The sequence below is a fragment of the Rhinolophus hipposideros genome (assembly GCF_964194185.1).
Source record: "Rhinolophus hipposideros genome assembly, chromosome: 22".
NCBI lineage: Eukaryota > Metazoa > Chordata > Mammalia > Chiroptera > Rhinolophidae > Rhinolophus > Rhinolophus hipposideros.
In genome coordinates, this window is record NC_138068.1 from 21,459,859 (window position 1) to 21,527,692 (window position 67,834).

The window sequence follows — 67,834 nt, forward strand, 5'->3', positions numbered from 1 at the left end:
TTCCTATGTGTGCAGATTTTCCATGTGTCCTTTCTACACCCATTCTATCAGGGCCTGGACTTTTGAAATGCAGGCTCTTTCTCCATATTCTGAGGAACCTCCCTTCTCTGAGTCACTGAACACTGAATTCACAATACCTCTCTGAGGGGCCAGGGGAAAACTGGAACTGCCAAAGAGGAAAATCCCTCCTCTACATATTTCAAGACTGCCTTGCCGCCTCCCAGAACCCCTTAGCAAACTCTGAACCAGTTATTTTCAGTAACTATGAGATGCTCTATGGATCTTTTCTATTTCCTCTCCAGCTTTAGAATTATCCATTTTCCCACAGAGTTCTGATTACTTTTATGAAGAGTGGTATCAGAAACCGATATCCGGTGCTAGTTATACTTGTTGCTACAGTTGGTTGGAAGGGGTTTGGTTTTCAAGTGAAGGTGAAATTTACATAACATAAACCACTGTCCTTAACCATTGTCAACGGAACGGAACGATGTAGTGGCATTCAGTGCATCCAGAATATTGTGCCCGCACCACATCTACTTTGTTCCAAAACATTTCCTTCCATCACTCTGAATAAAACCCCATACCTATTAAGCAATTTCTCTTCCGTACTCCTGACAATCACCACTTTGTATGGTATTCTGTTTCTGTGGATTTAGCTATTCTCAATATTTTATATAAGCTGAATTGTACAGTATGTGTTGTTTTGTGTATTGCTTCGTGCAGTGAGCATAATCCTGAGACATGGGCAGAGCGTTTATGGTACCACCAGACTCTGACCTGCTCTGTCCCATCCAACTTTTAGCACTGGCCAGTGCCTCTCGATGTTTAATGTGATGATGGGGATGTTGGATTCTAGCCCCTTGTGATTTTCATGTTGGGCCATTAGGAAAAGAAATCATTTGGAGTCGGAGATGGGAGGCCAGAGATATGGGAAGGGAAGTCTTAATCTTGTCATGATTGTCCCTTAGTGCACTAGATAAATTAATCTTGGGTTTTATTGCCTCATCACTCATATTACTCATTTTTATATCTAATATGTAGTGCTTTTACTAGTCATAAACATAAGACCAAACTCTTATTTGTAAGAATTGAAGACAACTGAGTCATTTGCTGCATGAAAACAGGTTCATTATTAAAGAGATGATTACAGAATGCCAAAAGTCCCTAGTCTCGCTTTTCGTGCTTTTGTTAATTCAAAGTAACGTTGGTGAAATTCCAAAGGACAGTTGGCATGTTCAGAACACTATTCTACTTGGCTACTTAATCATAAGGATGTCCTTGGCTCAATATTTTTTCAGAGAAGTTTTGGAGTGCTTTCATCCTGAAAGTTCTCTGGCATCACGTGTGCTGGGTTTAGTTTGCTGCCTGAATTTCATTCTGTGGGGAGATAAAACAACTAATTACACTCTTAAGTACATAAGCTGGCCGCAAGCACAGACCGAGCCAGCCGGTGCACTCCATCTCCCTGACCAGAGCGCTTGCATCGAGGATGGGGACATGGACCAAGTCAGGCCAGTGGGAACCCCAGGGGTTATTCCTGGGTGATTGTCATTTGAGCAGTTCCGGAAAGAAAGGGATGGTGAAGCTCCTAGTGATTGGGGCCTCCATGTAGAGCCAAAATAAGTCCCACCGAGAAGTATGGAGGCAAGAGACGGATTCTGGTGTCATCATTGGGCCTTGAATCAAGCCACTGCCGAACCTAACACCTTGTCTGGATGTTCAGTACCTCCATACAATTTTGTTGTTGTTTCCTAATCCGGTTGTGTTATGCTTTCTATCACCTGTAGCTGAAAGACAGGTTGCATTCATCTGATCCAATCTCTTGACTCAGGCTCTCTTGGGGAGGCTAAGTGACCTGTCTAAGGCCACTCAGAGCTATGGAGTGTAAGAGTAGGAGGTAGAAAACCAACACTGAATGAAATGCTGATTTTATCACACTCTCCGCTCTAGTACTTGATCTGGCCACAGATAGAGAGATTTGGGGTTAAGTAAAAATGGGAATGTACCACTCCTGAGGTTTGAGCCAACATGAAGGAAGTTGACGTTTGCCTGGTCAAATACACTCATTAAGCATGTTTATCAAGAATGGGCCATTTAAGGGTGATAGAGATTTTAAACTGCTTTACTCTCTTATTTATCATCCCTAGTTTCATCCTCATCATTTTCCTGGTGAAAAATTAAAATAAAAATCCCATCCTTTTAACTGTTTATCAGGAAGCAAGTTCTCTTTCACATTTCCTTTAGGTATAGGTTAGGTAGATGGGAAGAAGGGGGATATTTGAGTCAGGGTGGCAGAGAAGGAGAGGTTCCAGCAGACAAAGCGACACTGTGGATGAGTCAGGCACTTAGAGTGGAGATGTTTCCAAAGAAATGATTGAGGCATATTTAAAGAAGTCTGAGAGTCCTCCTGGGGACGATAGACAGATTATTTGGTTATATATGACCAAGAGTGTCTCAGTGTTAGGAGTTGTATGGTGTTGAAAGGGACAGTAGGTAGTGTGTCTGCCTAGGAAAGAGTTGGGACATGGGATGGAGCTGTTAGGGGCTCCAGGAGCCAGGGAGCTGGCCCCATTTAGTACTCTGAAGATCGAAGTGCAGAGTGGGTTTTAGTGCAAAAGGGAAATATTTGTATTTCTCTCTTACCGATTTAATCAGTTTAACCTCGGCGTTATTTAGAGAACTTGAGGTTACTCCCGGTGGAATATTCACTTGGTTGAAAAATTCTGAAATGAAAAAGGGTCATCTTAGGATATAAGTTGAAGGAAACAATGACAGAGCTGGGTAGTGTTAGCTACAGTCAACTAGAGGGATCTCTGGGGCAGCGTACAGCTCTAGGAGAGACTCCCTCTGCCCATTCAGTGGAGATACTTGAGTTAAGGCATTGTCTCTCTCAGTCTTTTGTGTGTGTGTGAGGGTGAGTTTGCAAGGATCAGAAGAGACCCTAGAACTAACTGGAAACCTGGTGGGTATTCTGTGCACAAAGAATCGACACCAAGAGATATGCTTGTGTCTGCCCTCACTCCATTAAAACCAGAAGAAGTAGGCTCTGCTCTTTTGGTACCATTTGCACAATATGGAACCCCATTAGAGTTCATCATAGACATGTAAAGATGGCATTTGGCACTGCCATCTCTTGATGGTCCTAAGGGTTATGACCTCAGGCTTTTGAATTTCCCTAGGTATCTGCATGACTAGGTGACCGTGGTCCGTCTCCTCTCTAAGTGGCATGATACCCTTGTTCTAAAAATACCTATGGGGCTGGATTTCATTTGGACCTATAGACAGACATTTTGACTTGGTTTTTAGGTTTTGCCGTCTCAAGATGCTGAAGTCCCTATCCGAAAACAAAGAAGTGATTTCTTGATCCGGATCAGATGATACTGTGCTCGCTGCCACGACACATTCTGCAGTGTGGCTTCACACCCCCGTACATTTCTTGTGACACTGACTCTTCTAGGTGTTCACATTACTAATGCCACATACCGATAATGTTAGACAGGAATTTCTTCATAACCGCAGACATCACCTCTTGCACCTCATCAATCTGGAAGAGATGGGAGGAACACTTGCATCAGTATATCTCCTGGTCCCCCAGCCAGTCCTCACATCAGGGGAAGCAGTCGTGGTGCCTCTGGATATGTGGGGCTTTTTTCTAGTGGAAGAAGTCTGTTACTGGCCAAGGTTATATAGGGAGGTGGATCTCAGCCTATCTCTCAGGCCTCTGATTCTTTGGAGATTTTCAAAGGGCCTTCAGCAGGTTTGAGTTCCTTAGGTGGCTCCCAACAAAGGTTTATTGGGTACTTGTTACGTTTCAGACACGGTGGTAGGCACAGCTAGGCAGCGGCATATTGTCAGGACAACACTGAATTCAGTAATGGGGGGGGAGTTGATGCTGCTGAATGCTTCCTCCGTGGTGGCCCATCCACGTTCCTGCATGGTGTGGTCCTCCCTGCCGGTGCTCCGTTTCCTTCCTTCCTTTGCATTCCTCCCCTCATCAGGCCTCTGGTTCCATGCTGCCGACTACCCTTCTCACATCTGTCCCTTCCACCTGCTGCACACTTTGGGTCTGCGGGAAACTCCTGCTCCTCTTTCGAGGCTGAGTGCAGGCAACAGTTTCTCAGTGAACCCACTCTTCCTCCCAGTTGGTCCTCCTCTACTCTGTCTTCTTCAGTTGACAGCTGTTTGCATACGTGTCTGTGTCCCTGTCAGGTAGGTAGTTACAGGAAGTCAGAGACCAGGCCTTCTGTGTTCCTTCCGCTGCACAGAGCCTGGCATGTCCCATAGCTCCCTGGTAAAGATGAGATGAAGGAACTCTCGGTTTGCAGTGACTCCCACGTTCTGCCTCTTGACTGACTCTCCCTTATCTCAGGGCTGACAAACGGGACACAGACAGTTCATCCATAGTCATGAGGTTGTTCACCTCTGGCTGCCCATCGTCTGACCCCACCAACGTGTCAATCAATCTCTTAACGAATTAGCTTATTTATTGTTTTAATCTCTGTCTTTCCACTTAAACTAGAGGGTCACTCCTGGAGTCAGGGAGTTATATTTTTAGAGCCGGGCACACAGAGGTACTCACTAAATGTTTGCAGGATGAAGGTATGAGCATGTGCAATGTCACAGGTTCAATGTGGGGCTGGTTGGTGACCCTTCTGTGAGTTTCCTGCTCTGTGCCTGGAGCCAGGTCCCTGCGTGCTACCCTCCCCCGCCCCACTTCCCTATCTCCCAGGCTCTCCTCTGGTGACCCATGCACTTGCTCCATAGAATGTGGGTTGAAAACCTCTGATGGGGAAGGTGAGGCCGTGGGAGACTGGGTATGTAGTTGAGCAACTCCCATGAGCTGAGGCAAGATTAGAGTGTGGATCATCTTTTTACCCTTCCTGGTCCCTAAGACTTCCTGGTCCATCAGAATCAGCCATGGCATTAGGAAAACACAGACTTCAGGCCTTCGTTCAGGTTACTGACTGAATGTGGGACTGCAACCATGGGCTTGGGGAGCTGATTTTAGGAGTTCCCCGAGAGGGCCCAGGTATGGCGCTTGCAGGTCTATTCCACATTGCATCTGTGATCTAGTCTAGTCTGTGTGACCTTTTCCTTTCCAGAGTCACTGTGTCGCTGAGTGTTTCGGTTTAAAATAATTTCTCGCGTATCATGAATAAATATTTTTGAAAATCTAATCAACTTACAGCGTCAGGGGGTGTCATGCTGTGTTCAAAGCTGTCAGGAAAGAAAGTACAAGGACAAATTATTTTCAAATAAAAAATATTAACTGATTCTAAAATAGAGTTTACGTATTAGCTCAGTTACTTCTTAAAGTCACTTATAAAATGTCAAACAGAGAAAAAGCAAAGTTAAAGTGAATGCAGTATGACAGTGACACTTTGTTCTGAGTTCCCTGTAATTACCCAAGTATTCCCCAAGGGCCTTTGTTCATTATCTGCTCATGTGACTTAATCGGGTTCTGGGTATTACTTCCTATACTAACAGCTGTCAGGAGGAGTTTGTAGTACAGACAGTACCTTTCAATCTTGATGTCTACTTTCAGTTTGCCGTTTAAAATCTTGCATGTATAGGAGACAATCATCTTCTGCAGAAATATCAAACAAACGAGTTAAAAACAATACCTTGACCTGGCTACTCAGTACGTGTCTCACAGTGTGGTATGACCAACAGGGTCACAGATCAGAACTCGACACCCTGTTTATTACCCCCTGGCAGCTGAGTCTGGTTGGTTTGTCTTGTCTTCGGGTCACCCAGGACTTCGTCCCTCAGGGTTGTGGTAGTAGCTCCCCCTTATCGAACACAGCTTTCCCCCATGTAACCTTTGATCCTACTAGTTCCTCCTCCCAACTAAACCCTGATTTGTTTGTTACTCAGACCTCACCGTTTGTCCTGTGGCAAAGCTCTCACCATCCTTAGTCACGTTAACCCAATAAGTGTTTTGGACTTTGTTGTCTGGCTGGCTGGAGTAGATTATTCTGGTGAATTGTGTATCCAGGTTATTCATCTGTTATAAAGAAGTCATCGTTTAGAGTGTGGAGAGGAGAGGATGAAGGACTGCAGAATGTTGCATTATGAGATATCCACACATCGTTCAATTCATTTATTCAAATATTTCTTGATCCTGCAGTATGGGCTGTTCCCTAGCTGGGTGCTGGCATGGCTGATAGAACCACACAGACAAGGTCTAATTCCAGACCTTGCTGTTTATCTCATTTCCTTGCTCCGAAGGACAGTGGTGCATGTAACAGGTAAACTTTTACTTTTTTATTCTCACCCAATTTAAAGCCCATTTCTTTCTATGCTCTAGAGGCAGACAGCTCTGTACTTGATTAATCATTTTGGGAGACTCTGTTAAGGAAACATTGTACATTGCTCAACACAGAGCCTGGCACATAGAAAGTACTCAGTGATTATTATTTTGTTATAACTACTGCTACCACTGGGAACAAATGAATACCTCACAGTAGAAAAACCCAGTCCCTTGCTCAGGCTGTGTGACTGTTGGTAAGTTGCTTGTCTCCATTTGGTTATCTGTAAAATGGGAATAAGAATCCCTACTTCCCACATCTGTTGTGAAGATGAAATGTCATTAATTATGTAAAGACAACTGGCTTGTACCTGGCACCTAGAAGGCAGTCAGAAGACACTTGTCCTCCGATGCCCTTGTTCTCTGCTTTCCCCAATGTAAACATGGACCCACTCACGTGATCATTAAAAGAAGATGTGTATCCCGTGTCCTCACATTTGACTCTAGAAGAATGTTCTGGGACCCACTTGCATTGCTGCCTGCCACACTTCGAGGTTGACAGACTAGGCTAAAGCAAAGAGGAGTGTGGTCCCAGGGCCCACGCGGAGGACGCTTACCTGGATGGAACTCTGCTGGGCGCTGTGAATAACGACTGCCCTGACCATCGTGCGGGATAGAGTTATGGAAACGTTGGCATTTTTAGGAATTGGAGAAAGGGGACTTGCAGGCATCGGGACTGTTTCCTTAAAAAAGGCCTAGGGGGAGAAAAATAGAAAAATCCTGTCAGCGTGTAACGCTAACATCGATTTCAGTGCCTTTGGAGGCCCAGCTGAGACGCTGTGGACTGAGGTGGCCCCGTGTCAGCGCTGCAGTGGATGAGCGTGACGTAAGAAGAAGGGAAGAGGGATTCGTACTTCTCTGAACTTTTCAAATTTCCTGCCATATGGAGTTTGAATTTTATAAGCAGAGGGGAAAATGCATGTGAAGGAAGAGCAATTATTCAATGGGGGCCAGAACATCTATGAAGAGGTTTCATGGACAAGATGGCCTTTGAGCTTGACCAGAGGTCCTTCCCGGTTGGGAGAACTTGTTTAAAAAGGTGGGAACTATGAGTTCATTTGTATACACAAATGCATACACATACACACCTTACTTGAAGCAACACTTAAGTTGGGGGATTCCCCTGAAAAATGAGGATTTGTGGCTTCTCTTGAAAAATCAGAGGACTGGGAACGTGAGCCTCATTGGATCATGGCTAATCAGAGGAAGAAGGAGCAGCGCTTCCTCCTTCACAAGGGGCTTCTGCTCTCCAGTCTCCACAAACCCCACGACTACCCACAGTCCCCCAACACAGAGGCTGGGGAGGTCTCCTGCTACTTGTTTTTCACGCTCATCAGTGGCCTCACTGATATTTCTCCATTTTTGTTGGCATACCTAATATTATTTTTATTTTACTTAAAAAAACCAATAGTACTTTCATAAGCATTTCTGCATACCATTACAATTTTTGAAAAATTTCTAATGATGTCGTATTGGGGTGAGTTATTTTCTTTTTGTTCCTTCTTTTTTCCCCCTCCCTTTTCTCAGTGTTAATACCTGTATTTCTTTGTCCTTAAATATACATGCACTTAGGATGTTTGTGCAGATGGATTCCCACAAGTGGGACTCATTAAGTGGGTCCCAAAACCTTCCATTTCTTCAGTACTCATCGTGGCCTACGTTGTACATTCCCTGGTGGCTGGGATGGATGGGAGGAGTGAGTTAGTCCTGTTTGTTTTCTTACATACTTTCCATCGAAGGTCTAGACCTGTGTTGGCCACATCCTAACTGGTCAAAAAGTGGTTGTCATTGTTGGAATGCCTCTCAGGCATTGTACATTGGACTTAAATGGAAGGGAAAACATGGCAGGTGCTCAGGTGTTGGGGTGGAAGCCTGGGAGAGTCACCCCAGCCTTGGGATCTGAGAAGGGAGGAAGGCTGGTTTGTCATGTGATTGAGTCTATTTTGCGAGTTTGGGAGGTTCTCGGGCTTCCTACAGAATTTTATCATATGAATAATGAACACTTACGCAGTAGAGGACTGAAAGACCTTGTGCAGATGTCCGGAAACTTTTAATGTGGTAGTTGAATAAGCCAGTAGCTGCAGGTGAGAAGAGAGGGAGAGCATGAAGCAATCCCTACAGACTCCTGATGGGTGTTGTGCCCTGGGTTCTCGGCTCGCTCTGCCCGCCAGAGGGAGGACCAGTGTGGCCCCCTCCCGACCCCTCCATCCCGGGAAGAAAGCCGGTGCCACACTGACTTCTTTTCATGCATCTGTGAGGAGGCTGCTAGGAGGAAGGTGACATGAGGACTCAGCTCTGTCCCTGATGTGCTAAAACATCCAGAGATAGGAAAAGGCTTGCGGGCCAGGCTCTGTTTCTTCTACTCTGGGACTTGGGAGATGTCACCAATCTTCTGCTCTGGCCCTCACGACGGCTGTCCCACCAAGGCCTATCAACCCTGTCTCCCGGATATGTTTGGGGACATTGGAGGGAATTTCTGCTTGTCCACCTCCCTGGTGAGAGGACCTGGGACTGCTCCTTGCTCAGGCTCCACGCACGTGTGCACTTTGTAAAACAGTTGGCACTGGGAGCTACCACCGAACTCCTAAGGGGCTTTGTCCTGTGAGGTCCTGCAGAATGAGTCACAGTGATTTGGAGAGGCAGGTGAGTTGGCACATTTTCTGCCCTGAGTGTGGCAAGGGGAGTTTGTTGGGCGCTTGGAGGTTCCCAGTGTTGCAGCTCACAGCCCCATCCTCTTCTGTGTGTCACCCAACGGGGTCCCAAAGGAGGCGTAACCATCTCCCACCATTGACCTGGGCAGTCCCCAAGGGCGCAGTGTTTGTACTCACAGTTCTTGCATTCGTTGAAATCACTGAAATCAATGTCACATGATTTTGATTTTTTTATCTGTGAATTAAGCACGAGTTAGGTTTGCAGAGGAAATGGCAGCGGGCCCATCCACCTCTTCCTCTCCTTTCCTGTGCTCCTTCCCTTCTCCCCGTCCTATTTTCTGGCCTTCTTCTTGGCAGAACTCCTCTTCTCCCTTCCACCAGCCTGAGGTATTCTCCTATCCTGCTGCTGGTGTCTTTGGCTCAGAGGGGCTGCTGCTTCCCCTAGTTTCTGGACTTCTGCAGGCTGATGTCTCCTTCCCAGCTCTCTCCCAGCATCATACCCTCTCTGAGGAAAGGGCTTCTTCCTCTCCTCCCCCAATGACATAGAATTCTGTGTGGTGCAACCCCCTCTCCCTCGACTTCCCATGACTTACATTCTCTTTCATATCAACCGTCAACACTTCAGACACGATGTCATCTAAGCGCAGAGAGATAGGCAAAGCATCTGTGACCCTGGGAAAGAATCGTGTGGAGAGCCGTGTTATTCTTGCATTTCCGGATTTTGCCCAGACATTGACAATAACCCATCCATTGATGATACAGCTTCAGTGATGTCCTGCTGCTTAAATTTTGTAAACACCTGAGACCTTTCACCTTCAGTTTTAGTCATTAAGGAAGATGCAAGGATACCTGGGAAAATGACTAACGCAGGCATCTGACCCAGCAATCCCACACGGAGGAATTTACCCTTCAGGTACCGTGCACTTTGGTGATCAGACTTGTCTGGGACCTTCCTAATTGAAGTAGGGCACAACAGTTAATAACTGGACAAAATATTATTCTTTGATAAGGACTGTTAAATAAATTCTATTGCATCATCATAATGCACTATTGGGCAGATTTAAAATAAGAAGAAGCTATTTACATACTGATGCAACAGATTCCAAGCAATTTTTTCTATGTGAAATAATAGGACTGCAGACAAGAGTACATATATCCGCCCGTTTCTGTATGTGTATTCGTACATGCAAATTTGCATATGCATACGCAAGTAATATCTCTAGAAACCAAGCGAAGGGACTGGATTCATTGGTTACTTCCAGGGATAATTAGCCAGCTGATGTCCATGGGTGGGAGGAAGGCTCAGTCTATGGCTTTTTGTATCTTTTGAATTTTGATCCTGGGGAATATATATTGCTTATGCAAAAAATTAGGACAAAGTACAAAAGTATGCTTAGCGGGCAGCATGCAGACAGGCGAAGAAAGGCTGTTCTGAAACACACTGGGCCGTTCCCAAGCAGAGACCCCTCTCTGGGCCTCAGTTTCTTGATCGTTCAGACCACTGTGCTCATCTCTGAGGGTATCCCTGTGTGACCCCTGTGGGGACATTCTGGCACACAGGCAGCTGATGCAGAAAGCGAAAAGAATGGTCTCACGTACGCCTTCACCAATTGGAGGTTCACTTCTGTGACCCTGATGTCCTTGTCCCAGACGCGGAGGTTGACGCATTGGGCGTTGTTTGTGGAAATTCCAATTTTCAGAGTCACATCCGAATTCACCTGAAATCCCAGTATGCTGAGTACAGCTCCTAGCAGGCTGTGGAGAGCAAGATACAGGTGAAACCAGACCTGGCTGCAAAAGGTTGCTCAGCTAATGTGATAGGAACTTTGTGAGTGAGCCTCGGGTATTTGTGCACGTTATTGGAGAGACGGAAAGTATGGTGCTTTCCAGTGAGCATGCCCCAAGGTTGGTGGTGCCCTGGTTGGATTCAGAGCCTGGCTCATGGGAGGGAGGAATTCCATGCACTTTGGAAAGTCACTCTCCTGACCAGGCTTCAGAGGAAGTTGTCTTTTGTTGGTGGCACCAGGCTGACAAGAACTAGATGCCTATGACAGGTTCACTTTTGTGCCCAGGACCTCCAGTTGTCTGTTGTGGGTGTGATAGCATAAGAAAAACCCACCGTTTGCCAGAGCATGGCCTTGTAAGGTTGGATGTTCTGCAGAAGACAAAGTCTCTTTGTGACGCTGCTAATTGTAGTAGTCACAACATGGGCTCTGGGGGCAAAATGCCTGGATTCAAACCCTATCCCTGCCATAGTTCAGCTGTGTGACTCTGAGTAAGGCTTCTAACCGGTTTGCTAGTCTCATCTGATTTCCCAGTCTTGAACAGGACTGCTCTCCTGGTGAGGCTTCCAGGAGACTGCAGGGCGTTCAGATTTCTGAGCGAAGGCCCTGGTGGAGCTCGGCCATGGGGTATCCGTGCTGTGTGTGTTAGTGCAAGAAGTGTTCTTCTCCCCAGTGTGGATTCCGGCCCCTCCCATGGCTTCCGTGTGCCCTGGGCTATACTGTTAGCCTGTTCCTCCCTGACTGTTGACGCTTCCTGAGGACGGGGACCACCTTTCGTCCTGCCTCTGTGCCCAGCGAGGCTTCTGGGACAGAGTGGTATACACTAACTACCTGTTAGGTGGATGAATAAACGTGTGATGCATGTGTGCTTAAATTTGTGGCTTCCGGAGGGCAGTTACTCTGCCTCCCTCCACTGACCCGGACAGTGTTTGTAAAGAGTGGGCTGATTCTCCTTGGAGGGTCTAAGTTATTGGGAAGGTCATTTCCCGTAACACCAGTGCCGACAGTACAAGATGCGTTCTGTGTGGTTTCTCTCTCCACAGGCCAAGTGTATAATGTGCATATTTCATGGAATCTGGCTCTCCGGCTTTGCTTACACGCGTTGTGGACGGGTCATTGTCCCGCCTGCTCCTCTGGACTGGAGGAGAAGGGCATCTGTGCCTGCTGCCTAATTTGCCCATCCTGACACATCCTGCCTGACTCTGTCTTGTCTCTGCCTGGCACTGGTCACTGGATATGAAGGGCCTGGCCCAGGCCCACACAGGTGACTGATTTGGAGACAGGCTCACCCTTTTCCAGCTACGAAGGCGGTAGTCGTGGCTTTGATGAGGATCCCATCACCGGTCATGGTCAACTTCATGTTCTCCACAGTTGCTTTTTGAACCTCTAATCTGCAAAGTGACAGCATCCAGGTCAGGCCTGGCTCAAGAAATCAGCCTGGGCAGCAGAGAAATGCCTTTGAAGCAGCCAATTGCCAACCCACCAACCCATCTATCTCCTGGACTCCCCAGGTCCCTTACCCGCCCAGTTCTTTGAACTCAAGAAGTCTTGTTCCTATTTCCCCCGAAAGGGCAGAGTTTCAGCACAGAGCTGGAATACTGCTTTGTGAAAACATGGTGGTCCCTTTGCATGCGATTGTGGGAGGTTGAACTTGGTGCTCCCCAAGCAGCAGCTTTCTCGGGTGCCATACCTTAGGGTCAGGAAGCACTTACCCTATCAGGAGATCATTCAGATCAATATTTCCCAGCGCGCCTAAGAGCCCATCTATGGTGCCAGCTGGAACCACACTGTCCAGCACGCCCTTGGTGGACTCTATGAGCTCGCCAACTTTGTTGCCCACGGCGCTCAGGGGCTGGAGGAGACTGGAGCCACTAGAAGCATTGTCATCAGGGCCCTGTCCACCGTTGGGTATTATGCTGTTCAGGACACCAGTGGCTTCTGAGAGTAGTGACAGTGGGGGCTTTGAGGACTGGCTGGTACTCCCCTTGCCCAGGACACCACCAAGGCCACCGCCGCCTAGGATATCGAGGGAGGAAGTGATGTCTAACACGGACAGCAGGTCCAAGTCGGTCACTGTCTCCAGCACTGTCCCAAGCAGACCGGCCAGATCCACCTCCGCACACATTAGCATCTTCTCGATCTGCGGGGGCACGGTGGTGTTCAGATCTGAAAAGTACAAGAGACACGTTCCCACGGTGCTGCCCAGCTCGTCCAGCCAGAGGAACCTTCCAGCTGGAGAGCAGGCCCCATGGAATTGTGGGGCCAATAGGTACTGTGTATCGTGCCTCCTGAAAATAGGAATCCCTGCTTTTGTCAACGCTGAAGACAGCCTGGCGTTATAGAAATACACCTGTCCCCTGTTAAGAGTTAACCCTTATTGACACCTCCCTGACCTCACTGGTTTTGGGTATGTGACTTGGGCATGGAATGAAAGGACCCTGGTTAGTTTTGAGCCCAGTAGCTGGAATATGATATAGTCTAGACCGTGCCCTTTGAAGGCTGAGTCTGAGCCTCGGCACCTGTCCAGGGGTGTGTGACAGGCCCTGCAGCATGGCTCCATGGTCAGGATGAAGAGAGTGATTGGCGTTTTAAGTGCAGAGTAGGGCAGAAGGCAGCTGCTGGATATGGTGGAGGAGCAGACATATCTGGACTTTCCTGTCGTCCGTCCGTTTGATTCTGTGCAAGTCCCTTCCCCTCTCTGGCCTCATTTTCCCCTCGTGGGTCCCTGGGAGGACCGGCCACCTTTGACAAATGGCCTCTACTAGAACTACATCAGCTCTCGTGCTCCTGCAGCATTGTTATCACCAGGCACAGGAGGTGCTCAGCAGGGCTTTACCCCGCACCGGAGAGAAGCAAGTCCAGAGAAGGGGAACCCCAGAAGATGGGGGTGGGGGCGGGAAGGAGGCTGAAGGGCCAGGTAGCAGAGCTGTGCCCTCACAGGGTCCTATCTTACCATGGCGCTCTTGAGGTCCTGAGGAAGGAGCTCAGAAGAATGGGTGTCACCGTGGATGGTGGTCCACCTTGGCTGCCTCAGCTGAGAAGTGAAGTGGACCGTGGACAACATCCTGGCCCAGTAGAGCAGCAGGAGGAAAAGTCTGCTAGTTCCAGCCCTGTTGAGCTGTTGAGCCACGAGTTTTGGAGCCTTGCGGCTCCTTCCCATGCCCAGGACTCTGTGCGCTGGGAGCCTTGGCCTGTGTAGGGCCGTGAGGACGCACCCCCCTCCCTGGCTTATGTCCTAGAGAATCTGTTGCACATGTGAACCTGAACCTGCACAAGAGTGTTTAGTCAGCACTGCTCAGAGTAGCACACAGCTGGGCAGACAGAACCTTGATAGATGTGGAAATCATGCAGGATTCATCAGGTTGACTATCACAGTGAAAACAAATGGACAAATGCTTCTCATTACAATGTAGATGAAACATAAAAGTATGAGAGATAATGTAAGCAGGCCACCTTTTAGAAAGGAGTAGCCATGTCATAAAATAGAAATAAATGGCAAGGGAGAAATACTCAGGCCAGAGGCGTCCTCTGAAGGGGAGGCAGAGAGGAAGGGGAAGGGATTGCCGCCCTGTAGGAGTCTAGGGGCCTTCAGCCCCATGGTAGGTATTAGTTTTATTCTAGATGTTCGGTACAAAGGTGTTTGCTGTAGATATCTTTTCAGTTTTTATGTCTGACGATGAAATAAACTGCCACCACCACCATCACTGCTTGATGGCTACACAGCTGTCTGTAGTACCAGTGTCTGGACTTTTCTGTATATTTGAAGTCTTTTGTAATAAGGCGGGATGGTTAGAAGAGTGGAACACATGCTCCAGAAGAGGTTAACGTGGTGGGTGTGCAGTGGGGCTGGGCCGTGTGGTCCCTAGGCAGGAGCCGAGTCACCCTCTGTCACCTGTCCTGTCATCTTGGAGGCAGAGCTAGGCCATGGCTGCAGAATGACTTCAAGGGGAGTTCTGAGGCCTTTCCTGCTGGCCTTTGTTTGCTGATGGGTCTGTTCCCTTTTTGTTCCCCATAGGGAGTCACTTCTCTGCCAAGACTTATAAAACCTGACTCCTCTGCCCTTAGGCCTGGGAGAAGGTGGAGGACAGAATTCCACATATCCTTAAAGAGGAAGCTGAGACTCAGGGAAGGACTGAGAAGGGAGCTTGGACAGCCCGAATCTGATCAAGAGCTGTAGAGGTGGACTTGAATTTTTATTCTGTGGCTCCTGGTCCACCAGGTTGATGTTTAAAGCACCTGTGGGTGTCTGGGATGAGCTCGGGGCCCAGACACCCATGGGTGCCTAAAATGAGAAGCTGTGAGGTCTCCTGGCACAGTGGACCAGGAGACACATAAAAGGCACATAAAGAGACACATAAAAGGCAAGTAACCAGAGAGGTTGCTGGACCCGTGAGCCTCCTTCTGCGGGTTGCTTTGACCAGTGTACCAAATGTGTGGTCCGTGGACAAGCAGCTTCAGTATCGTCTTGGCTGTTATTAGAGACCAGGTTTTCCGGTGCTTTGTGTCCTTTGTGCTGCACCGGAATGTGTGGGAGTGGCCCCAGGCTGTTGGTTTGTTAACTAGCTCCCGAGGTGATTCTAATACCAATTTCTCTTTGAGAACCACTTGTTCAGAAAGCATATCTAGCCTTGGCTTTGGCAATGAGATGCAAGTGTGAGGAGGTGGGAAGTCAAAGGTGTACCGGTGAAACACTTCTTACTTACAGTCACGGAGTTTGTCACCAGACATGAAGTATCTTGCCATAGGGTAACACCCGCCCTTTTGAGGCTGAGGTAGGGTTTCTGCTGTACGGGAGGCTCTTCGCACTTTTGGATAGTTGTAGACAGTTCTGCGTCTGACTGGTAGTTTACCAACAGGAAGTTGTTCCAGCACTGGAGGAGCGTTCAGCAGGTCAAGCGCTTCCGCCTGGAGGGCCAGGATGGTGGCCAGGGCCCAGAGGGTTCGCATCTCGGCACCAATATCTGCAAAGGAAGGCTTCGTCAGACACCACTTTTCGAATGGACCGTAGGGCTGCCAGTAGGTCTGTATTGGATGTACATACAAGATCCTAGTCTTGTATGAGGGTGCCATTCTCATTGTAGATATTCTGGTCCGCATAGCGTATTCGTGAGACAAGGTTACAGAACGTGGTGGTCAAAGTCTGGGGGAAGGACCTGTGTTTCACCTCTTTTTCACCTTTGCATAAAGGTGTCTGTGGGCTGGTGGCACCCTTTGAGTGCAGGCCATGCCCTGGCTGTAGGCCGTACCTGTAGGGTCCCACCTGCCTGCCAGAATTCCTGACTCACATCCTTGGAGCGGTGTGAGTCACCATCTGGGGAATCGGAGAGATCTGAACGATCCAACTACCAGTGTTACGTGTCCTGTGGTGGTCAAGGTCTCTGCCTACTTCCGGCCGGCTCATATATAGCAGTGCCCTTGTGGCGTGAGCTTACCCCGTGCCAGTCCCTTTGTGGAGTATGTCAGCTGCTTTAAGCTCTGCACAACCCTGGGAGGAAAGGCCTATGGGTCCTCATGTGCAGGTGGTGAAACTCAGGGTACAGAGCGGGCAGTGGTGCTCATCTGTGCCCATTGTTGAGTCCCCGCTGGTAGTTATTCCCGGTCAGGACTACCACCTGATCACCCAGGCTCAGGCCTGGCATCCTCCACCCCTTGGGTCATCGGGCTGTGTGGCATTTCAAGTCAGTGTGCAGAGGTCAGAGTCACCTCCCTGTGGGCGTGACCGTCCCAGGGCTACTCTGTCCTTTTAGGCTCGTTCTCAGGTTCTGGGAGAGTGCTGGCCTGGTCCGATCGGCGTCAATCATTTCTACTACTGTATTAATAGTCAGTGCAAAGCGAACACCCTGTGTGTGGAGTCAATGATTGAATTGACCAGGTCACCCGTTCTGTGGCCCTTTCTGTGTGCGGGGCACTGGCTGGTCCACTTGACCAGAGGCCATATGGCCTCTTCCTCTTGGCTGCGGCCGAGCAGCCATAGCTGATGGGATTGTGTAAATTGTGTCTCAGCTCTACTTGTGTGAGTCGGGAAGTTTCCATACAAGGCTACTTCTGGAGCGCTGGTCCGTGTTCGTGCTGGTTAGTGTGCTACCCTGTGCGACCTCTCCTACACTCCTCCCGGCAGATCCAGGCCCTACATAGTATGATTCGCCCTCTTTGCAGCTGAGGAGCCTCAGCCCCAGCAAGCAGGCAGAGAGCTGGGTTCACACCCAGGCAGGAAGGCCCCTTTGACCTGAGCTCAGCCGTGTGACTCAGTGGAGAGCACTTCCTTTTCTGGTGTCAGGTTCCTCCCTTGTCACGATTCTCTAAGTCTTTCTGTCTCTAATGTTTTGGGTAACATGGAGCTTTGTGTCTTAGAGCATTTTCCCTCAGTGAAGCAAGTGGGCTCTGGAATTCCTCTCTGTTTGCCCATCTTCCCCGGACAAGTTTTGTAAAAGCAGGCTTGTCGGCCTTTGTTCTTGCCATGGGTCGGTGGGCACTGTCCAGACCAGCTGCCTGCCATTTACCAAGACCATGAGAAGAGCCACTATTGCGGAAATGTTGGGAAGAACATAATCGGAAACCAATGACAATTCTCCACATTGAATAAACTGAATATAATAGGCTTTCTGAAAAGAAAATTATCACATTTCTATTATTTTTCTTCTGTTACCCTCATCTTGAGAAATTGCATTTAGTGTCTCAGGTGACATGTAAGTGTCCCGTGAGGAAAACTAATGTGCTCTCTGTGCCTCTGTGCCTGTGACTGATTTGATGGCAATGTTGTGAGACATTATCTTGTGGGGCCCTTGGAGAATCTCAGCTATAAATGTTCATTTTCTATTAACAAAAGCAGTTGCATAACTGGCAATTGTAACACTTATTGTGCTCGGCAGCGTGCTGTGCGTTTCAGCAGGGAGGTGCATGTCTGAAGCGATTCTAGGGGCAAAACCCTAGTTTTCCGTCCTTTGATGAACTGTCCTATGGTTGTTTTGAGCTCCAAATTTCGACCTGTTCTTTTGTGAGTTTGCTTCAGCGAGTTCTTACCTTGCTCAATGTCGAAGGGTCGGTGTTGATGGGCGAATCTTTTCGGAAGCTGCCTCTCTTCCTGCTGTTCCTCGGAACTGTCAGAGGGCAAGCTGCGTCCCACTTTTATAGACCAGTGTCTCTAAGGAAAGTGATCAGACCTGAAGGGACGCGTTCAAGTGTGCTGATAAGGGTGGTGTGATACAGGCTGGTTTCCAACATCAGCACCTGCTAATGGCTGTGACATTTGTTCAGTGTCTTTCTGAGAGACGTTCAGGGTGCCTGGAATTTTCCATAGGGGGCAGCCAGGGCACGTGTCTGTCCCCTCCGTATCTTAAACCTGTACAGGCCTGTTATCTTGAGCCACGTAAGTGCTGTGAATGGCAGAGGAACAGGATCTGTGAGCCTGCAGGTGCCAAGCCTCTGAGAGCCCTTTAAGGTGCCAGCGCTGTGCTCTGTTCATAGTGGGCACTCAGCACTGATGAGCAACACTCGGGTGGGGATGAGGGAGAAGCACGGGCAGGTGTGTAGGGATGTCCTCTCTGTGAAGTGACATTTATATCAGATGCGTGTGATATGAAGTATCTGAACATGCACAGATTCAGGAGTCAAGTGATGGCTGCAGGAGGATTGGAAAGTACAGTGTCAAGTGGGCGAGAGCACGAGTGAAGGCCTGGGTTTTTTTGTTTTGTTTTGTTTTTAAAGATTTTATTGGGGAAGGGGAACAGGTTATTATTGGCGACACTGTGTATTTACAGGACTTTTTTCCAAGTCAAGTTGTTGTTCTTTCAGTCTTAGTTGTGGAGGGCGCAGCTCAGCAACAGGTCCAGTTGCTGTTGATAGTTGCAGGGCGCGCAGCCCACCATCCCTTGCGGGAGTCAAACTGGCAACCTTGTGGTTGAGAGGACGCACTCCAACCGAGCCATAGAGGAGGCAGCTCAGCTCAAGGTGCCGTGTTCAATCTTAGTTGCGGGGGCGCTGCCTACCATCCCTTGCGGGAGTCGAGGAATTGAACTGGCAACCTTGTGGTTGAGAGCCCACTGGCCCATGTGGGAATTTAACTGGCAGCCTTTGGAGTTAGGAACATGGAGCTCCAACCTCCTGAGCCACTGGGCCGGCCCAAGGCCTGGGGGTTTTAATCATGGTTGTTAGAAAGTGTGCTCAGCCCTCTTTCTTATTCCTGATTGCGTGTGGAATGAGACTTGGTTTCATATGTGCACCCTCTTTTTAATTTGTATTTTAGAAATTTCAATCTCTATGTCAGACTTTCTCTCAGCTGTCAATTATTGAGTGGCTCCCCAAATTCTAGAGCCTGTTCTCTGGGCCTCAGGCTTTCCTATTTAAGACCAGGATATTCCGAAGTCATCTGTTCAGTTCCTACCAATGGAAGTTGTGTGATTTTATACACCTGTCATGATCTTGCTGTGTGGTGTTCTCACAGCTTTACAAAGCAGGAGTGTGGGAGGAGTTGATTTTTACTAAGAGGGTGGTCGTGCTGCTTCTGTTCACCTGACATGGGGGACATTTGGTGGGATCCTGCCTTCAGGAGGCTCAGCATGTGAGCTGCCTGGCTCTCTCCAAACCCAGTGCGGTTCTCATGCTGTGAACTCAAGTACAGTTCCAGCTGCCAGAGGGCTTTGCTGCCATGTCAGATGCATGGAATAAATGACAGCTGACCTTTTCTCTGAGCGCTGAACTGAGAGTTTTACACATGGTGATAAATCGAAGATAAACCCAGTTTTCTTGGGCCTTGTTTTTCTTGGACATTTGAAGAAAATCAAGTCATTATTTTGGTCAAATTGTGACACCCATTAGTGGGTGTAGACCTTGATTTAAGTGCCGCTAATGGTTTCTCTGGACCCAAAGAATGAACTTAACTGAAAAAGTAGGGACGGGGCATATCCGGGATGCAGACTTTGATGGCCCCTTCCAGCTTCCGGGTTTTTTGTCTGTCTCTTTTCTTCAACTTTAGGAGGTGGGGCAGCCATTGAATTCTGTTAATCCAGGACCCACACAGGGGGTTTCTCAGAGGGTGGCTTAGCAGCCTGAACAATATGGCTAGCTTGTTCTCATGCCCTAAGTAATTTGACCTGCCTTCTCTTGAAAGAGAGGGCCCTTTGAAGGCTGGCCCAGGCTTGGCTGGGATCACAGTTGCAGGTGATAAGGCAGGTCATGATTCCTAATGGCCTCTGTGTGAAAATGTTACATTAGCCCCCATGAGTGAGTCGTGGGTATCCTGGCGATGGAAACACCAGGATTTTGCCCTTTCATAGGTGTTTCTTTAGTGACATACTCACACGTGTGTTCACATTTGTACTTTTATTTGTATATATGCTTGTCTGTGTCTATCTAGTGTTCTGGAACTCAGCTGTCATGTTCAGCTCTCCTGCCTCAGTTTCCTTCTCTGGTGTAACCAATCTCAGATCTTTAGTAATGGGAGTTCACATGGGCCTCCTGCAGGAACTCTGTGCCTTCATGCTCTGGAGTTGTGTGTAAAATTTGGGTTAATTTTCATTACTTAGGGTGCATATCTTTCATAAACTTCCAGTGAGTCTTGTGTTTTATCAAAGGTGAAGAATCAGTGTTTTAGGAGAAGGGATAGTTTCTGAGCTCGGGTTTTTGGTCCAGACAGACGTGGGTGTGAATCCTGGTTCATTCAGTGTGTGGCCATGTGACATTACCCAAGTTTTTCATGGCTTAGTTTCCTCATCCATAAAGTGGGGACCATACCGTACGTATCATAGAGTTACATGACGATTAAATGGGATGGAATGTGTCAAGCAATCAGCATATTTTTGGCATATGTGAGTCGTCCATAATTTACTATCATCATCACCATTACCATTACTTCCTGTTTCATCAGGTGCTTCAGTGTTTTCCACCTTTCTCTCAGATTTTATGCCATTTCCCTATCGATACTGTGTACCTAGATTTTGACAATTATTTACACCTGGTTTACAACAAGAAAATATGGAGTTTTGGGTTATGTTTCTTTACCCAAAACGGGTCCTTTACCTTGGCTTGTACCAGAAGGAAAGCAGATAGAGAGACATTTTAACCTCACTCTGAAGTTTTTATTTTCCACAGGGGAGATAGAATTTTGACACAATTTCCTATAACTATACATACGAACAGGCTTTGCCACAAATGCATAAGAGCTTTCAAAGGCTAAGTGTTTAACAATGCTTGCATATTTGTGTGTTTCGGCTCTGTTCCTTTTCCACTCAATTGGCCCACGGATGTCAACGTCCAGTGTTTGTTTGGCTTGTGGTCTCTGCTTTGTACATCAACGTGGAGCATGTCTGTGCCAAGAGGAGCTTTTCATTCATTCCCACAGTGGCAGGTGGCTGGTGGGCACCTTTTTTTGCTGCTTTCCCTTGGAGCCCCTTCGCCTACCTTTTCCTCCTGTAGCTGCACGTTGCTGCCAGTGGGCGTCGTCTTCTGGAACTGCAACAGAGGGCTCCGTGTGCGGCTGCCAGTGTGACCGTGGTGGCATTTGCGTATCGATTGAGGCAGCTTCAGTTTCACATGGAGGAGAACTCACTTTGCCTGCGGTGGAGAGAAGGGTCATGTCATGGAAACCATACTGAACCTTGAGTCATAAGGCTGTGGCCACAACTACCAAACCCCTCCTAATAAGTACTCAGGAAATGCCTTTCACCCTTATGACAACCCATCATCATCGTCATCAGAGGCAGCATAAGCACCCCCACCCACATCCCCAAGTAGAGGTGAAGAAACTGTGGCTCAGAGCGGTTAAGTTGCTCCCGTACAAAAGTGGCAGGGCTGGGGTTCTAGTTCAGATGTGCCTGAAGCCGTGACCTGGGACGGCACGTGCCGTTTGTCTTCTTCGACTTGTTGGTGAGAATGTCAAGGGCTAGGGCACATACTTCCTTGTCTCCACTTACTGTGCCGTAAACGGTGAATAAGTGAATGAATGCGTGAATGGAAAAGCCGATTCCTCTGAGCCTCAGTTTCTCTGTCTGTCAAATAGGCTAACAGTTTCTTGCCTGCTTCTTCTTATGGGGGTTATGAGAATCTATAAGACAGCGGTGCTGAGTGTGTAAAGTGACAACCATACATGAGGCAGGGAGTTCCCTCCATCTTTAGGCCTCCTTTCTCCTGTCTCTACCCCTTTTCAGAATGGCATTGGGCAGAGGTTTGGTTCCCTCGGGCTGGTCAGTTTGGACACCTCAGGGATAAATTCCATGACTTCCCCTGATAAAGCAGATGTTGGATCCTGCCCATCCTCCAAAGCTCTGGGGGTCTGTAGCTTTGTAGCTCTGGCACAGTCTCTTTGCTCTTAAAATTTTATGACATAATTCAGATCATATCACTTTCTCGCTTATACTCAAGATTCCCCATTGCACACAGAATAACACGTTTCTGTTTTCATCCTGGCCTGTGAGGCTCTCTGTGGTTTGACTCCTGCCTATCTGTCTATCCTCATTCCCAACACTTCTTGCTAATTTCTTTAGCTGAACTGACTTTCTTTTAGTTTCTTGGGTATACCGACCTTATTCTCACCTCAGAACCTTTGAACATTCTGTTCTCTGTACCTGCATTTCTTTCCTCCACGTTTTGCCTTACTCACTCTTCTGCAGGTCTCAGCTCAACTATCGTCTCCTCGGAGAGGCCCTCCCTAGCACCTCGTCTAAATCAGGCTTCCTTTGTATTTGTCTCTTTCCCAGTCTATGCTCTGATTTTTTTTCTTGGCCTTCAGTGGAATTTGGCTTTTAGTGGAATTCGTATTATTTTGTTGGCTGATTTGTTTACTATCATTTCCCTCAAATACTTAATGAGGGCAGAAACCATTATCACTTTCTTTTGCTCACGGGACACGCAGTAGGTGCTCGATACATATTTTTTGAATGAATGGGAACATTTTCCCCCTTACTGGTAGAAGTCAATTATGTTCACCATCAAAAGTTTGGAAAAGCTATTTAGCAGAAAGATATTAAAAAGGAAATAGAACTCGTTTGTCATCTTACATCTGTGATTGTGACAGGGCCACATTTGAGTAACTTACCCCGTATATCTGGGATCATATTCTACATGATTTTGTATTCTGATTTGTTTTGTGAGCATTTTCTTTTGTCACCAGATGCTCTATAACAGCATGATGCTAATGACTGTGTGATATTTCTCACTAAGAATTTGTATAAAAAATAAAAATCCTCTATTGTTAGCCTTTTTGGTTGATCCCAGATTTTCACCATAAAACCAATGCTGTGGTCACCAGTGTTTCTTTGTCTGCACTCTGATTATTTCTTTGGGAAATTTTTAGAGTAGGACATTATCATCTGTATTTCAAAGAATATGCATAATTTTCAAGATTCCTTGATCTCAGACTTCTAGTAACCAGAACTATGACACAATACATTTCTGTTGTTTAAGCCACTCAGTGTATGGTACTTTGTTACTTCAGTTCTAGCAAACGAATACAATCAGAAAACCTAGGTTTTGATTAAAACCTATTTGATTTTTAAATGTTTTCAATTCATTAAAATGGTTTTGAAAACACTATACAGGTTTGCAATACTCAGGTGTAGGCTGAGTGTGGAGGACAGAGGGCTACCAGGCTGAGGTCTCTGATTGATACCCTACTTTTTTCTTGGGAGATCCCAAGTGTCTTGGAGAGGTTTAAGAAAAATAAAAATGCACTTTCTGAGCACTTCCCGGCCATAGGGAACCTCTACAGACACTCAGTTCTCCCACCAACCCTGTTCGCCCCCTGCTATAGGGGAGGAAAGGCCAGAGGCAGCATCTGCTACAGACTCACCCTCCCACCTGGAGCAGCTCCCTTAGCAGTGGGAGGCTCTTCCCCGACAGCGGGTCCCTGACCAGAGACAGGTCAAGCCCACTGTTCTTCTTGGAAAGGACTTTCCTTATGAAGGGCAGATGGTCCAGGATGGCGACACCTTCACTTGTGGCACAGGTGGCCACAGGAACAGGTGGCCTGGACCTGCGGTCCAGAATGTGTGCTTCGAAAACAAGTCTGAAATGTCTGCAGACACAAGCCCTTCCTCGGTGTGGGGCTGACTCTTCGTTCAGTCGTGCAACAAATGCCCGCCAGCACCCGCTCTGAATCAGCAAGTTAGGCAGTCATTTAGCAACAAGTCTGAAGTACTTCTCTCCTCTCGGCTCCTGCCCTCACGGAGTGTACCTTCTAGTGGGGGAAACAGACAACAACCGAGCACTCAGATTAAGCAAGCATGACAATTTTTGAAAGGGATGAGTGCTACGAAGAAAATAAAGTGGTGTCTAGTTGGAGCATGACTAGAGGAAGGTCTACTTTAGATAGGGTGGCCAGGGAGACCCTCTCTGAGAAGGAGGCATTTGAGCTGAGCCTGAATAAAGTGAAGAAATCCATGATTGTAAGACCTGGGGAGAGAGCAATGTAGGCAGAGGAAGCATGTGCAAAGGCCCTGTGGTGGTAATGAGCCCAGTGAGGTAGGACTATGGTAAAGGAGCACAACAGGGAGCTCACAGACAAAAGTTAAGAAGAGGGACAGATAAATAGACAGGACAGGGATCGAGACAGCTGGGAGAAGCCTGGTGCCACCTTGGGTCCCTTCCCCATGCCCTTTCCATATATGTCATCCATGCCGTGCCTCTGCAGCCAGACAGGCCTGGGTTCAAATCCCCACCGTCACTCAGTAAGTGTGTAACTGTGGGCAAGTTATTTTCCTTTTGAGCCCACTTTTCATGTCTGCAAAGTGGGCATAATAAACCCACATATGTCTTTTGCATATTGCGAAGATCACTGAGGTAACTCACGTAGATGCCGCACAGGGCCTAGCACATAGGAAGGGTTCAAAAGAAGTTACTTAATTTCCATTTTATAGATGAGAGAACTGCGACTCAGAGAGGTTAAGTGATTTGCTCAAGGTCACACAGTGCATCTGGGGCAAAACTGGATTTGAAATCAGGGCCTAGAGAGAGGACTGGCTATCCCATGAAAGGGAACTTTAGTGTTACTATGCAATATGGCTCCAAGGCCCTGAGTCCTCACTCCCAAACAAAGGGCTATGCAAAAGTCCTCTGAGAATCCTGGTGCCACCATTGCAAGTGTGCATAGCTGGCCGTGTCATCACGGATTCCTTTGTTACTGCTTCCCAGTGTGGTTATTCCAATGGCAGGCGTATTCGTCTCTAGATTTTCCACAGGATTTTCCCCGTAATTAATTTGTTTCCCTTTCACATTCAGAGATATGGTCAGGGTAGGTGTTAAACTCCTTTCTTCAGCTGGACACACCAGGCAGAGGGGCTGATAGAAGAAGAGTGGGTTCTGGAAGCAGCAGCGCCCAGAAAATGTAAAATCAATGTTAGCAGCTAGTTCTCACTATGGCTAATGTCAGAAGCAAATGGCTGATATTAGTTACGATTCAGTAGCCTATTTTGGATACGATGTACTTCTTCTAGAATCTCAGAGTTCTTTTTGGTTGACAGATGCTTTAAAAGTTGGCGGGGGCCCCCTCATTTCTGTCAGTTGGGTCTCAACATTACTGCCAAATGCTATTCTCCTTCTGCCTGGGCCAGAGAAAGGCTCCGGGGTTAATTTCCGCATCCGAGTCACTGGGGACTGGTGCCAGATGTTGGTGGAAGCTCAGAGATCTCCCTTCTCTTCCAAAATCTGGCTTCTCTAATGGGACAGAAGGGGAAAACTTTAGCTAGAGCCCCATGGATTCCATCTGTTTACCTCATTGACTAATAGTCTCTGCTGAGAGATTTCTGGGGGCGGGGGGGTTTTCCTCCATGAAAAGAAAGCTCTGGGAAGGACACAGAGAGGTACAAGACACGTTACTGCCTCTCTCTGAGACTTAGTTCATTTTTTCTATAAAATGGGAATGTTAATCCCACAGGAAGGGCATAGGACTGTGCTGGGAACTGAATAGTCTTCAGGGAATAGAGGCAGTTAGTTGTCACTGATATTTTGAGGAATAAGAAAACTGGGTCATCCACAACTGAATTGTGGATTCAGGTGGGAAGCTGGGCCAAGTGGGTGAGGTTTGGGTTGCCATCATTTCCCTGGCTGAGTGTTACTTGATCTCTCATCTGTAAGACGAAGACAACAGTAATTCCTGATAGGCACGATAGTTACTGAGGTATCACTTGGTGTTTTTTATTTGCTGAGGCTGACGAGACTCAGAGAGAAGCAGAGGACTTTTCCCTCTTGGAAGGTGGTGGGGTCTTGGCATTCTGGGTCTGGGGGCTCCTGCCTCAGCGATGCAGGGATGGCGGTTGTGTTTCAGGCCTCAAATGGAAGGAGGGCAGCACAGAAGACACATTCTCCTATATGGGGGAGGTGGAGAACCAAGGGCCGGTGGTGAAGTTGCAGAGAGTAGAGGGAGGCAGTGTGGATTAATGGTTAGGGGCTGCTTGGTAGTCGTGTTATCAGAGCCTTAGTTTCCGTTTGTCAATTTGGGGTGCCCATAGGCTGTGGGGAAGGCTGAGTGACTGAAGGTCCATAAGACCCTTAGCATGGTACCTGCAGAGCAAGTGCTTGTTTTGGTTTGGGTTCTCCAGAAGGATCTGAGTGCAGGTAGCTGATTTGGAAGGTGATCCCAGGACACACTGGTAGGGGAGGGCGAAAGTGAGGGAAGAGACAGCCTGGAGAGGTGTGTTATCAGGCAAGTGAGCCCAGGGGCCCCTGGGGTGCTGTGGGAGCCAGTGTGGAGTTGTTCCCTGCCCCCATGGGGTGAGCAAGGAGGGTTATTTATTCACTGACCTCCAGGAAGTCCCAGAGGTTGTGGGTACTTAGAATCCAGGAGCCATGGCCATGGCTATTTGGGGAAGTGCTCCCACTTGGCCGGTATGGGAGCTGCTCGTGGAGCCGCTCCCTTCTGACAGGATCATGTGGGCTGGGACAGAGATCCCTTCATCGGCACCAGATGGGACCCAAGCTCATAGGTTCTACCCATCTTCCGGGCTCCTCAGGAGCCCCCCAAAAGATCCTTGTATGACCCTACCCCAGACAAGATGGTGATTGACTTTCTCATCTTCCCTGTGAGTGGGGGTTCACACCCAAATTTAACAAGATTTAGAAAAGTGATGTAATGTGATGTGTGGGGACACAGACCACCAAGTATGGCTGGGTGTCGGAGATGCCTGGGGAGCTGCAGCACAGGGCCTAGAGCTCAGGAACTGCCCAGTAAGTGTTCGCTGACCGTGGTGTGAAGGTCTCGTGCAGGGTGTCGTCCTGGTCCCTCTGTGTCTCTCTTGGCCGAGCCCGTGCCTTGTAGATAGAAGCTCCGTCTGGGCTGCCTGTCCAGGCTGTGAGCTGTTCTTACGTCTGTGTAGGCCCTGAAGTTGGGTAATGCCTTTTCCCGAAATGCCCCTGCATCCCTTCCCGCAAGGTCCCTTGTGTAACTGAAGGGTTCTGTGTGCTGGGCCAGGCCTGGAGTCTGGAAACAGGGGCCCTATTATCTGTCCTGAACCTGCTGGCATCAGGGAGGCCAGAGAGACAATGGCAGTCATGGCAGTGTCCAAACAGGAAGGGCCTTCAGTGATAAGGCCCCAACATCCTGGAGGCTAGGTAACAACAGTGACGATGACATCACCCACAGATGACATTGTTTGAGTACCTCCCCTGTGCCAGGAACTATTCTCTCATTTCATCCTCACTACAGCCCTCCAAGGTGGGGCCTATGATTCTCCCAATTTTATAAGAGAAGGAAACTGAGAACCATTGAGGGGAGGCCACATCCCAGAGTGAGACACCATTGAAGGGGGGCAGGCCAGAACTCAAAACCTGCCTCCAGAGTCACACTGTTCAGAGAGCGGTCTACCCACCACACTGCCAAGGTCAACAGCACCATAAGTGGAGGTCAGCACAGAAGGCAGGAGGACACAACTGGCTTTCTTATTCTTGACACCCAGAGAGGCGGCCAAGACCCTGCACGTTATCCACATGTGGTCCGATGTGGCCCAAACGTGGCTCAGATTGGCTCAGAAGGGCCTGAACATGACCCACATGTGGCTTGGATGCCCAGCCCCCAAGACTTCCAGGGCCTGAGTTCGGACAAAGATACACTCCAGACTGCAGGAGTCACAGACAAGTGTTTATTGCAGAGAGAGACACCTACAGAGCCAGTTCCCACATTCCCACTGGGACCCCTGGATGGCCACTGTCCAAGTCTTCACTGGGAGAGACGAGAGAGGTCCACAGTTCTACGAGGACACTGGAGTGACCACGAGGGCATCCTGGAATTGGAGGAGAAAAGTCAAACAGGTTTTTTTTTTACCTCCTGCCTTGTGATTTATGCTGACTTGTCCTCCTCAAGGTGACCACTGGCACTGGGGGTCATGACCCTGAAGTCACTCATCAGAATTCTTGAAAGGATCAGAGGGGTAGGTTTGTGTGTGAACAGTGATCCCACGCAGGGCCTGGGGCACAGGTAAAGTATCTGTGTGCAGAGTGTGGGATTGTGCAGGATTGTTGTCCCCAATCCCAGCTGATCACCAAAACTCCCCCAAAAGTTTCATCAAATGCAGATGATTAGTCGTATCCACTGTGTCCCTTTTAACAAGGCTCTTGCTTTTTTTTTTTAAACTAAATGTAATATGAGGAACTTAACCTATTAGATTTCCCCCAATATTGTATTGCGATCATTTTCAAACATTCAGCAAAGTTGAAAGAATTTTACAGTGAGCACTTGTATACTCAGCACTTAGATGTTACTATCAAATTTTAAAAAAACCATACTTGCTTTATCTCATATCTATCCATTTACTCACTCCTTAGACTACATTTTATTAGGTTGGTGCAAAAGTAACTGTGGTTTAAAAGGTTAAAAATAATTGTAAAACCCACAATTACTTTTGCACCAACCTAATAAAACATATTATAAAGCTATAAAAAGGAAATCCATGTATTAGTCCAAAACAAATGAACAGAGCAAAACAGGAAATTTGAAAACAGATCCAAAGGATGAAATGATACCTTTCCTACCCAAACTGCAAATGATGGATTATGTGATGCAAGTTGATAAAAAAAAAAAAAAAAAGGAGGACAGTTGCTAAATGCCCCCTAATAAGAGATACGTGAAATAAACCAAGCTCTAGACATCCAGTTATATGGACACCAGTTGTCCCCCCAACATGAATCAAATGCAGTACGTGTCTTAGATAAACTACTTATATTAGAATTGGATCATTGCAATGTAGTCCATTAATGCATGACCTGTGCATTAAGACATCTGTTGGGTTTTACGGCTGAGGAGAGGCCAGAGGAGCTGCCTGAGGTTCCCTGGCTAGACAGAGGCAGAGCCAGGATTTGAACCAGTCCTCACATGCCTGAGTCTAGACTCTCAGCCTCCTTCGGTGCCATTCACAGAATGTTCTCATTATTCTCCATCAAAGCCAGCTGCAGGGTGGACACAGTTTTTGAGGTGGGCAGCTGATAATAAGTCACATGTCAACTTGCCTTTGAAGCCAGTTAACAAAGCCTCTTACCCTCCCCCTAAATTCAACCCTAGTGGGATAGAGGACATTTTGGAGACTTTGTTTCCTCTGGGGATTTCTCTGGAACTAAACAGCTCAGAAATTCAGTGGTGGCAGGCCACAGCTTTGGGCAAATCGGGACTAATAAGAGTAATAGGTTTGGTCCAAAGTGCCTCCTTGGCCATTGGTTAGACACCCTGGTCATGGAAGAAAGGGCAGTTACTTGTGGGTTTTCTTAATTGTTTATCTGCTTTCAATGTCTCTGCCCCTCTAGAGTGGACTAGAAACTCCAAGAGGGCAGGAGTTTCTGTCTGTTTTGTTCATGGTAGTGATCAGTGCCTGGCACACAGTAGGTGCTTAGTAAATGTCTGCTGGCCATCTAACTGAGAGAGAACCACCTCACTGTCTTTGGCTCATGCGGAGGTTGGGGTCCAAAGCAGGGGATTATCAGGGCAGGTGCTGAATGCAAATCTCAACTGTGCCACCTACTGGGTGTATATCCGTGGAAATGGACTTGCCATCTTTGAGCTTCAGTTTCCCCATCTGTAAAATGGGGATGAAACAGGATCTACCACATGGGGTGAATGTGAAGACTGAGTGAGATGCTACCTATTACCCAGTGCCTGGCACAGAATGATTATGGACTGTTATTATTAATGATAATGTTTGCAGATGGAGGTGATGCTGCTACATCTCCCCTCTCCAGAAGCTACCAAGGAAAGTCATATGCTCAATGAGCATTTATTGAGCATCTATTATATGCTGGGCTTTACTGATTGAAAGAACAAATGAATGAATGAATGACAGATAGGGTGGAAAAAGCTGGAGGTGTGTTGACCCCAGGCAAGGACAGTTACATTCTCCCACTTACAGATGAGGAACTGAGGCCCTGAGAGAAGAATAGACTTGCCCAAGGTCTCCCATGAATGACCAGAGGGGCCAGGGTTGGAGTACAGCCCCCACTTCCCAGCCCAGGGCTCTCTCAGCGACTGTGCCTTCCCCGGGGCAGGATGTTTAACCCCACTCACCTTGGTCAGAGACCATGAAGCTTCCTCGAATCCCAAGGCATTCACCATAGACATCATGATCCCGGATCTTAATTTGCCTGAAATAACAAATGTGGTCAGAGACTGCTGGGGCCTGGGTGGGCCTGTGCGGCCATGGGCAACCTCAGAGTTTCCAGAGGGGAACATAGGACCTGGCACACCCGATTCAGACTGTCCCTTTTGCCTCCTCTCATCTGTTCTCCAGCCCAGCATCTACCCAGGCTCATCTCCCCAACCTTTGCCTCCAGCACTGGCTTCTGTCTGCTCCAAAGGGCATTCCTCACATCCTCTCACACTCCTGCTCAGGAACCATCAGGGGCTCCCATCATCCACAGCAGCACTGTCTATACTTTGAAATTTCTCAGGCTAATAAAATAAAGACATGAAAAACATGTGGCTGGCATAGGTTACCAATTTCCCCCACCGCCATGACCTGGGGTTTAATTAGAGTAATTTCACCCTTTCCCTTGGCTTCCTCCACTACTAACACAAATGACAATGCCAACAACAGCAATGGCGAAGAAATGTTGAGCACTGACTGTGCCGGCACCTCCTCTCTGCCCCTATAAACATCATCTCTCTACTTCTGAGGAAGGTGCTCCTATTTCCCCATTGTACAGATGGAGAAACTGAGGCTTAGTATGATGAGGTAGCTTATCTAAAGCTAGGCAGCCAGCAAGAGGGGGAATCAGGACTTGAACCCACATCTCAGGCACATCAAGTGTGCTCTACGAGTAGTTGCCTGTTTACACCTCTGAGTCTCTCCTATTGTCAGCCCGGTAAGGCTGGGCATTACCTAGTTCATCTGTGGTACCAGGAAAGGAATTGGGTTGGGAATTTGGAGATGGGAGAGCTTATTTCCAGCTGGAAGACCAGGAAGGCTTCCTGGAGGAGGTGAAATTTGAACAAGGCTCTGAGGATGGGTGGGAAATGATTGAAAGGGGCCCCAAATGGACACTCAGGCAGGAGAAGTAAAGCACCCACCCTCAAAACCTTGGGGAGTGGGAGGATGGATAGCAAAGAGACCCACCATTTTCATTTGGCAGCAGGACGGACATGAGGATCTCGGTGATGCTGTCTTTCAGAAGTTCAGGCTGTGAGACAGAAGGGACATCGTTACCTGGGCTGAGAAGCCAAAGTCCTCCTAAACATTCCTCGGATGGATACAGTCCAGCCCCACGGTGAGGGCAGCTGGTAGAGATACTGGAATCCCAAGTCCCCTGCCAATCAAAGCTACAAGGGAGGGTTCCCGGGAGTGGCACTAACCCAGCTGGCCCTCGGGCCTGGCAAGTGGGGGGGCTGGGGTGCATTGGAAGGATGCACCCCCTGCCCCCCACTCTCAGGGGCTCTACTGGTCTATTCCAGAAGAATTGCCCTGAGGAAATTTTGCCCTGTATATCCTGAGATTTTGGCTTCTCAAAGGAAACCAGAAGTCCTGGTTTTCATGTGGAAACCTCCCCATTGAAAAATATTCGTAAACAAAACAAGAGAAACATAAGGAGCTCCCCCACACCAAAACACCCCCTAAAACCCACACCATGGCAGAAGACAGGATTCAACCAATTAGAGATGTCTGATTTCATCTGACTCAGATGGGGAAACTGAGGACAAGAGGGAAGGGGCTGTGCAGCGCCACTGAGATCAGTCTACATGAGCAAAATGAGATTGTGATTAGAAGGGACTGGATTTCTAACTTGGGGTCAAAACGTCACAGAAGGAAAGTGAGTGTGTGTCTGTGTGTCTGTGAGTATGTGTGTATTTTCAGCTGTGTTCGGCATACAGTAGTTGCTCAGTAAATGCCTGAATCAGGAGGTTGGACTCTGGCTGATAATGGGGAGGCCAACCAGCTCACCATGGGGCTGCCCACGGGGACCTTGGTCAAAGCACATTCTGGGCAGTGTCTGCTTTCGAAATGGATCATCTTGAGCTGTCCCGTGTCCCCAGGGACAATATGTTAATACTCACGTTGAACAGGCCAATGCCTGAGTTCATCAGGTGGATTCGATTAGCGCTGCAACAGAAGATACCCATGAGAGTCGTCCCTCAGAGTCTCATTCATTCATTCATTCAACAACTATTTATTGAGCACCTACTATGTACAAGACACAGTACCGGCTCTGCAGAAACAGCAGTGAACCAAATTAAATCCTTGCTTCATGCGACTTACACTGTAACTGGGGGTGGGGGAAGTGGGGAGACAGACAACAAATAACTGCCTGAAGAACAGAAACATCATCCTCTGGAGTAAGGACTGTGGCAAACAGGGCATCTCGGTTTCTTTCTAATGGGGGTACCTCATTCCATGTAGGCATGCAGGCGCACACGGCAGCCAGATACTCTGATTTTTATATTTTGGTAACTCATTTATATTTAAAAATACCTAACCCTATGTGAGCTGATCAAAAACACATCCATGCACTTGAGTTGTCCTAGGAGGGTCTAGTTTGCAGCCCCTGAGCTCTCTCTGGGGCAGCAGGAGGGTGGTGGGATGCGGGGAGAACAGACAGGGGCGCAGAGAGCTGGCTGTCCGAGCTTTGGGGCTGGGCTCCATGGGTGCTCAGCGTCTGGGTATGAGTGTCATTGCCACTGTCTTGGAGGGGTCCAGAAGAGGCCACCCACGGCCAAGGGAATGGTGCTACACAGGTTTTTCTCATCCCAGGGTCAGCTTGTCCAAGGGCTGCTACAAGGCCACTTCCCTTTCCTTCTCTGTCTCATACTTGGTCCTCGACAGAAGGACAGTTCAGGTAAGGCAGCCTTTCTACCTGTCCTGGAGTAGCCTTTCCTGGACGCTTACACCCTGGAGATTCAAAACACTAGGTATTTAAAGAAATACAGTGGTCGCCAGACAGGACTCATTTTTATCGCCAGAATCTTCACAATGATTTATTTACATGTTACCTGATTTCGTTTAAGTTGAGCATAAGTCCGTCACCTTTGGTGTAAAACTCAGCTTCTAAGCTGGCTTCCTGCAACAAGAGAAGCCCAGGCCCCATTTCTTTTAGAGATACATCAGGTGTGGGATGTGGGGTTACGCGAGGAGGGCCTGGGGTCAAGCTGACACTTGAATCTCAGCTACTGGCTCTGTGACCTTGGAAAAGGGTTTGACCTCTGGCCTCACCTTCCTCATCTATTAAATGGGATATACCTGTACCCACTTCCCATTGAACAGATAGGATTGTTATGGGGAATGATGATGATGGGGAGGATGACAGCAGCTGATATGCATGGAGCCCTCCCTGGGTGTCAGGCAGTGTTTTAAGGAGTTTATATGATTTATATGATTATTTGATCCTCACGACCCAACGAAGTGGCTCCTATTATTGCCCCCATTGTAGAGGTGAGGAAACTGAGGGACAAAGATCAGTAAACCCCTAGTAACGTTAACCATTATTATTGGAAAGGTCAGAAGTGAAGCCAAGTCTTCAATACGGGTGCTAAACATATGCACCAACTTGACCTGTGGGCGGGGGTGAGCCTGAGGGCAGAGTGTCAGGCTCCAGCTCCCGGCGGCTGCACCCAGAAAACAAAGTGGTCCTGCAGACCTGGTCCAGGGGGCCTTTTGAAGAGTGCCTGCCGTTCGCCATGGCGGGGCCAGACCTCCAGGGAGTGAGGCTGGCCCGGGCAGTCCACTCCCACTGCTGGTTGGGGGATCAGAATATCTCTCAATACGGGAAGCCAGGGCACTGTGCTTTGTGAATGGCACGCCTGAAATTGTGTGTGGATAACCCATGCAGAAGCACGCAGAGGCTCTACTGTAAGGACAGTGTCCACATTAGCCTAACAACCAGGTACTGTCCCGACTCCTTGGTTAGGCGTCCAGGGCCCACCCACGAGTCCTGCCATGTCTTTCTCTCTCCTTTGCCCTCTGTAGAGGGTGCGGTTGGTGCCCCACTCAGATCTTCTCTCTAGGGCAGTGCAGCCATCCCTCTGCTGCTGAGCACTGCAGCTAACAGTCCACAGCCACCCCTTCTCTGGAGAAATGCTGTTGCTTGAACAGAGCTGGTTTGCTGGGAGGTTATGGCCTTCCTACCCCAGGCACCGTTGGTGGCCAGTAACGGACTAACAAGGGGTACAAGAGGACTGAATGACTAGAAAAGTCACAGGGTCAGAGCTGGGCCCCCAAAGCTCCTGATTCTTGGTTTAGAGCTCCCCCTACTCCAATCCTAATGGGTAATAAGAGTGGAGGAAGTGTTTCGCAAAGCAAAAGAGGTGAATAGGAACAGAAATGGGAGGGTCCCCCAGATTGCTGCCAATGTCACAGGCAATTGAACTTACCACGCCCAGGGTGAAGAGGGGGCGGCGAGCTTCGTTGGTGACAAATACTTCCAGCACGATCAGTTGGGCCACCTTGGCACTGCCCTGGTCCAGAAGAAGCTCTGGGCGCTCCTGGGTTAGAATCTTCACGATCTGTGTGCGTCCCAGCTGATTCGCAGCCTGGAAGGACATCAGCCCTGCATGTGGCCTCCCAGGTGCCCCACCGCGGCCCACAGGTCCCATGGGGCCATATGGCATGGCCTGTGCCCAACTTCCTGGCCTCCCTGCTTCCTCTCTGCCCCAGCCACACGTCCTCTCCGATCCTGGATGGATTGTTGCCCTCCCCACCTCATCGCCTTTGGTTGTGCTTCTCCCTCTCTGGAATAGCCTTCCCTCCAGGGAAGCACTCCCTAGTTTCCCCAACTCTGTCAGGTACCCTGTAATGCTCTCATAATCCTTAGAGTCTGTCCTTTGTAACTGAAATATTATCTGTGTGATTGTACGCAGGTCAACCTGTCCTGTTAGACTGAAATCTCTGTGAGGACAGGGACCCGGTCTGTAAAAGTCACCAGTGCTGGAAAGAAAGAGCATGTTCCCACGGTATTTTATTCCTGCGAGGCCAGTGGACAGACCACAGCACACACCCGTCCAGCTGCAGATGGCCAATGGACTGACCTGCTCATTGATCACCTTGATGTTGGACTTCAGCCGATGGGCCAGCTCAGGAAGCTGAGGATGAGAGGAAGCCAGAGCAGGTCAGCTGGAGGGGAGGGGGAGACACACCTCCAGCAGCTCCACTGCTGAGATCCCCAGAACCCCAGAAAAGCCGAGTGAGTTGGTGGTCTAGGCTATGTGTTTGTCACTGGTGGAAAAGAGCTCTGTCAGCTGCTGTGGGGCATGGGGTCTCCGCTGGCCTGGACTTTTACTGTGGCCTGGTGGTGGTTGTGGGTCTGTGGGCAGCTCCCTGCTCCCAGAGGATACAGAGAAATGATCCAGTTCTTACTATAGAACTAAGAACTATGGTATATAGTTCTTATATACCATGAATGTGGTTGCCAGTGACCACTCCTCTTTTCTCACCATCTCAGTCCGTTACCCTGAGTTCTAATCCTCACAAGCTTGGCTATCTGTTGTCTGTCAGCTGACCTGAAGTCCTGACACCCTCCCATAACTTTGAGCCAACTCTTTCCCCCCGTGGGCCTCAGTTTCCCTACAAGTCACCCTGGAGGAGGAAGCACACTTTGGTTGACTGGTGGTGGTTGCCTGCTGTGCTGTGTTGATAAAAATTCCAAGGCTGTCTCGGCATCTGGGCTCAATAAGAAGGAGGGCCCCGATCAATTAGTGATGTCTGCTACCGGCCCCATCGTGAGCAGCAGGAGCACAATTGACCTCCCTGGACCACTCAGTATCTGAGATGCCCTTTGGCTCAACAGTACTGTTATTTGGCAGAGGAAGCAGGTGTATCAGGTTCCAGAGGGCAGAACTAGGACTGGGACTGGGTGTCGCAGGGAAAGTTTCAGCTTTAGAGCCGTATGTCAGAGGGAGAGACTGTTAGGGAAGAGAGAGAACTCTCCGTTACTAGAGGGGTTTAAACTGAGCCTGATGGGATTCGTGCTGGCGGCTTAGGGGTCCTTACACCCCCTTTGATTCAGGAAATTCTCACGATCCAGTAGAGATGGCTCCGTCTTCTGTCCCATGTCAAGGCTTACCACATAGTCCAACAGGACCATGAGTTCTTCTGGAGGGAGCAAGGCAGCGATTGCAGCATTCATCACATCCTGCCTCACGGTGAGGCTGAAAGGGGCACTGCCCAGGGAGGGTGTTATCAGGGAAACTGCAGACTTATTGAACCAGTTGGTCACATTTCCCTGTGAGTCCAACAACTTGGCCTAAGGAGACATAGAGCAGAGAGTTGGCTGGGATCTTTAATTCCTCAGCTGACCCAATAACAACGTAGAAGGAAATGACATCACTCAGCCTGTTTCCCTTTTTGCACTTGCTTCCAGGACGCTTAGCATGGAGGTCAGGGCTTTGCTGTAATTAATGAGTTATCTCCGGTGCCTAGCAACATATACTCCCCCTGCACACCTCAGATAATGTCTGATTTTTAAAAAACCTTAGATGTCTTATTTGGCATTTGTGTTTCAACGTCTCAGATACCTCACAAACACTGGATGAGGGGAAAGTTCAAAACTGCAACAAAATCAATGGAAATGTTTGATGCTGCAGTTTTCCAAGGGACCCATGAAAACTGGTCTGGGATTCAAGCTGCCCAGGTTGGCCTGTTCCTTTAGGGAGTCCAGTTCCTGTATGAGTGTGTGGCTCCACATTTTACAGAGAATTGACAGTTACTGGGCTCCTCCTGCCTGCCAGACCCTATGCAGTCTCATTTCTTCCTCTCTTTGGTGATTTTTATTATCTGCATTTTACACATAAGGACACTGAGGCTCAGAGAGGTGAGGAAACTTGCCCAAAGTCACACAGCCAGGAAGTTGTGGAGCTGGGAGAGAAACTTAGGTCTGTGTAATCCTTAATGTGTTTTGATCCTGAGCTCTTGTTTCAAGGTAACCAGATATTTGGGGATTGGCAGGGACTTGCCTGAGAGAAAGGCCAAGAGCCCCAATGCACACACTCTGGCCCCTGATTGGGGAAATTAGGGTCAGAGGACAGATCACCAGGGTCTATATTCTGTGTGTGGCCCTTAGATTCCACCTGCTATTTTTTCCCCCTTAGAATGGTTTACATGGGACACGTTCAGCTTGTGGAGATTTTTCTAAATCAGCCTGTGTGTCCTAATCGTGACCGATGTTTTCTCCCCTGAAACAGAATCATGGTGTCTGACCCTTGGTGGTCAGAGAAGGGCTGTGGTGTCCCCATTTTACTCTCAAGGTCCCATGACACTCACCCTCAGGTTGAGCTGGATGCCATTACCCTTGATGGCAGGAGACAGGAGGTCAAACTCCAGGTGGTCAGAGCTGAGGGAAACGGGCACTGCTCAGGAACGAGAAGAAAGTTGTGTGAGGGTGGAGGGCAGTCCTGCTGGGGTGGTTTGGGGGCTGCTTTTGGCTGGAGCTGTATGATTGCACGGTAAGTATAATATCATTATCACGGGCTTAGTGGGGAGGAGCAGTAGGAATGATATTGTTGACGAAAATGATAATGACTGACATTTATTGAGCATCTATCAAACGCCAGGTACTGTGCTAAACCTTTGCACGTGTTAGCTCACTTAACCCTCATAGTAACCTTAGGAGGTGGGTCCTATTATTACCCCCATTTGACAGATGGGGGTACCAAGGCTCAGAAAAGTGGAACGATTGCTCATAGCTTGAAAATAATTGAACCCAGTTGGTCCTATGCCATCGTCTTGGTTTGGAAAGAAACTGACCCATTGCTTATAACTCTCCACTTCCCCGACTAGACTGTGATTTGCACCTGGGCGGCGTCCGGATCTGTCCACCGGATATTTGCCTCATGATTCCCCACTTGGCCGCCAAGTTGTTGGGCGGAGAATGGGGAGGGCAGCAGAGTGGGGGCAGGGGCGGGCGGGGTGTTGGTCTTTGGCCAGACTACTCCCTCACCCTCCCTACCCCCCACACCTCCCACCCTGCTCTTGGGGAACAGAGAAGCCAGAGAGATTTCGATGCTAGCCTTAGTAGCCTTAGGTAGTCTCGTCCCGCTTCATCCTCAGTTTTCTCATCTCAAAATGGGAGTGTAATAGTAATACCTGCCTCGTAGGTTGTACACCTACTAAAGTTGGCTCAAATCTGAACTACACCAGACTTGGAACTTGAAGAATTGGGTTTAAGCCTTCCCCTATCACTAACTTCCTCTGTGCACTTGGACACACGACTTAATTCCTCTGAGTCTCAGTTTCCTCATCTGTGAAGTGAGGTAATGATCACTGCTTCACGGTGTTGCCTGAGGAGTCAGCCAGACGGTGTATATAAAACACTCAGCTCAATATTTGCTCTGTGCGGGCACGGATTCCATTCTCTTCTTCCCAATTCTCTTTGGTCACCCCTTTGAATGAGCCTCTTCAGATCCCACAACACTAGATGGTAGAATTTTCTTCTTCCCATCAATCCCCACTCCAAGGAGTCTGAGCACAGCAGAATTCTGAGGTGGGGGCAGAAACCTGTATCCTCCTATCTCTACTCTCAGGGAGGGAGAAATGTCCTCCTTCTTGAGCACACATCTTGTTTCTTACCTGTTCCCTCTCTTCTAATAGCCCACAGTGGTTGCCGTATCATTCATTCATTTATCCATGCAGCACACATTTGAAAACACTTCTCTGTGCCAGGCAGAGCACCGGCGATGTGCCTGGAACTTTCCTGTAAATTTTTAATCCTCACTAACAATCCTGTAAGGTAGGATGTGTAAGTCCCATTTTATAGATGAGGAAACTGAGGATGAGGAGGTAGAATTGGCTTTTCCGTAGTCACAGAACAAGTCGATGGGAGAGCTGGGGTTTGCCCTTGGGTTTATCTGGGGCACCCGCTGGCTCACATGGAAACTTGCACATTATAGACTCTGGTGAAGTCACAGCTGTGTTCAATTCCTGTCTCATCCCAGGGAGGGATCAAATGATGCCCTTCCTACTTGCTGCTGGGCCGAGTTGCTGCGCAGGCCTGCCTGGAGAGGTGCCCCCTGGGCAGAGCCAAGGCCTGGAGGCCGGCCCAGCAGTAAAGGGGAAAGGTGAGAGAGAGAGCAGTGCACTTACCCCTCACCAGGCGCAGGAGGTCTGCGTACATGTCCTCAAAAGCCGCCTCCATCACGGGACACAGCTGCAACAGCACAAATGCAGGGGCTCCATCAGCAGGGGAGCCAGAACACAGCCCCACAGTGACCCATGCCCAGCCCACGGAGCCTGAGTCCCACCACTGTGCCCACGGCCAACCAGGTTTTCATCCATGGGGTTGAGGACTCAGTGGTGCAAAGGTTTGTCCCTTGCCCTATGTCCAGGGTACGCCTGGCCTGCCAGGTACCCTCTCCATCAGACTTCTCATCTTGTTTCTGAGAGCCCATGTTTTCCATGAAAGGGAGATGGACAAGTCATTTCTTCATTCACTTATTCAATGCGTCATTACTGAGTTCCTTCTGCGTATCAGACTCTAGAACACAGGCCAGCAAGAGAGACCCAAGCAGACTCATGAACAATCTCTCTGTGCCTTTAGTGGGTTTCTAGCCCCAACGCATCCCTTTGCCCACTGAACTCTTTTTTCCCCACCCCCAATCGCCAGCAGTTCTTATCAGGAAGCAATTTTGTCCCCCAGGAGACATTTGGAAATTTCTAGAAACATTTTAGTTATCACAACTTGGGAGGTGATGTTACTGGCACCTAGTGGATACGGGGCAAGGATGCCTAAACATCCCACAGCACACAGGACAGCCCCACAGCAAGGAATTATCCCCATGTGCTTTGGGCGATTGTTAAGTAAAATAAGGGTGACTTGAGCAGAAGCGCTATGATACCGTGACAATCTGATAACCAAGATGGCTACTACATGACTAACGGGTGGGCAGCATATACAGCATGGAGATGCTGGACAGAGGGATGATTCACGTCCCGGGTGGGATGGAGCAGGACAGCTGGAGATTTCATCACGCATAATTTAAAACTTATGAATTATTTATTTCCAGAATTTTCAATTTAATGTTTTTGCACTACAATTGACCATGGGTAACTGAAACCTTGGAAAGCGAAACTGCAGCTAAGGGGAGGACTACTGTATTTTAAAAGTCTTCCCAGGGGGTTCTGCTGTGGGGACTCAGGTTGGGACCCATGCATTTATACTGACAGGGCTTCAGTATTTTCTAGATGGGCTCCTGCCAGATTTCAACATGCTATAACTTTTCCCTTCACATCAAGTAAAATATTCATATGACCGTCGTGTTAAATCCACTGAGTCGTGTTGGGAAATCATGATGACTAACGGAAAGCCAGTTCTCTCATTTTATTTACTAGGTGGCTTTTCACCCTTAAAAACATATTACGCAAAGAGCATTTTGTAATCCCAAGTTCGTGCCATCTTTTCTAGTAAAAGTGAAATGTAGTAAATGTAAAAATACAGTTTTAGCTATTAAAGTTTGATGACAGTTAGTGTGATTTTGCTGGAGGGTGGGAAGAAATTTCCAGCTGGGCCCTACTTTAAGAAACTCCCACTGTTAACTAGAAAAACATTTTTTCTTAAAAGAAAAATTATCTTACGTAAGAAAAGCCAAATTTTACAAAATATTCACTTTCAGATGTCTTTAAAAAGGCTCTCTGGAATGGTTTAGTAAAGTATTAAATATGATGCTATTATAATAATTATGAATATTATACAGTGGCATAGAAAACAGACATAACTTAAAGAATATCAAATAGTATTGACACTGAGTGCAGCCACATAAAAATTTGAGTGCATGTGGACGGAGATTGGAAGGCAATATGCAAGAGAAGATGGCTGCCAAGTTGGAAACAATCAAAATGCCCATCAATAGACAATTGGAGAAAGAAATTGTGGTACATTGATACAATGGAGTATTACTCTGCCATAAAAAGAATGAAATCTTACCATTTGCCACAACATGGGTGGACCTAGAGGGTATTATTCTAAGTGAAATAAGTCAGACTGAGAAAGACAAATACCATATATCTCACTTATATATGGAATCTAAAGAAAAGAATAAACATGCAAACAAAACAGAAGTCGACTCATAGATACAGAGAAAAAACTGGTGGTTGCTAGATGGGAGGGGGATTGGGGGATGGGGAGAAGGTGAAGGGATTAGAAAGTACAAATTGGTAGTCACACAGATGTGAAGTATAGTATGGGGAATATAATCAATAATGTTGTAAAGATTATGTAGGGTGTCAGATGAGACTGGACTTATCAGGGAGATCACTTCATAGATTATATAAATGCCTAATCACTGCACTATATACCTGAAGCTAATATAAAATAATATTGAATGTCAATTATAATGAAATATATATTTAACTATATATAATTATATATAATATATTATAATATATATACATATATATGTAGTCACGGGATGTAAAATACCGCATAGGGAATATAGTCAATGGTATTGCAATAGCTATGTACGGTGTCAGAGGGGTAGTAGACTTGGGGGGTTATCACTTTGTGAGGGGTGTAAATGTCTAATCCAAATGTCTAATTCCATTATGTTGTTTTGTACACCTGAAACGAATAAAAAAAAAAGTAGCTGCCAAGTTAAGGTACAGGGATTATAGGTATTTTTCTCCCCAAAGTTGTTTAGTTATTAGATCATCTTTTCATTTCAAAAAGTTTTATTGTAAAAAACATTTGAGTTATCTGACAAGGTGTTTTGAACTCCAGGAGGCCCCAGTTGTGAACACATCTTGGAATTCATAGTGGAAATCAATGGTCAAAGTGGATAAATCCAACTTACACTTTTAGTTTACCGGTGGCGTGTAAGGAGCATATAAAATGAGATAGACCCATGTGTACCGATTCAAAAAAATAAACCAACAGGACCTGTGAGTGACAGACCCCTGAAGACCACAGGTTGATATGAGACACAGACTATGGCCGGTTTTCAAGGGCCATTTGTTAAATTTTCAGGAATTTCTGAGCTTGGCACTAAACTTAGACATTGTTAAAAATTAAATTATATAAACTTGCAGTTAAATTATACTAAAGCAAAGTGAATGAAAACTCAAAACTCAGGACTTCCTACTTATTTTGTTATATCTTACTCTTATTTCTTGCTCTCGAGGTTGTTTATATCTATTGTATCTGTGTGGTGGAAATAGCAGACAATGGTGTGCTACTACGCTTTTCTCCCCAACTCTGCTCACTCAAATTGGCCTCGGAGGGAGGGTTTACACCACAGAAATCAGCAAATGGTACAAATCTGGGCTCCCTCCCCTCTACCGCTCAGAGTCATTGTTAACAATACATCACTGTTTACGGTCTCCGGGTTGACTTTTGGCACTTTCTTTACCTGGACCTCAATGATCCATTGCTGAAAGAATGAGTCAGGCCCAGTTTTCCACTGAGGAGACACAAATTCCTTAGCACTGGTTTGCAGTTCCACCCAAGCCCCACAAGGGGAACAATCTTTGCAAGCTAGGGAGGCACTGATTCCACTCACCTCGCTTTTCACCAGCTGGGGCAGGGCTGGCACCAGGAGTTTCATGACCTTGTTGGCTAAGGAGTTGACCATGAAGGAGAGCCTTCCAGAGGGGAGAAGGGGAGAGAGATTAGGAAAGGTCAGAGAGGATCACCTCTCCCCTGTTTTATAGAAGGGGAGTCTGAGTCCAGGGGAGGAAGGAACTTGCCCAAGATTAGAGGGCCTGTAAGAGACAGAGCTGGGAGTAGACCCTGAGCCAGGTGTAGATGGTGGCAGAGAGTTCTCTGAGATTGGGCTGGGGGTTGTCACAGAAATTTGTGCTGGACTCCAGAGTGATAGCATTTGGCCTTTCTCCCCATTGTCCTGCTAAGGAGAAGTGGAGAAAAGCGCTATGTTTTTGAGCCCTTGCTGTGTGCAGTGCATTCTGCCCAGCGCTTGCTTATGGCTGTGGCCTGAGCTAATCCTCTCCCTGCAGTTTGGCAGGTGAGACACAGGGTGGCGACTTGCCCAGCAACACCCAGAGAGTAAATGGGGAGATGCATTTGTCTGAGACTCCAAAGCATGTTTTTACACATGGCTCCAAGCAAGCAGGCCTGGGGTGGTGTGAGGGCCCTAGGAAGGTGGCTCCTTTCCACCTGTAAATGTTTGCCCCACTTCCTGGAGTGATGCCTGAAATTTCATCATTATGGCTTCCACCCTTGATGTCTTGAACTTTCTTGGCATCACAAGTTCCCTGAAAGGAGCCCCAGATCTAGAGTCAGGAGAGATAGTCTCTTTCTGCCTCTGAGCGTCAGTGTTCTCCATCTGTAAAATGGGGCAAGGCCACCACCCAGCTTCCCTCCCAGGCACGGTGGGAGCCCAGTGGGAGGTGGCCACACTCACTTATGCAGCAGGCTGATGCGCAGGCTCCCGTGACTGTTGGAGCATTTGTCGAGGACAAGGCGCGCGTCGCCCCTCTTGCTGGTGTCCACTCGGATGATGGCTTGGACCTCCGTCTCCATGTGCATCTCCACAATGGTCTTGACCAGGGGCCTGGGAGTGGTGCCCGAAGCTGTGAGCACCATCCTAGCCCCCGGCTAGAGCACACCTCCTGTCCCTCTGCCTTCTGGCACCCTCACCTCCCTTCTCAAACTTTTGCTGGGTGCTCCTCACCTCCCCAATTTTTTTTTTTTACCCCAGCATGTCCCAGGCTCAGTTTTTTGATTCTTCTCCTGGTTTAAATCCACTGCATATGACAACAGCTTCCAAATTTATACCCAACCCTCTACTCAGGTGTCTAACAGGCGTCTCCAATTTAACATGTCCAAAATATACCATGGATCCTCCCCCAAACCTGCTCTTCTCATGATCTTCCCCATCTTGATTGGTGGCCACTCCATCCTGCCCGCTGCACAGGCAGTCACTTTGGAGTCAGCCTTGACTCCTCCGTCTCTCTCCTTCTCTCTCTTCCGTCACATTCAATCATTAGGAAATCCTATTGTCTCTAGCTAGCTCCAAAACATATCCAGAACCTGACCGCTTCTCACCACCTTCCTGCCCCCAGGCCCTGGTCCAAGCTGTCATTGTCTCCTCTGAATTATTTCAATAATTTCTGGATGGCCTCTCTGCCTCCACTCTTACCCTTATATACAGTAACCAGAAGATTATTCAAAATGTTAAAGCATGCCATGACCCTCCTCTGCTCAGAACCCTCTGCTCAGAATCCAGGGCTCCCATCTTCTCAGTAGAAGCCAAGTCCTCACCTTGGTCTACAGGCCCTATGACCTGGCCTCGGCTGCCTGCTGGCCTCACCTCCCACCGTTCTCCCTCTCTTCTCCCCACCCCTTGTTATTCTTTGAACAAAGCAAGTGTACTCTTGCCTCGGGGCCTTTGCACTTTCTCTTCCCTCTGTTTAGAACTCTTTTCCATGCATGGAGGAAAGGGGGGAATGAGTGGATGAACATGTCAGGCCTGCTGTACCTGACTGACGGGATACTCACGTGTTGAATCCGGCCACCATGTCCAGGGGGACTTTGACCACTAGCTCCTGGCCATCAGCTGAGGGTTGCACCTGCAGCTGGAGGATGCTGGCTGAGGTGACTTTCATCCTGGATGGGATGTGGGAGAGATGAGATTCTGAACCTCATCCCCAAACTTGATCCTCTCCATCGTTCCTGTCTCCCCTGGTGCCCAGCCAGCAGCTGGACCCACGCCCAGTCCACTGACTCCTCCCCAGTATGGTCTTGCCCTATCCCTTCCCCTTCCCCCTGCTCACCACAACACTTCCATGGCTCCCCCCTCACTGAGGAGATGAATCCCAGCTCCTTGGGCTGGGACCCTCTATGACGTGGCCTCACTGACCTCCCACTTGTCACCTTGGGGTTTGAGCATCAGCCATTCTGACTGACTCCCACTCCTCTACGCCTTCGCCCAGGCTGGTCCCTCTACCTGGAATGCCATTTTCTTCCTGTCTCCAGGTGAGCATGGAGTCATTGGCTCCACTGAGAAGCGTCACCTTACCTCTTCACCCTCTCACCCCAGGTGACCTTCCTCTGGGGTCGCCCTGTTAGGGCTCCTGTGTGACTCTCTTATTGTTCTTGTTAACTCCTCTGGGAACTTCTGAGGAAGGGACTTCATTTGTTCTATTCTCTATGGTCAGGCACAAAGCTGACACCAACTGATGCTTGTTGACTGACTGGGTGTGCAAAGTGTGTTCTGGGCAGAGGTGTGGGCAAGGAGCTCCCCTTTTGGTCCTGCTCCACTTACCAGATGATAAAGTTCAGGACCGAATTCACCAGGCTGCCTAGTATGTGGATGCCCCCGGCTGACTCCTCCCTCATAGCGCTGAGCAGAGGCAGCTGCTGGAGGATGTTGACAGCATCGTGATTCTTCAGCTCCTGTGTCAGCCCTGGGAGCAGATTCCAGGGATTAGGGGACAGCAGGAGGAGCAAGAAGGATGGGTTGGTGGGGGTTGCAGGCTGGGACGAGACGTCCCTCAGGGCTACTCAGACCTGGACACACGGCAAGGGTATGGATGGCTCTGTCCGAACCATCTCCCCCGTGGAGATGTGGCCTTGAGGACGATGGCCCAGATGGGTCATTTTCACATGAAGACTGAAGCTGGGGCATGAGTGGGACCATTCACACCCCTGAGGATTGCCAGCCTCTGCCAGGAGCACTGGCCAGGACACGGCACATGGACCTGCATCCCTCCCTCAGCCAGTGGCAAACAATTCCAGAGCCAACAGACAGAGAAACCATAAGGCCCTCTTTGGGGCTGTGTTACTGCTAGAACACACTTGCTCACAATTCTCTGGCACCTACATCCTATGGGCCTGTTGTCCAAAGAGCCTCAGGTGCTTGCTGAGCAGAGAAAGGAGGAGGCAAGGTCAGGGGACCGTGATCCAGGAACCCTGCCGGACTCTTTCCCTGGCAACCTGTGTCTATCTGGCTTGTGTGCAGAGCAGGTCAGAAGGGCTGGACAGCTGCTGCTCGGGAAGCAGCCCTCAGCCAATGACTGATGGGAATTGGTGTACAAACACCCCAGCACCCTCAACCCTCGGGCAGGATGAGCCACGTGTGTGTGCCCCATTGCGTCCCAGTGTCCCTGTGTGTCATTATCTCTCAGCAACAAAAGCACTCTTTTTGCCTGCTCTGTGATAATGGAGATGGGCCCTATAAATATTCCTCCTTCGCCAGCTGGTGCAATGTTAGGGTGAGCCCTGTCAGTAGGGGCTCTGGAGGGACATGGAGGAGGAGCGGGCTTCCGTTTCTGGCCCTGGTATGCTCTTCTCACCAGGCTGCTTGTGGTGTCACCGTCCATGGCTGTGAGTTCCGCAGCACTCCCGAGGGCAGCTCATGGTACTGTGGATACCCCAGCTAGCCCCCAGGTAGTTTCCAGGACACGGCTTCTCAGTGAGTTAACGGCAAACTCCTTCCTCAGGGGCAGCTTTCCAGAGGATTCCATTGACTCCTCGAAGGCAGTTTTCTGCTCTCTGGCCTCAGCCTGCCAACTGTGGACCAGCTCTGACCTGTGACAACTCGGTGTGGAGTGGGCTTCAACCACACTCCTCCCAGGAAGTCTGGGGAGCATTCTCCCCCTCCAAGTTCTTTCTGTCCTTGGATTAGCCTCCCAATCTCCTCAATTCCTGGGGAATTTTTGGAGTTCTTTTCCCCCCATCTTAGCCAGTTCCCCATGACTCCAATCCCTTGCTCATAATTCTTTGCACAAAACACCTATTGGGTTTATCGTGCGATTTCTGTCTCCTGACTGGCCCTAACTAACATAGTTATCCAGTAGGAGGGCTGGCTCCAGCTCCCAGTGGTAACTGGCCTGCCCTTACCTGACTTGCTTCCCACTCTCCTGCAGGTGTTTTCTGCGATCACTTCGAAAACCAACCACTTGCACACAGCTCCTCAACTCAGATTCTGCTCCTGGGGAACCTAAACCATGGTTGCTGCTTCCGGCTGACATTCCATGTGCTTGCAATTCACAGTATGGGCCCAGGGCACCTGTGCCCAGAACTCTCTGCTCCCTGTCCCCACTTGGGGATCCCTTCCCTGGCTACAGTGCCTGTGTGGCCCTGCGAGACCTGGCCCCGCTCCCCACCCATCCAGCCCTGGCCCAGGCCCACTGCACGCAAAAGGCGTGTCCCTAAGTGCTTTAGATGGACGTCCAGAGCCAGCTGATTGTCATCCTGTCAGGGGACAACACTTCGGAGCAGCAGTTCTCAACCAGGGTGATGCCAGCCCCGAAGAGACATTTGGCAATGACTGGAGAGTTTGGGCTGTCACAGCTGGGCTGAGGATACTGCTAAACATCCTAGAACGCACAGGACAGGCTCCCCCAACAAAGTTACTTGGCCCACAAGATCAGAAGTGCTGGGGTTAAGAAGCCCGGCCATAGAGTTCTTAAAGCTCTTGTCCCTCTCTGTCCTATTGGATAGTCCCAACGACGGTGAGGCAGGCCCCCTTGTTTCTTTCCAGAGGAGGACCTGAGGCTCAGGGAATTGCCCAGGGTTAGAGCTGGAGGGTGAAATAGCTGTGCCTGGGACCCAGGCTGCCAGACCCCCAGCCGAGGTTCTTTGCTCTGGGGAAGGCTTGCGCACTGATACCAACTCCAAGGAGGTGCTCTGCCCTCGTGGTTCTAGGGATGGACAAGTAGGAGAGGAAGGTGCATCACTGCACAGTGACACACAACCCTTCTGCAGGCCATGGAACCTCAGAGTAGTGGGGTTTTGGAATCATGGAATTTGAGATTCCATGGGGATCTTGGAATCCTGGACTCTTGGGATCACAGACACTCCCAACATTTTATAACTCACCCTCTTGAGTCTCACCCTAGACCTGGGGTCCCAGTCGTGCCTTGTACACCCCCAGTGACGGGAAACTCCCTCCCTCATTCGAAGTACTTCACCTGCTTGCCCCCTTTGCCTTTCGGTGTTGAGGCCTGGTGACCAAGACTTACTTTCTTTGATGACTTCTGAGCTGAGGCTGAGAGCCGCAGGGGGGCTGAGGGTGGCTCTGACCAAGGTGGCTGCCAGCAAACCACAGAGGAGAGTGAAGGTCCTTGAGTTGGCCATCTTCCTAGGGCTCAGTGAGCAGCAGGTGGCAGGCGTCTGAACCTGGGGTGAACACAAAAGGCCCTGTTAGCCAGGCAGAGGCCATGGGCAGGCCCACCATACCTGGTGACTTGGGGCATGGAGTCCAGGAGAGGCTGCTGAGTGAAGTGGTGAAGAGAGTGGGCTCTGGAGCCCTGTTTGCATCTGTGTTCTGCCTCTGATGCCAGGGGCTAGTTGTATGTCCTAGACAATCAATTTAACCTCTGTGCCTCAGTTTACTCACCTGGCAACTGGGTATAATGAAGTAGTGCTCTACTTCATTGTGTTTGGCACTTAAAATCCTCAATGGCCCAAACTCAGCCAACTCCATCTACTGCTTATTCCCCTTTTGCTCTATAAAGTTCCAGTCATTCCAAGCTGCTTGAAGGTCCCAGAACATATCCTGTTCTCTCTTGTGTGCACCTTTGCCCTTGCTCTTCCTTCTTCCTGTAAGCTCCTTTCTTAGCTCCCTGCTGAACTCCTATTCATCCTTTAGAACTTTGCTCATATGTCCCTTTCCTCTGTAAAGATTTCCCTCTCCTGTAGCGAGCGACCTTGGACCACACTGGAGAAATATTGCCCTAGGGTTACCTGTGTGCCCAGGACAGGAAGTTTGAAGGCCGAAAGGACATGAGAATTCAGGTAAGACTCAAAGTGGCAGGAAAGCTGTTTGCTTAATCTGCAATTCTAAGGGGCCTAAGGAAGTAATTGGTGGCTGTTTGGAATCAGGAAGAGAAAGGAAGAGAGTGAGGGAGAGGCCTGTGGGTCTCTTGGGAGAGGAGCTGGGAGTATTCTGGCCCTTTCGCTGCACTGTCTTCTTCATGGAGTAGCTATAACTTGGTCCTGAGCTGCCCAGCTTGTGCTTGGGCTCAGCCTCCAACCCCCTCTGGAAGCTTCTGCCTCCTGTGGACTGCCCTGCTTGGAGGGAAGGAAGACGCTGACCCAGAGACCCGGGCCCTTGCTTGGTTCAGCATGTGGGTTTCTTGTTGCCAAAAACAAATGTGGCATCTGGATGACATGTGTCTTCTGTGAACTGGAACAGCGTGAGCTATTAGAGACACTTGTAATAATGAGTCAACATCTACCTCCCTGAACAGGTCATGAGCTCTGGGAGGGAGCGTTGGTTCTACCTGCTCCTCATAATGTCCGCAGTACCCAGCATAGTGCCTGAGACACAGTGGGCATCTAATAAGTAAATTGTTGCTGAATGAATAAATGGCCTCAAGGAGTCACAGAAGAATGGGGAACCCGAGCCTGCTTAACTGACAAGGTGTAAGCCATGGGGACCCCTGCTGAGTCACAGGACCCCCATTCTTGTGTGTCAGGAGGCCTGGGGGTGGAGGAGAAATATCATGGGCCTCAGAATCAGACAGACCCAAGTTGGAGGATTGCCTCTACCACTTGTTGTGTGATCTTGGGCAAGTGACTTACCCTCTCTGAGTCTTAGTTTTCTCATCTGTAAAATAAGGGGTAATAATAATACTTACATCACAGGTTTGTTGGGAGGATTAAATGAGACAATCCATTTGGGGCCTGGCATGCCATAAGAGCTCAATGAATATTAGCTGTTATTATGATTATGACAGTTATTACTAATACTGGGGTCAGAAAGAATCACCTTGCAGTCAAAGTTAGAGACAGAGATGACACCCTGCATTCTGCTCTTTTGCCCAGTAAGCCCCCAACCCCCTCTATAATCTTTTTCTTTCAAGCACTGTGGCCCTGTTTTCTCTCCATTCTCTTTGCACTCTATTCTCCTCTGCTCAGAGGTGCTTAGGGAACCAAGAGGATGATTTCCATTCCTGTGGAAAAGTATCTCCTCTCCAAAGCCTAGCGCCGTACACACACCCCTCACATTGTATCTTGCCAACTGGCCTTTGCTTATGCTCTTCCCTTCCCATGGAATGCCTTCTCTCCTCCTTTATCCAGCCTACTTCTACTCGCCTTCTCAACTTGACATGTTACCTCTTTCAGGAAGCCTTCCCTGACTGCCCTCCACCACCATGTCCCTGGGCTTTCCTTAGGCACAGCACATACCACACTGGCCCACATTGGGAGTTCCCTGAGGGCCAAGACTGTCAGATACTTCTTATCCCCAGAATCACCCCAGCACAGGGCTGAGCACAGAGGAATTGGTGTGTGCAGAGTGGGTTTTAGTCATCAGGATGAAGTCAAGATAAAGACTCAGCCAGTCTGACTCCTTATCACCTCTCTTTGGTCTTCTGGATAACGGAGCTGGGCAGCTCTCTACCCCCCTGGTCCTGACCGTCAGAGGGTCCTTAACTCAGGGCCGAGCCTACCCTCTGCTCCTGACCTGACCCCAGCAGGTGTCTCCAATTCAGAACCTTCCTGGTGCCCTAGGCTTTCGGCCCCTTCCCTACACCTTTACCTGGACACGCCACAGTCCTCAGCCTACTTCTCTCCTCACCTGGGCAGTGGGTCTGGAAGTCCTTATATCCTGCACACTCTGGGCTAGGCAGTCAACCTTTGCATTTGAGCCAAGGCCTCAGACCGGGCCAAGGTCTCCAAGGAAAATATTTGTGGCTTCTGTTGAACCACATCCTTGCCCAGAGGCAGCCTCAGGACTCCAGCTTCCTGAGGTTTGGAGAAAGGAGGTCGTAGACTGGCAGGAAGGGTGGGCGGGATGCTGGGGGATATGGCAGGCAGCTGGACCAGACACGTGTTGGCCTGTGCAGGGGGCTCCCTGCCCCCTGGACAGTCTTTTCCATAGGGACAAGGACGAAAACAGTAGCTATGACGATGTATGAAGCACCTATGGCGTGGCTGCTGCCTCCCCAGGCTTTACATTGGTTGTCAGTGGAGTCTCAACCCCACCAGGGTCACCATTATTAGCCTGACTTTACCACAGAGGAACCAGCCACACGCAGTCAGCAAATAGCAGAGCCATTTGAGTCAGGCTCTGACTTCAAAGCCCATCTAGGGATGTCTCCACCGCTTGGTGGACACAGGAGTATCCTGGGGACAGACTGGGTTTGAGTCCCGGCTCCACCGTTTCCGAGCTGGGTGACGAGGCACATTCCTTAACCTGTCCCAGTCTTGGTTTTACCTCTATGAAATGGGAATAACGCTGGCACTTACGACCTAGGCTGATGACAGGAACACCGTGAATGTGACTTGGAGCGCAGGTCCTTGCACAGAGTCAGTGCTCAGTAAACGCGAGCGGTTGTTGCTGCTGTTATAAGTGCTCATAACAGGGTGAGCCTCTGTAGAGAATTTATTATCATAGTTTAATTCAGATAATGAACTTGGGGGAAGGAAGTTCTAGCCTTGCCCCCATCCCTTATTCCTGCACCCAAGGATTTAAGAATACACATCTCCGTTAATTAATTCACTCAAGAAAATAGACTTGAGTCCCATTTTTTCTACGTCTTCTCTGTGTGACCCTGGGCACATAAGTACGTAAGCTCTGAGCCTCAATGTCCTCATCTGTAAAATGGGGCTAAGAGTATCACCTCCCTCACAGGTTGCTGAGAGCCTGAACTAAGGTACATGCACGCACAGCACTTAGCACGCGCTTTTATTCCTTTCTTCTGCAGTGGTTAGCGCCCATTTCCCCTTGCCTGTCTGTGCCTTCCAGAATCTCAGCGAATATCTGTGGAGTGAATGAATAATGAGGCCTGACTATGAACCAAAAGGACAAATGAACAGCCCTCCAGGAACACCATCATCCATCGCCCAGGCACAGTCAGTGGCTCACTTAACCTGCACAGTCACCCAGAGGTGAGCGTCAGCAGCCCTGCAGAGGAATCTGAGGGCATCTGAGGCTCAGAGAGGTGAGTGGCTTGCTCCAGGTCCCATGGCCAGGAGTGCCAGAGCTGGGGCTTGAACTCAGTCATTTAGTCCAGACCACACGTTCTTTACTACCGTGCTGTGCTCTCCCAGTGACTCCAGCAGGGTGAGAGGCAAACGTGGCCTCTTGGCATACTCTGGGGGGACATCCTTGCTGCCCAACTGCAGTCTAGAAGACAGGTTGTGATTCAGAGCTGCTGAACCTGTGTCCATGTGCAGGGGGACAAGAGAGGGCCAGAGAGCGCCCTGGAGCCATACAGTGTGTGACTGGGTCCTGGCTAGTCTCCCCTTTCTGGAGTTTTGCAGGGGAATACGGAAAGAGTGTTTGCCATTCTGCCATGTTCGCATGCGCTGAAGTCCCTGAACTCCTAAGGGTGAGGCCTCCTGGGAAGGACCCTGCCCATCCCTTGGGCACATCTCCAGAGAGGCAAATGTCTCCTCCTGGGCTTCCCGTCCTGGGCTTCTCAGCTGGCCACGCCTGCTGCCCATGGACAATGCCTCTCTGTGGGAGGCCTGAGCCCAGTGCCAGTACTTGGGTCACATCAGCTGCTGCATCCTGCCTCTCAGCCCCCGCACTCACTGGGGTCAGCAAGCACGACTGTGCCTCTAGAGGTGTGGCACATCATGGAACCCACGGGTCACCACGGCCCTGCCCTCAATGTGCTCAGCCACCCCTCAGATTCCCCAGGGCCTCTTTGTCCTGGCCTCACTCCTCCCCAGCTCCCAGGCCTTTGATTGTGCTGTGTCCTCTTCCTGGAGTGCTTTGTCCACCTCCTGGAAACTCTGCCTTGCCCTGTGTGGACAACGGAGCAGGGAAAGCCTCTGGAGTCCAACACACATGGCTCAATCACTGCTCCTCGGCTGGTCAGCTGTTCTGTGCAGCTGGGAAAATTGTTTCTTCCCTCTGAGCATGTTTCCTCAATTTTAAATTGGGACTGTTTTGAGGGTCACATAAGACAATGTGAAATGCTTAGAACATCTAAGAATTCAGTAAATGGTAAATATTGTTATTATTATTATCATTATTGAAATATTAACATCACAGAGCTTCAAGACACAGTTCAGAAGGCAGGATCTGCATAAAGCTGCCTGACCACTGCCGCATCCGGACCTGATATCCTCTTGCCCTCCTGGGAGCCCCCAAAGTACTAACTACTTACTCTTTTGGAGCTTGGATCCCCCTCTGCCTTGAGGGATGTTCATTTTATCCATCCATCCATCCATCCATCCATCCATCCATCCATCCATCCATCCATCCATCATTATTCATTATTCATTTACTCATCCCAGTCTCCTCTCCAGTCTCCCTCTTTCCACCCTTAGTCCCCACTACCAAAATCCAATTTCCAACAGTCTTAGCTAACTTTTAAAAACATTACTCAGACGTTGTCACCCTCCTGCATATTAAAACCCTCTAAAAGCTTCTGCCGCACTTGCATAAAAATCCAAGCTCTACAAGGTCCCCACCTGGTTGACTGCTGCCCCACTTTCAGAACCTCATCTCTCATCACTTTGCCCCTCTCTCCGTTCCTACCTCAGGGCTTTTGCATGTGCTGAGCCTTCTCCTAAGTGTGCTCTTCTCCCAGCTCTTCCTCCAACTGGCTCTTTCTCATTCACCAAGTCCGTTGGAGTGTCCCTTCCTTGGAAAAGCCTTTCCTGGCTACGCTTTCTGAAGTAGGGCTCTTCTTCCTCTTTTCTCTGCCCACTGATGGGTGTCCTCGCTAGCCCTTACTCAAATCTGAAAACTCAAGTGTCGTCTGAGACACCACAATTCCACGGAAGCTGTATATCAAGGAGAGTGGTCAGACCATAGTGCAAGCAGGTCGCCACGAACTGGCTGCAAAGATCTTGGGTCCCTCATGTGAGGGTCCTGACCCAACTTGAGGTGATAAAATGGTCAAGAGGGCAAAGGAGGAAGATCTGTGAAGATATTTCTTAGGAGAGCTATGGTCCCTCCTCTGACTCTTCCAGTGAGGAGAGCAGGGGTGTCTGCTCCCAGTGCATGCCTAGACGGCGGGAGCTCTCCAGGGACCATTTAGGGGCAGGAGGGGTCTGTTAGGACATGAAATGTACTGGATTCTCTCTTGCCTGAGAGAAATAAACTGATGCGCTGAAGTCATGGTGGGGAGATTGGCTTCTGTGAGTGGAAAATTATTGCTCTTTGCTCCCTCTGGATGGGGCCAAAGCTTGAGTGTGTGTTTCCAAGGGCCTGGTATGGACCCTACAGGAGAGAGAGCTGGTCTGGGGTTGGGTTAAGTCCTTCCCAATATCATCTCCTGAGCAGGTGAGGAAAGGGGTTGGGGGTGGCATGCAGGAGGTCAGCTGGAAAAGCTCTGTCCTTATCAGTGGTTATAACTGAGAGGCCTGGCAGAGAGGTTTGAAAATACTCCCATGAAGGTGTTCACGAGATTCAGCTCTAAATATTTTTGGGTCCCTAAGAGTAGGGAGCTAGTTATCAATCAGGGGAAACTTCCTCTGCCCTCTTTCCTCTCCTTCCTGCCAGAGAGAAAGGAAAAAGGTGTGTGTGTGTGTGTGTGTGTGTGTGTGTGTGTGTGAGAGAGAGAGAGAGAGACAGTGAAGTGGCAGAGTGGAGAAGGCCATCTCTATTCTACGGATCACCAAACTGAGGCTCAGATTGGAGAAAATAGAGGTGTTATCACCCCTGTTTTCCACATAAGGAAGATTCTTGGAGAAGGGAAGTGACTTGCCCAAGGTCCCACAGGCCTAAAACGTGGAGCCAGGATTTGGATCCAGTTCCGGCTGACTCTGGAGCCTGTGCTCTACCCTCCATCCCAGCCCACCCCATCACCTCCAGCTGCGACCAGGGGCATCCACTTTTGGGAAGTCTGTGCTGCTGCAGAAAGACAGAAAGGGTCTCTGAGGAGACGATAGGGTAGGACGAATGGAAATCAGGAGGACTTGTGGACTGTCACTGTCTCAGAAGGCAAGAAGGAAGCCACCTGGAGGAATTCACTTGCGTGGGCTCAAATCCACAATTTACAAAGTCTCTTAGTTGGCATCAAAGATGCCACAGAATGGCAGAAATACTTCACCTCTTGTGCCAATTCTTGCTGCCTGGCTGGTGGACAAGTTTTCAGGGTCTGGACTCTGCAGAGGAGAGTGTGATGATTGACCAGCAATGTCTGCAACGAGCAGTACAGATGCCACATCTTTGCTGCAACCACGTGCCTGCATGTTGAAGATTTTGCATTCCCTTGCAAAGTATCAAAGAGGTAACAGAATGGGGGAGAAAAATCTCTAGACAACGAGGAGTTTGCTAATGCCTTTGGCAAGTCAGTTCTTCTCTCTGGGCTTCACTCTCCTCAACTGTGAGATGAGGATGTGGGGTTCCTTGATGCTGTGGGTCAGGTTGGCTCTGATAACCTTCGCTTAGAGTAAAGGGAACTCGGTAAATGTGCGTGAGGAATGGCCTGTTCCCAGGGACAAATGTGTTCTTAGGAAGACTCATACCCATTGACCCAGGGTCTGTGTAGTTTCTGTGTGAGGGAATTGCCCAGTGGTGCAGGCAAAATGATCATTACAGCATTAGGTACAATAACCCTAAAGTAGGACCAGCTTAAAGGTGGAGCAACAGGGGATTTATTAAATAAATTGTAGGCCACCCAACAACCATCACAAAACAGTATAGAGTAACGTATTGAAGGGTCTTAGCAAATGAAAAAAGAAAACATTTTCTATTTTTTATTATATGAAAATAGAAAAATTTTATTATATGAAAAAAATATTTTTTTTCATAGCGAAAAGATGCTGGAAGGAAATGTACCAAAACAATGCTTATTTCTTGGTGATGTCATCGCAGGTGACTTGTACCATCTTCTTTGTATTTTTAAAATTAAAAATTTTTTTACACTGAATGCATTTATTTTTGATCTGCAAACAACCCCACAAACTAGCTTGAAAATGAATAAATGAAGGTTGGAAAGAGGACAAAGGAGTGGAAGAAGCCCCATTTCTTTCCCAGAGCCAACCCACAGACTCAGGATTCCAGAGAAACTCGGAGATGACGTGGCTAATAGCTACAACAAAAGCCCAGTCACACTAGTCCCGGAACCACCAGGAAAGAAAGATCAAAATCAGAACTGGATACTCAGGGACATAATCCCTCTTTTGTAGCACAGGAATAAATACAATTCAGTGCAAACACACCCTGGCTAAACCAGACTCCTAGCTCTTCCCCGCCCTTGTAGGGCTCACAGTCAAGGGGTGGGGGCTTGTCAGACGGGGACAGAAAGGTCAGGTGTTGAGTCATGATCAGGTTCAATGTAGGCAGAAGGCTAAGTGCTGTAATTCCCATGAATTTGGACAACATGTGACCTGGTGGAGGTCAGCTGGCCATTGGTAAGTGCCCTAAGAAAGGGAAACCCAGACAGAATGATATGTGCTCCCCATTCTTTTTAGTCACTCAAGACTGGGGGGACAGACACAGGCCAGTTGGACAGTCAGCTAATGGACCCAGTTCTGAGTGTCTTGGACATAACAGGGAGCAAACAAACCACCCCATGCCCTCCCCAGGCTCACATTCTCCTGGGGAGACAGAGGGTGAACCAGAAATGGACAAAAAAATATGAAAACACAGAGGTCACAATTGTGTCAGTCGAGGGGACAGAGAACAAAAATAAATAACATGTATGGAAGGCTGGAGCTCTACCATCACAGCATTATGAGGGTTTAAGCAGCTTTAGCCCCCTGGGAACTGGATGCCCTCCCCCAATATCCAATACACACACACACACACACACGCACACAAAGACACACACACACCCTGTGTAAAATTCTTCTTGTTTAACTTTCACATTTAGTGCGTTTGACTTTGGGAGTACAACTTAGGGGACTAATTATATATAAGAAAGGAGGGGCTGCCTAAAGTAAAGAATAGGAACCATTTCTGAGTGCTCAGTACCTGCGTGCCAGGTTAAACCCAGCCCGCAAGTTCACTTCTATTACCCACATTGTACAGATAAGGAAATGGAGGTGCAGAAAGGCCGTATGACCTGCTCAAGGTCACACAGCCACCTGGACAAGAAGCCAGGATTGGAACTCTGGTCCATCTGACTCTGGAACTTGTGTTCTTAATCTTTCAACCATCGTCTTCCAAACACCTGTTGTCTGTGTACGGCCTTCACCTACTGGCCACGTTTTCCTTCACATTTTGCAATATCTGCCAACCCTGGGGGATTACTGCTTATTCACCATGCATTTGGGCAAACGGAATCATGTTTGAAAGCCTAAATATAGTTAGTTTTCTGTTTCTCACAGGAAAATGTATAGTCCTACCAAAAGTGAAAAAGCAACATGGCTTCCCATGAATAGGAGGTAACAACACAGTTATGGTGATGACAATAATATCTATAATTCAGCTTAAGAAGCGTTCACACACCCTTTCCTTGCATTAACCCATCTAACTTCACATTGATGCCTGGAGATGGGCACTGTTTTACTCTCATTTCACAGATGAGATTTGGAGGAGCCCCCTTTGGAGAAGTGAAATACTTTTTTTAATGTCACAGTGAAAACAAACAGAAACATGTTGTTGAGCTCTGGCTAGCCATATTGCCTGCTCGAGGTACCTGGAGAGAACAGCCAATGGTTGGAGAGGTGTTGAAGACACACTAGCATTTTCATATTGGGAGGATTGAGGAAGAATAGGAAGGGCAATCACTTTCTCACTCCTGCCAGCGGGTGGGAGGCAGCCCTGCTTCTGGAAAACTCTGCACCAAGTTATCGATCGTGCATCAAAAAATGTTTTAGAGCTCTTTCTGAGTGTGTGCAAGCCAGATTACAAATCTCTTACCTTGTGGGCAGCTGTGTCCAGTGGTACCAGTAAGGCTCTGAAATCCGAACGGAGTGAGTTCTCGAAACTCTGCACCTTATCTGGACTCACGACCTCTCTGGATTATGAATGTCTTGCTCGTTGCTTATTGGACTTCCTGGGGGCTGGGAGGGTAGGAGGGGGACACATCGGGCACCTCCCTTGAAGTTACCCACATGGAATTAGGTTTCTGTGCTAACATTTACTTACTTAGTCACACAGGCACCCAGGAGAGGAGAAAGAGGTAATTGGTGGGCAAACCAGGAGATGCATCTGAACGTGGGGACACCTCAGGAACTCTTTTATGTCTTCCTTTGAGTTAGACAGGGACATTCAGGACTCCCCTCCCCCATCCCACTCTGCTTCTCTGTACTTTCAGCGTCTACTGATCCTGAGAGAGGCCTCCTTGCACAGATAGCCTGACTTCTAGCCTCTTTCCACTCATTCTTCACCTTCCCCTCACCTTTTACCTCTGCCACAATCATCTCGGCCCTCAAGGAGTAACACACAGAGACAAACGACGCAGAAAAACATTCAGCACCGTGCGACTATCAATTTTGATAGGATCATTAGCATTGCCAGCAGGTGCAACACGGATATTTAGCCAGAGAACTCTCTGGAACCATTAAAGGGATCCTGGGGACTGTCCAGCCTATAGGCTGCAATGGAAAACCTATCAATATACGAGGTGTGATCAAACAATATGGTGAATGTTTAAATTAAAAAAAAAATATTACCGTAAAAGATACATTGCCATTAATCTAACTCAAAATACTCTCCCTGGCTTCGAACACACTTATCCCGTCGTTCGTGCCACTTTCTGAAGCAGCTCTGGAAGTCCTCTTTCGTGAGTGTCTTTAGTTGCCCTGTTGTGGCTGCCTTGATGTCCTGAATCGATTCAAAATATTTACCTTTCATGGTCATTTTGACTTTGGGGAAGAGTCAGAAGTCATCACACGATGCCAGATCCGGTGAATAGGTGGATGAGGACACACTGTCATGTTTCTGACAAAAATTTTGATATGCCAAAATTATGTGTGACACGGAGCATTGTCACAATGGAGGATAATTTAGGGCACACTTTAAAACACACACTCTCTCAAGTGTAGCTCACACCCGACTGACTGCAATGAACAAGTTGAAACTTGTCACACACCATTACTAAGTTTCGATGTGCCACTTCCCAAAAAGGCAGGATCTTTGGAGAAGTGAAATACTTTTGTTGTTACAGCAAAACATTGGCTGTTCTCTCCAGGCACCTCGAGCAGGCAATATGGCTAGCCAGAGCTCAACAACATGTTTCTGTTTGTTTTCACTGTGACACTAAAAAAAGTATTTCACTTCTCCAAAGATCCTGCCTTTTTGTTGAATGGCACTGGCAGCAGCATTCATCGTAATTTGTAATCGCAACGAAAAGGCTCTGTGTCACACATATCGCTTCTGGTACACTGTAATTTTTGTCAAATAAAAACACTATGGTGTGTCCTTAACCACCTCATTCACCAGATCTGGCACCAGGCAACTTCTTTCTTTACAGTGCATAGCTTCCCAAGGGGAGTACTTCGAAGGTGACCGTAGTGATATTCAGCAATGAGGTATGTAGCACTTTTTGAGAAAAGGGGACTCCACCCGTCTCCTAATCCACTTATAACCAGGAATGCCTGAGGCTGAGGTAACTGAAGGAAAAGAAAAAAAAGACACTTTTAAAACCAAGCTGCTAATTCTCAAACCAGGCCCCCCACTCCTTGTTCCAGCCTCTTTGAAATTGTAGGGGCCATTTTAAGATCTTAGGACCTCTCTGCAATTGTTAATAATTCTGTTTATATGTATATGGTCTTTGGTACCTGTGCTTGTCTGTGTTTCATATAATAGTGCTTTTGCCTCTGAATGCTATTACCAGATTATATTTGATAGGCTTAAAGAAAAAAAGATTTAAAAAGATTAAGTGCTTATATGAATATAAATAATAAAAATGAACTTAAATACTTTTCAGGATCATGTGATCTAAGAAAATATTTGATACTAAGGCTGGCTTACATTTTGGTTAAATAGATATATTTTTAAGGTTATTAACATCAAATATGGTATCTTTTGTTTTACCTGAGTTTACAAAAATAAATTCATGTTATCTCTGTTATAAAATTTGTCAAGAAAATAGCTTGGGTAATAATTACTATTGAAATCTCATAAAGTTAAGAGCTAATAAAATGTTAACTAAAATAAGGGTTTAGATGCACTTTTCAGTAATAATTAGATATAGTGTGGATGCTTGGATATATTTTCCCAGCTTCTGCTGGTAACTTAAGATTTCAGTTTTACTAAGTTGTGTTAAATGATAAAAATTATTGAATAGGTATTTCAAAACAACAAAATGCTGAAATATTAATTATTGGATGAGTCTGAGTTCACCTACTTTTTGGTTTCTTGTCACAGGAAATCTGAAAGATAAATTAAGATCTGTCAGTAAATGTGTTTTGTATTTTTTTGAAAATATAATTTAAAAAATTGGTAGCTATCTTGCTAACAAAAACCTATACGTCTAGAGGTTGCAACATGGGTTTATGGATTTGCTAATAGAAATATTAGATACTTGCTTTTAGTTGTCAGTGAAAGTTAAGGTTCTGAAGGTTATGGATTCTAATTAATATTAAAGGGAATGATGTGTGTTTTCAAGGAAGGCATAAGGCATGTAAATGCAGTTTTGAAGGAACTGAAAGAAAGTAGTTTGTCCTAAGGATGTTTATTTCTGAATGAGTGAGAGGAGACAAACTAAGAGAGACTGTGAAAGTTACATTAGGTTGGTGCAAAAGTAATAGCTGTTTAAAAGGTTAAAAATAATTGCAAACACTGCAATTACTTTTGCAACAACCTAATAGAAGTCTTGTGAAGAAAAACCTTGAGAGAATTTTATTGGTTAAGCTAAATGCGATTAAGTCAGTCAATTTAAATATCAAAAGTAAGTTGGTACAAATTTAGTTAAGTTTTCTCTCTCTGCTAAGTAAGACAAAGTTCGTTAGACTATTGGTCTGCTACTGATATTATGACAGAGTTTTCTGCCTGAAAAGCAAAGATTATACGTGTCATCAAAATAATTTTCTATGTTTTATATTGTATTCATTTGGTTACTCAAGAAAACTAAATCTAAGAACTAAGTTTTGCTAATAGTTATGTAAACTTTTGTATTTTAGGATTGCTTAGAGTTCATGTGTCCTCCTCCATTTCAGATATAGGCCAATGTAATGAAGCTTTTTTTCCCTAACCTAACAGGATATTATAATGGTTCTGGCCCACTGTTACACCCCTGATAAAGAGGCTCAGATCTTAAAAGAAGGCCAGGAAATTTGTTTAAATGTCTTTAATAACCAAGACAGGGAAAACAAGGAAAGAAAGGAGCAGTGAGACTGTAGATGAGGCCGGAGGCAGGCCAGATTTTTGGCAGCAGTTAACAGACAGACCAAAGCCAGGGCCACCTCAGGGCCATCCCAGCAGCTCCAGAAGAGGAAAAGGAGCCTGCTTTGAATGTGGAAGCCCAGGCCACTGGAATAAGGTATGTCCCAATCCTCCAAAGCAGCTGTGTTCCTTGTGCAAACTAAAGGGCACTGGAAGAGGGATTGTTCCCTGTTCTGAAGGGAGCGGGGACCAACTCCTTCTCTGCAAATGGCTGTAATTGACTGATGGACCTAAAGTGCCCAGTGGCTCCTGAGAAGAAAGAGGCCATACTCATCACATGGGAGAAACTGCAGGTGACCCTTGACGTGGCAGGTAAGCCTGTTAATTTCCTGATTCACATGGGAGCCATTTATTCTGTCTTAACTGCTTACTCTGGGCCTGTTTCCTCTGAGACCTGCTCATTTGTGTGGATAAATAAAGCCCCTAAATTTGGACTCATACTCAAGCCTGTTTCTTACCATTGGCCTATGCCTTAGAGGAAGTGTAAAATGAGTAAATCAGACTCAAAAAGGACTCTAGAAAAGTTTTGTCAGGAGACCTCTAAAACCCCGGCTCTAATTGCTGCCCATTGCTTTGAATTCTGACCTCAATTCTGTTATGTCCTATGTTGTTAAGTTGGGGGAGAGGTTCAGCACTCAGTTAGGAAACATGGGGAACCAGCACCTCCCCCCAGGCTGACCTCTCTGCACATTATAGCCCCAGAAAGCCAGGGGACAAAGTACTATTAGAAGCCTAGAGGGGGAGGGGTCTCTAAAAGATCAGTTAGCTCCTAAATGGAAGGGACCCTTTGCAGTTTTGTCGAACACCCCAGCTGTTCTTGGGCTTTAGAGAGTCAGTGGCTGGGTCCACTTCCCTCCAATCAAACTTATTTCATTTAAGTCTCCACAGGACTCCCCCAGAAGGAAGGCTGTCACTCCTGTTCCTGTGAGCCAACTGAAGACCTGAAGCTCCTCTTCAAACAGAACTGTTGGAGCTTCTCATTATTGCCGCTCTATCTGTGCCTCAGCTGGGATGCCCATTGAATGCCTTTTGGCTCTCCTCTTCCCTGGGCTTCTCTAGGGAGAATAAGCTAATATAAGAACTAGGTTCAATAGCCTTTCTGACTATTGGATATGCCATAAACAGCTTCCTTCCCACTATGACAGATTAGCAAGAAACTAGTGCCCATAGGCAAGGACAACGCCTACTCTCAGCAGGAAGCAGCCAAGAATGGTCCTTGTCCCCTACCCTTGCAACCATACTAATTTTATAGAAATAAAATGAACATAAGATGGGGGGAATTGAGGCAGAGCCTGGTAGAGACCCCCGTAGTAGAGGCCTCCCTGCATCCCTGGCCTCACCTTTCCTTGAGCTAATGCTTAGTAATATATTATCTCCCTGCAGTTTGAGCTTGGAATGTCCCCTGTCCCAGTTCCTGAGTTTAGAATGTCCCATCCCAGTTTCCTGCTTTAGATAATTACCTTGAAACTCATGCTTGCTTACTGATCACAATACCCCCATGCTTACTGCTCAAAATACCCTACGCTTACTTCTCAAAATACCCTACGCTTACTGCTCACAATACCCCATGCTTACTGCTCACAATACCCCATGCTTACTGCTCACAATACCCCATGCTTACTGCTCACAATACCCCATGCTTACTGCTCACAATACCCCATGCTTACTGCTCACAATACCCCATGCTTACTGATCACAATATCTCCATGCTTACTGGTTGCAATCTTTATGGCCTAGCATTCTTTCCAGGTTACTGTCCTCACTGCTCCTGGGTTGATAACCACAAAGGGGAGCCACAATTCCAGAGGGAAGGCTCCATGCAGATCCCCAGAACCATCACTTAGCCTCTGGAAGAACACCCAGATTTTCCTTTAAATACCCCAAGCCACACTGAAAAGGTGAAGGCAGTTTTTGAAGGTGTTAACCTGCTGCCTTCTCAGACCACTGGTGCTCTGATAATAAACGCTTATTCTATGACCCAGCTTCTGTGTTGATCTATTGGCTGAAGTAGCACAGGCAGCATGAGCCCCGGACTCGTTTGGCCTCCGGTTTCATATTGACTCAAGCTTTTTTCCCCTCAACATTTAACAGGTCATTTTTTCTCTGCTTTTACATGGGCTGGTTTTCTAGCCTGGAATGTGCTCTTGCCCTTACTCATCTGATGACATCCCAATTGTCTTTTTAGGCTCATCTAAAGTGTCACCTCCTCCAGGACGTCTTCCTGGACATCTCACTCACGGGAAGTCATTCCGTCCTTAGTGACATGAGGATACTTTCCAGCTATTTCTCCTGCAGCTCTGATCACCCTGTTCTGTAACTGTCTCACCTTCTAGACTGTGCACTCTATGAGGGAAGACACGCATGTGACTCACCCTGTGTCCTCAGCACCCAGCACTGGGTCTGCACATAGAGGAAGTTCAGGCTGCATTTAACAGCATTGGCAGCGGCAGCTGTGGCAATTGGAATAGCTGCTGATATTTGCTACATGCTCACGTGTGCTGGGCCCTGTGTGAAACACATCAACTCCTTTATTCAATGTTCACCACAACCCTGTGAGGCAGAGCTGTTACCATCCCTGTAACACAGATGAGGAAACAGGCTGTGAGAGGTGAAGAGGCTTGTTCCAGGAAACAGTCAGGACTTTTCAAAGCTGGAAAGTGTCTGGCCATCTTCTTACTGTTCAGGCATGTGCTCAAATGTCCTCTCCTTGGAGGGAACTTCTTACATTTTCTTCCTGCACTCCCTGCCTTCTGCCTTATAATCCCTCTCCATTACATCTGCCCTCTTTTTGACCTGCATAGTCCCCATCGCGGCCACCAATGATAATTTTTACTTACTCGTTCATGCTTATGTGCTTATCATTGGCACCCCATCCCCAACAGTAATCTCCTGAGAATTGCAACTTTGTCATGTCCACTATGTTGCTCCAGCACACCGCCACACTGTGTGGCACACAGCAGGGGCTTAATAAGTGCTGGCTGAAAGTGGAGCAATGGACACCAGTACCGGCACTCTTTTAAAAAAAGTTTAAGAAAAGCAAGTATAAAAAAGAAACATAGATAGACTTGAAGATTTGTGGATTTTATTCTATGTAAATTTTTCTTAAAGTTAAAGAACATAAACAGGTACTGAACTCTAGTTAATGAAATGCATCCTGAAGTGTTTAAAGATAAAGTGAACTTCTATCTGTAATTGACTTTGAAATGCATCAAAAAATAAGATGGTGGGATAGACGGAAGGGTGGCTAGACAGGGCAAGTATAGCAAACTATTAATTATAGAATCTAGGTTGTGGGTACATGAGTGCTTATTCTGCAATTATTTCAAACCTCCTGTATGTATGAATATTTTTATAATAAAATGTTGGGGGGAAATGTCATACATGTACATGATAAAATTCCACCAGTACGGAAGGATGTTGAGTGAAACACGGACATACATTCTCCTCACCCCCAACCCACTCTACTCCCAGGAGTCTCCATCAGTGCTAACACCTCCTTGTCTGTCCTTCCAGAAAGGACTTCTCCTTTTACAATAACCATAGAAGGATCAAACTACATCGTGCTTTGCACCTTGTTCCCCCTTCTCTTATTAACATGTCTTGGAGATTTTTCCACATCAGCACATATAGTTTTAGTGTTTCATTTCACAGGATGTGTCATGTCATGACTTTTCCCCTTGTGTCCAATAACGGACATCTCACTCACATGAGTTCACTCCCCCCTCAGAGCCCCAGTGGTATTTGCCAGCTATATCTACTGCAGTTCTCTTATGAGAGGGAGCCTAAGAACACACCACAGAGTTGTTTCACCTCGAGGCACAGGGGCTGGCATTTTTTTCCCCCTTGGAAAGTTAGTCATTGGCTGTGGACTGTCCCTCAAGGTGGTGAGAGGCTCCTGTCAGTTGCAAGCAATTCTCTAGAGAAGGGGGAGGCTGGGAGTTGTTAGTGGCCACACTGACGCTCTTGGGGGTTAGTGCCCAGGAAAGGGGATATGGGTGGGGCAATGCCAGTGTCTACAGTCTACCCATTGCACTGCTGGAATCCACTTACTTTTTAGAGTAAGTTCACTCTATCCAAGCATGGCTGCTCCAGGATTCTGGTTTGTCATTGTTCTGGATTGAATTGTCCCCCCAAATTCATATGCCCTAATCCCCAACATCTCAGAATGTGACTATATTTGGAGATAAGGCCTTTAGATAGGGAATTAAATTCAAATAGGGCCCTTCGAGTGGGCCCTACTCCAATCTGACTGGTATCCTTACAAGAAGAGGTAATTAGCTATAGTCAGAGAGATATCAGGGGCACGTATGAGCTGAGGAACGACCATGTGAAGAGGCAGCAAGAGGGCAGCCATCCACCAGCCAAGGAGAGAGGCCTCAGAGGAAACCAACCCTGCCAGCACCTTGATCTTAGACTCCCAGCCTCCAGAACTGTGAGAAAATAGAGTTCTGTATTTTAAGTCACCCACTCCACAGTATTTTGTTAGGAGTTGTGGAGCAGGGGCTGACCCTACAGAGCAGGATCTGTCTCAGCAGGGTTCTAGTGCCTGCCCAATCTGTCTCTTGGGTGTATTGTTCTTGGAGGCAGTTGGGTGATGCTCCAGCTTGTTTAGAAGCCGGCTGCTGGGGGTGCCAGCCTGGGATGGGACCCTCTGCAGGTCAAATTCAGCCACAGTCCATGCCAACCTGGGGCCACCCAGCAGGAGTCACAAAGAAATCTGTAGATGGCTACCACCTATGCCATGCTTGGAAGTGTCTTGAGAGACCAAGCTGAAAATCAAGGCCAGCTGCCACTAGTGCCAGGCTTAGGGCTGCTCAGCCAGAGGTACAGGATATGCTCAAGCCAGGTGCTGCTTGTCTGGGTTCTGTGAACCTTTGAGAGACCCTAGGAAAGTCTGGAGCATGAGTCAAGGCAAGTGTTTTGTATGAAAAAGCCACTGGAAGCGGCTTTGGTGTGCCCAAAAGTTCGACAGGGCGGGGTCTTGAATCACCTGGTATAGCCAGCTTGATGGAGACTCAGAGATGGTGGCCACCTGAGTCTGCATGCCAAGAAGGGACAGGGCTCAACAAAGAAATAATGGCCTCCGCCAGCTCTTCCATCCAGGAGAAAGCTGCCCTTCCAGCCCCCATCCTGAAGCCAGACAACTCAGTTCCCTACCATATGTCCCTGCCATCTCTCCAGCTGCTGCCCCCAGTGTTGGGGCTCAGAGCCAGTGATTCCAATCGTGGGTAAGTATGGGCATGGTCTCTTTTAAGAGGAGTGGCTGGGAGTGCAGCCACTCTCTGTCTCACTCAGTCACAATCTCTGCTGGTTTTCACAGCCAGAAATTATGGGAATTTCTCTCCCCAGCACTGGAACCCTGGGCCGGGGAGAGGCTGGGACCCCTCGTTCTTCTGGGCAGACCTCCACAGCCAAGATATCCCTCCCAATTTTTAATGGTCACATACGAGTGTGGTACCAACCCATTCCACATCTCTGCCTCTCCTACCAGTCTCAAGATGGCTTCTTCTGCCTGTCCTTAGTCATATGACTTCGGGTCAGCAAGACTTGGGGTGATTCTCAATGATGGTTGTTTTGTAGTTTAGTTGTAATTTTGATGTGGTTGTGAGAGAAGGTAATTCCAGGATTTAGCTACTACTCCATCTTGACCGGAAATCCCCTAAAATCCTACATATAAAGGGCTTAACAAAGTTCTGGGCCCACCATTAATGCTAAATAAATGTTAATCTTCAAGATGACTGTGGGGTTGCTATACAACAGCTCTCTCCAGTGGTGATAGAAAATATATGCAGGCAAAAAGAAAAAAAAATAGAAAAAAACAAATATATGCAGGCGCTGGTGCAAGGCTAGGATCCTGGTCTTGGTTCAGGGTATCCATAGTCACACTAGTCAGGCATTGGAGGACAGGTCCCCAAGCTCCCTAGGTAACAGTCATTTACATATCATCTCCACGATTTCTGCCACATACTAGACGCCATTACCTTTATTTACTAACAACTCTCCTTTAAATGGTTTCCCTATCTTTAAAGAAATCTATAATAGGAAATGTTTACAATTTTCAATTAAAAGCCCCAGAATAATTTTCAGAAATAGAAGGTAACCACGAGTAGATACAAGTGAAACAGAAAAGTGTTAAGTTTTCCTGAATAATGTGGTGAGAAGAAGAATTGGAGTCTCTCTCTCTCTCTCTCTCTCTCTCTCTCTCTCTCTCTCCCTCCCTCCATGATGAAGAAATGAGGCTCAAATAATTTGCTTGAGATGCTATTCTGGGAAATAGTTGGCATGAATGATAATAACTGCTATGTTTCTTGAGCCCTGACTACATGCCAGGCACTGTGATAGGCACATGTTTTGTCTGCATTAGCTAATTTAATCCCCACAAAATCCCTCTGAGATGGGGGTTTTTGCAGATGAAGGGACTGGGGCTCAGAATACCTGATCAATTAAATGTGAAGGAAGTGGTGCATGCCACTTTCAGCCTGGCTCTTCGTGACGTTTTGCCTGTCTTCTAGTCATCATTGCCCTGTCTTGCTGACCGTGGAGGCCATGCATTCCAGATGGTGTAGCT

The 67,834-nt window shown here is 47.9% G+C and overlaps 2 protein-coding genes across 2 annotated transcripts; both read right to left on the reverse strand.

Moving 5' to 3' along the window:
- Positions 1-1,109: 1,109 nt before the first annotated feature.
- On the reverse strand, positions 1,110-17,841 carry LOC308491167 (vomeromodulin-like). Its single transcript, XM_081034174.1, has 15 exons — positions 17,766-17,841; positions 15,449-15,706; positions 12,458-12,911; positions 12,035-12,136; positions 10,561-10,716; positions 9,555-9,633; positions 9,139-9,196; positions 8,318-8,388; positions 6,868-7,005; positions 5,885-6,007; positions 5,520-5,587; positions 5,187-5,217; positions 3,484-3,544; positions 2,644-2,723; positions 1,110-1,377 (listed from the first exon to the last, which is right to left on the reverse strand). The coding sequence occupies exons 2-15, from the start codon at positions 15,690-15,692 to the stop codon at positions 1,354-1,356; spliced, it is 1,689 nt and encodes a 562-aa protein (XP_080890300.1). The 5' UTR covers positions 15,693-15,706; positions 17,766-17,841; the 3' UTR covers positions 1,110-1,353.
- A 10,075-nt stretch (positions 17,842-27,916) lies between these two features.
- On the reverse strand, positions 27,917-48,218 carry BPIFB1 (BPI fold containing family B member 1; the record flags this gene model as incomplete). The annotated part of the gene is made up of 15 exons (XM_081033795.1): positions 48,044-48,218; positions 45,343-45,484; positions 44,577-44,684; positions 43,480-43,629; positions 42,619-42,700; positions 39,212-39,275; positions 37,394-37,479; positions 36,198-36,377; positions 35,164-35,217; positions 34,510-34,668; positions 33,133-33,200; positions 32,200-32,245; positions 31,265-31,328; positions 30,217-30,293; positions 27,917-27,949 (listed from the first exon to the last, which is right to left on the reverse strand). Exons 1-15 carry the CDS (start codon positions 48,156-48,158, stop codon positions 27,917-27,919), a joined length of 1,428 nt encoding a protein of 475 aa, XP_080889921.1. The 5' UTR covers positions 48,159-48,218.
- Between the last annotated feature and the right edge of the window lie 19,616 nt (positions 48,219-67,834).

Coding starts and splice junctions, on each gene's coding strand:
- LOC308491167 (XM_081034174.1), bottom strand. CDS start 15,692: ATGCGAACCCTCTGGGCCCTGGCCACCATCCTGGCCCTCCAGGCGGAA. Junction 10,717..12,034: donor GCCTTCGTAGCTGGAAAAGG/GTGAGCCTGTCT, acceptor TGCTCTCCACAG/CCTGCTAGGAGCTGTACTCA. Junction 7,006..8,317: donor GTCTTTCAGTCCTCTACTGC/GTAAGTGTTCAT, acceptor TTCTCCCCCTAG/GCCTTTTTTAAGGAAACAGT.